The following is a 72,089-nucleotide window of genomic DNA, read 5'->3' on the forward strand; positions in this document are numbered from 1 at the left end:
GAGCCAATATAAATGAAATCACCAGAGAAGAAAGTCCCAACTGGAAATCTCTTGTCACTAAGTAAAGCATCCAGTACTGGTAATAGTCTATATTTAACGGAGGTATTGGCCAAAGTAGTGTGATTGTAATGCCAAAACAATATAGGCTTTTGCCAAGACTATAGGCTGCTCTCCACGAATTGACTGCAGTGCCCTTTTGCTGGAGATAACACTTACACTTACATGGAACATAAATAAATAGAGCTTGTGCTTACATAGAACCTTCACACTTACATTCTAGCAACTTTGATATGAGAAGTACACTGCAACTACAAGAGGAGAAATACAAACACTAAGCCAGCTACCAAACTTTTGAACTATGACAGTTTCCTACCTGTAAGACATATTAGTGCAAGAGTTGTAGGAGTAAATAACCAATCTATAGTTTGACTTAAGGCCCACTTCACATGATGGAATCCATACCTGACACTGGTTTATTGATCAAGAAAAAGAAATTACACAGACCATGGTTCTGGGGGAAAAGCAAATACTGCATTCTACTAAAAGTAATAAAATGACCATTGACACCATTCTGCTATACTCATAGACCAGTATCTTGTTCAGCCATCATGAAAAAAAGTCATCCTGCATCTGATGGAGACAAATTCAGAGACCCATAGAGAAAATAGACAGTCAGTGAGAGACCTCAGAATATGCCCTTCAGACTCTTCAGTAATTCAGCCAGAAGAGTATAAGAGCCAGAAAGGATAGAGGATATCAAAGAAGAAAGCATTATAAATTAAGAGGACTGAAGAATATATAAGCTGTGAGAGACTGAGGCAGCATGCAAAAGGAATTTAATGTTATCCCTAGCCCTATCTCTAATTGATAAGTGCTTGCAAATGAAAATGTAGTTTTCTCCAAGGTGCACTCATTTTATCCAATGAACTACACTTAATTGTACTTTTAAGCATACATTCCAAAAGGTAGATGGCCAAAAATTTCACTCACTGGCACGTTTGGATTTCCATGTCCTGTAATTCTGGTATGCATTTTAAAAATTTTATCACATTTCTCATTTTAATTTGCTGAAGAGTTTTTTCCTAGTTTTAAAGCTACATGGACCCTCTGTGTGTACTACTGTTTCATGTTTAATATTTTATGAAATTTCTGCATGTGTGAACAAGTCTACATATTTTCCCCCCTTGAGCTCTTTTTCTTTTGTTGGTCTTTTATAATAAGATGTGATTGTTTTTGTAGTTTCTCTATTTTACTTTCTTATTATACATTATAGCCCTTCTTGTTTTATATGAGGGTAAATTTAAACAGGATAGAAGGGGACATGGGAAAGAATTGCCAGGATTAGAGGAAGGGAAAACTTTAATCAGGGTGAATATATGAGTAAAGTGACTATTTTGAAAAGAAAAAAAGGAGGAGGAGGAGCAAGAAGAAAAGCAGGAGGAGGACGAAGAGATGAAGTTGAAGATGATTATGAACAACAAGAATAAAGAAACAACAACAACTGGATAATTGCATCAAAAGAAATGTTAAATAGCCATGCACAAAAGATCCAGAATATCTAAAAAGTGCAAAAAAATAATTTATGAATAATAGAAATAGAGGAAGAAGACAAAACTCACATCAAAATCCCTGAAATATTTTCAGCAAAATAATAGAATATATCCTTAACCTAATGAAGACGGGGTAGCCTATAAAAGTACAAAAAGTATAGAAAACAACAAAGCATACCAGAAAAGAAATTGTGCTCAGCATATAAAATCAAAACCCTAAATGTAAAGAAAATTATATTAAACAAAGAAGGTATATTAAAAGTTGCAAGTTGAAAAGACTAAGTTGCATATAAATTCAGGCTCATTAGAGTAACTCCTGATCTCTCAAGAAAAATTCTAAACCTAGAATGGCTGAGACAAATTGTATATAATCTTTAAGGGATCCTTATTACTATATCCAGTATACTTTCAATAATAAATGGTGAATAAAAATATATTGCACAATTAAACCAAATATGAGCAATATCTCTGTAAAACTCCTTCACTACAGAAGCCAATCAAAGCAAAACTCCTATCTAAAAATGTTAACCACACCCAATAACAGACAAAAAGTGAATAATCCCAAGCATCAAATATAAAGAAGTAAACTCCCCACACCATAACTACAAAATAAAGGGAAATAATAAACATTGTTCATTGAAAACTCTCAACTTGAATGTTCAATTCTCCAATAGAAAGACAGGAACTAACAGAATGGACTAGACAAAAAATGTCCATTCTTCTGCTGCATCTACGGAACACTCTGTACCATCCACATTAGATAGCATTTTTGTGTAAAAGGATGGAAGGAGACTGTAGAAGAAAGTGGACCAAGAAAGAAGTTTAGGGGCGCTTTATTTTATACAGTTCACACACACAAAATACCTAAAATTCTTGAGTCAATTTAAAAGAGAATATATACTGTACACACTGAATGAGGAGTTCTACCATTATCCACATAAAAACAACAGATGACTTGGGCAGGTCCAGCACACATATATACTCATGTTTACTGAAACACAGCTGACTGTGTGCTAAGATAGAATACACCTGATTGTCCTGAATCACATCAGTGCAAAATATTATATTATTCAATTTTTTTATTCATAGAAAACATGTACATTTGTATTTCGAGATTTTAATATAATCACATTTTTTTTTCTCATTTCTCTGTTCCCCACATACAAAATCTCCCATACAGCCCTCTTTTGGTTCTTTCAATTTCAAGTCTTGTGTTTCCAATAACTACTATAACATGTATCATGCATTATGTGTGTGTGTGTGTGCATGTGTGTGAGAGAGAACATTTAACATTTTAAGAAAGGCAATCATTTTACTTTGAAATTGTGGATGAACTAAAAATGTATCATCAAAAATTGTGACCTTAGCTAGACGCAGAAATCAAACATTGTATGACTTCAGTCCTAATTGGGCTAAAAGAAGTCAGTACACTGAAATAAGAACTGAAAAGTCAGTATTAGAGCCTGAACATCAGGGTGTAGTGGCATGACTTGTCAAAGAACACATTTAAGTGACAAGAGGAATAATTTAAAGAAATATCTCAGGGTACATGCATAAGAGCTATTACTAATACCTTACATTGTTTACTTGAGAAATATTCTGTATATATTTTTTTAAATCTCAATAATCAAAATGTTATAATTACTGTGTAAGAAATATTTATTTATATATTATTTATTCTTCCATCAATTTTCCTTCCATTTTCACCCTCCTGAGTTTTGAGTAAACATTCTTTGCTCTTTTGAAAATTCAAGCCACTTTTTCATAAACTATTTTTACACACTTAATATATCAAAATTTGATTTGTAAAATATTTTATAATATTATAATACTAGGAATATATAACAAACCACTGAATTTTATCAAGGGTATTTATTATATACAGGAAAAAGGAAAATGTGAAGAGGTGAAATACTATTCTTTCTAGTTGTTTTTAAGAGACAGTTGCCTGAGTGCAGCCATTTCAGGAAAAAAAACTTATTTTTTTCTTTTTTATTGATTATTACAATTTATTCACTTTGTTTTCTGGCTGTAAGATCTTCCCTCATCTTCCATCAATTACAACCTACCTCCCTCTTCTACCCCTATGCCCCTCTCCTAGTCCACTGATAGGGGAAGTCCTACTTCCCTACCGTCTTATCCTAGCCTATCTTATCAAGTCTTACCAAGAATGGCTGCATCTTCCTCTGTGGCCTGGCAAGGCTGCACCTTCCAGGAGTAGGTTATCAAGGAGCCTGCCACTGAGTTCATGTCAGAGACAGCTGCTGTTACCCTTAATAGGGAACTCACATGGAAACCGAGATACTTATGAGCTACATCTGAGCAGGGGTTCTAGGTGTTCTTCATGCATGGTCCTTGGTTGGAAAAGGACCCCCTGGGCCCATATTTTTTGGCTCAATTGGCCTCCTTGTGGAGGGCCTCTCTCATCCAGGTCTTTCTATCTCCTGAATCTTCCATATTATTCCATGCTCTCTGCCCAAAGTTTGGCTTTGTGACTAACCATCTGCTTCAGTACCCTGCTAGGTAGATTCTTTCAGAGGCCCTCTGTGGTTGGTTCGTGCCCTGTTCCCTGTCTTCTCCCATTACTGATGTCTATCCCATTTGCCTTTCTAAACGAGGATTAATCATCTTCCCTAGGGTTCTTCCTGTTGCTTTAGGACTATAAATTTTAGTATTTTAATCCTACATTATTTGACTAATTCCCACATATAAGTGAGGATATACCATGAGTGTCTTTCTGCTTCTGGATACCTCACTCAGAGTGATCTTTTCTAGTTCAATCCATTTGCCTGCTGATTTCCTTGTTTTTAATTGCTAAATAGTATTGCATTGTATAAATGTGCCACAATTTCTATGTCTATTCCTCGGTTTGGGGACATCTAAGTTGTTTCCAGATTCTGGCTATTATCAGTAAAGCTGTTATGAGTACAGTTGAACAAATGTCCCTGTTGTTTGTTTGATAATCTTCTGAATATATGCCCAGAGTTGGTATAACTGAATATTCTAGTAGTACTATTCATAGTTTTCTGAGAAAGCACCAGATTGATTTCCAAAGTGGTTGTACAAGTTTACATTCCCACCAGCAATGGAGAAGCGTTCCCTTTTCTCCATATCCAGTCCAGCTTGTGTTGCAGATAATGTGATAGTATACATGAATAACCCTAAAAATTCAACCAGGGAACTCCTACAGCTGATAAACAACTTTAGCAAAATGACTGGATACAAAATTAAATTTAAAAAAATCTGAAGCCCTCCTGTATACAGAAGACAAATGAGCTCAGAAAGAAATTAGGGAAACAAAACCCCTTTACAGAAGCCAGAGATAATATAAAGTACATTGGTGTGACTCTAATCAAGCCAGTGAACGACTTGTATGAAAAAAAAGAACTTCAAGGAAGATATCAGAAAATCTCCCATACTCCAGAATTGGTAGGATTAACATAGTAAAAATGGCCACTCTACCAAAAGAAATCAAAAGACTCAATGCAATTCCAATCAAAACACCAGCACAACTCATTACAGACCTCCAAAGAACAATTCTCAGTTTCATATGGAAAAACAAAAAACCCAGAATTGATTTAAAAAAAAATGCCTGCACAATAAATATTTTCTGGAGGTATCTTCATCCACAATCTCAAGTAGTACTATAGGGCAACAGTAATAAAAAATGGCATGGTACTGGCACCTGTACTTTAAATCTTAAAGGGGTGTGCATCTACTCATTAATCATTTTTATTAAATCATATCAAGAAGCTGAGGGGAAAAACAAATATAAGGGAATCAACTGCTGTCTCAGGTTTAGACCTAGTTTGCGGGTGCCCAGACGGCCAATGCTACCTTGGGCTATTGTTTCAGCTCATCAACCTTAAAATATCCCTGGATTTACTATTAATAGTGTACTTTTCTTAACTTTAAATTGTTCTCTAAGATTTTTTACATCAGAGCCAAACATCTTCCCTGACCTTGTGAAACAATCTATTTTTCCAAATTGTTTCTAAGTATAATGGTCATTGCTAACAATCTATATCTATGGCTCATTTCAAGGACAGTGGTTAATTCATTAATCTGCTCCAGTTAACATGTGAAAAGAGATCAAGCATTGTTAATTTTAAATGTCAGTGATATTTCCCAGTGAAGAGCTAGAAGCCTTCTTAAAGTTTTCATACAACTCATGTTATAAGGATTATGGACATCATAAGGGCAACAAGCAGAGATATGCTACATAAGAACACAAATTCATCTGGAAAATCAGTTTTTGGGATTATGCTTCTCCAAGACAAACTCATCATGATTATGCTAACAGGGGAGCCACATTCCATGAGTTCTACAGCTGTTCTGCTGTTGCTCCTGCATGGCGCTTGACAGAACCAGGTAGCCAAAATAGTTTGCCTATATGTGTGTGGGGGGGTAAGGTTATCTCAGGACCTGGGAAGGAGAATTCAGGGTAATGCATGGGCTGTACTAGCCTGGATGGCCAGATAACATGGAAGGACTGAAGGATTTCTGAGAGAAAATGGCAGGTGGGTTTGATTTGATATGTTAACTAGGAAACTCTGCCATTAGTTTCAGGTTTGAATCCTACTTCTATGGTAACATAAACTTCAGAGAGGGAATCATGGTCTCCATTGCATAATGATCTTCAACTGAGCTCATAGGGAAGAAAGGTGACAAAGACAAAGATTCTGTTTTTCTTTTCTTTCTATATATCTTCTTTCTTTTCTTTGAGGGAGGGCAGTTACCCAAACTAGACTCAAATTTTTGCTGTTTTGCTTTGTTTTCTTTACTATATTTTATTTTATCAATTGTTTTTATTTTTCACAATTTATTCACAATTTATTCATTATATATGCTGATTGAAGGTCACTCCCTCAACTCCTACTGGTCCCTCCCTCCACCTTCCCCCATCCCCTTCCCATAGACTACTCAAAAGGAGAGTTCCTCTCGCCTGCCATTCACCCTTACATTATCAGAACAATACTCAGCTATTAAAAACAGAAAAATAAAATTTCTGCTTGTATTTATTTTCCATGGGCCACTGTACTCACCTTAGAAGATTTCATACCATGAAGCTTGCCTGCAACCTTACCTTGAAATAAACAATAAGTATAACTCATTTTAATGAGTCCCATCCCAAGATACTGTTTGATTGACCATCTCAAATCCAGAAACATGTGAAATTTGAAATGCTATGCAGTCTGAAATATTTTATCACAGGCATTTCAGAGAATGTGATTCTCTTGCTACCTGGATGGCTGTTTCCCACCAGCCCAGGAAGGCATGAGGGGCAGAAGATGAGTAGTATAAAGCTTGGAAAGCTCACAAGCATAACATTGGTTAGCCACTCTGGGAACCACTTCAGAAAGTAAGTTCAACTTTAATTCCAGAAAACAGAACACAGTGGCTTGTATCCCTTGGGGAGTACCAGGGATGTTCCAAGCATAGGTGTAGATAATTGTTTAATACTAGGAAATTCAAGAATGCTAGATTTGCATTAAACAGCACATTCCTATTATATGAATAAGAAGAACAAGAACACAGAACCAAATTATCCTATATTTGAAGGGAGGGGAGAGTTATCAGGGATCTGTGTCAAAGGCCATCTATCAAATTTGATTGGTGGTTTCCATGTCTAAAGATACTCTCCAGATGAAGTCAGGCAGAGAAAACACACCCTTGACATGGTTACCCATCTAGGCCAGAAGCAGTCATACATAGAAAAAAAAGTGATTTTTTTCAATAGTACCCCTGGAACAATAGGTAGATGTACACAAAGAAACTTCTACAGGCTACCAATCTTGTGATACTCTCAGAGAATTTCCTGGCTGGTGAAAGTTCATTTCCTACATATTCATCCACTGAACTAACAGTTTCTTGTGTAAAGTGCGGCAATTAAGTTTGATTTTTGTTCCTTGTAATGTATTTTTGTTCCCTAAGATATACTATAGTATGATAAGTTCTGTGTCCTGTCCTTTCTGATTGCACAATGGCAGAAGAAGGCATGCAATACCTTTCTCAGGGGATCACCATGAGTTTCACAGCTTGCCCCAGGGGTGCTGAAAAAGAGGGAAGGGTAGGGAGTCGAGCAACCCCTTCACATCTGTGTAGGGAGGTAATGGCCCTCAACCTTGAAACTATCTAAATGTACTCCATCCTTCAAGAGGTGATGATTAAAACACTCTCTGCTCCCCACTTTATCATGCTCTCGATGCTTTGTTCTTACATATTATGGAAAAATAAATGATGGAGTAGGAAAAAAAAGAAAACACTAAATGTTGAGAATCAGGATTATCAATAAGTCTTCCATAAACACCTTATCATATAATACTGTTGCGTGTAATTCATATTCACTATCCATTGTATTCTTTTAAAAAATGAGTTTATTTACTTTACATTCCAATTTAAGTCTCCCCCCTTTCACTCCCCCATTACTACCCTCCATTCTTATTGCCTCTATTCCCTTTCCCCTTCAGAAAAGTGAGGTCATTTCCATTGAGCTAGTTTTACACTTCTGTTGCATCTCAGTGGACCAAAGTACACAAAGGGCTTTCCACCTTGCTTATAGTCACAGAATTCCTCTCCAGTAAGGATAATTTTATGATGATGATGACGACTCTAGATTTGTGCAAGGCCTCACTATTTTAACATATTCATAAGTTCTCTCAAGTATGAATCCTTTCATGATGATGAAGATTGTACAAATATAGAATGGTTTCACCATGTTAAAAGGACTCATAGGCTTTCTGTCCATTAGGATATCTTTCATGAGTTTGAAGATGATTCTGAAGTGCAAAAGTTTATTCACATTGGATGCAGTGAGACAGCTTCTTTCCAGTATGTGTTCTTTTATGTATTAAGAGATGTTATATGCAAAGGCTTTGCCACATAATTATATTAATATGGTTTCCCTCCAGAATGTGTTGTTGTCTTAGGAGATGATTGTTACATGCAAAGAATTTATCACACTAATTACCCTCACCAGGCTTCTCTCCACTGTGTGTTTTTTCATGTTTTTGGAGACTACTCTGTTGTGCAAGGGCTTTATCATGTTGAGTATACGTATAAGGTTTCTTTCCAGTGTGTTTTCTTTTATGGCTTAAGAGAGTACTGTTTTGTGCAAAGGCTTTACCACACTGATTACATTCATAAGGTTTCTCTCCAGTGTGTGTTCTTTTATGGCTTATGAGAGCACTATTTTGTGCAAAGGCTTTACCACACTGGTTACATTCATAAGGTTTCTCTCCAGTGTGTGTTCTTTTATGGCTTATGAGAGCACTGTTTTGTGCAAAGGCTTTACCGCACTGGTTACATTCATAAGGTTTCTCTCCACTGTGTGTTCTTTTGTGGCTTAATAGAGTACTGTTTTCTGCAAAGGCTTTACCACACTGGTTACATTCATAAGGTTTCTCTCCAGTGTGTGTTCTTTTATGGCTTAAGAGATGACTGTTTTGTGCAAAGGCTTTACCACACTGGTTACATTCATAACGTTTCTCTCCAGTATGTGTTCTTTTATGCCGTATGAGATTATTCTTTTCTGCAAAGGTTTTACCACACTGGTTACATTCATAAGGTTTCTCTCCAGTGTGTGTTCTTTTATGGCTTAAGAGAGTACTGTTTTCTGCAAAGGTTTTACAACAATGGTTACATTCATAAGGTTTCTCTCCAGTGTGTGTTCTTTTATGTCTTATGAGATGACTGTTTCGTGTAAAGGCTTTACCACACTGGTTACATTCATAACGTTTCTCTCCAGTGTGTGTTCTTTTATGCCGTATGAGATTATTCTTTTCTGCAAAGGCTTTACCACACTGGTTACATTCGTAAGGTTTCTCTCCAGTGTGTGTTCTTTTATGCCGTATGAGAAAAGTTGTATACGGGAAGGCTTTACGACATACAGTGCATTTAAAGGGTTTCTCTCCAGTATGACTATATTCATGCCTACAAAGAAAATTGACACATGTGAAAGATTTACCACAGTGATTTCATTACACTAATAAATATATTTATCTATATGAATTAATATCATAATTTGGTCTAATGGTAAAGAAGAATCAAATTTTAAAGTTTTATCACTTTATTTACTTTCACGGTATTCGCCTTCATTATGGGTATTTTTGAAGATCCCTGTGATGGTAAGAGCATTTGTTATGTGGATCACTTTTATAGCATCATTTTTCTATATGAGGTTTTCTCCTATATATGAAGAGTATTGTAAGAATTCAGAGTTTTACCACAGCAATCCCATTCACAAATTTTTGTACTGTATGAATGATACTTCATTTACAATGTGAGCCAAGACAAGCAGAAGTTCCAAATTCCTAGTATTCATAGATATTTTCAGCAATATGTGTTTGCTAATGAATTCTCAGTGAAGTTGCAAAACCAATTAACAGTAACCATTTATCACATTCAGAAAATTTACTCACAGTGGGGACTACTACCAAATCAATTGTTCTTGGAGAAAGACAGGGACACTGCTTCTTTCAATAACCCTATGTTCCTGTGTCTTAGAATCATTTTGACATATGATATACCAGTTTAATTTACAAAAATAATAAAGATTCCCACATTGAATTAAAACTTTTTGTTTTTTGTTCATCATAGACATGTCATATAGGGATTAAGATTTCTCCACAACAATATTCTTGATTCTCATAAGCTGCTCCTTTCACTAAACTTTACAATGTTACTTCACGAAAATGAGTAGCACTGGGTCTACTATGAAACTTTTGCTTATTAGAAGGTTTTGGACACATACTGATCACCAATTCAGTGTGTATACCTCTTACAATATCTGAATAGACAGAATGAGACTAAACAGATTGGCAGTTCAAGTCAGTAGCTGTAATGTCCATATGATTCAAATGTTATTTTTGTTACAACATTATTTTATTTTCTTCTATCTTAGGGGATTGCCTTGTAAACACAAATCAGATACCTGACATTGAAGTACATGGAATTATGAGATTTTAATGATCATCAGTACACTTAAAGTAGTGCTGTTTTTACACTGTTGCTTTTCTTTAAAACTTCCAGGACACAGCCATGTGTGCTGGAACATGCCTTCAATCCCAGCACTTGTGGAGGCAGAAGCAGGCATATCTCTGTGATTTTGAAGTCAGGCTGGTCTAACAAGTAAGTCTAAGAAAATCACAGATACCCAGAAAAAAAATATTTCAAAAACAGAAAATAAAAAGCAGCCAATAAACAAACAAACAAAAAACACCAAACTTCCAGGACACATTAAAATTTAAGATTTACATCTGTGTCAACATGCACATAAAGTTACCTTTTATTACTTGTAGAACTTTGAAAATGTTCTTCAATATCATGGTCATCCCAATTGTAGCCTAAAATATAGTATGAGAAAATATATATTATTGGAAATATCATGTTATTATTAAGGCAAAACTTAAATCACTATGATCTGTGATCCTTAGAACCATGCCTGATTTATTTACCTCATTCCTCCTCATTCTCAATTGGAATAACAGAAGAGGATCAATAACAAAGTAAGAGTTGTCTCTTTATTTTAAAAGTGAAAGAAAAATTGCAGTCTTACCTATAGCAGTGAGGTTTTCACAGGTCTCTAGCATCACATCTTTGTAGAGTTGCTTCTGGGAAGGTTCCAGCAAGGCCCACTCTTCTTGGCTGAATTTTACATGCACATCATTGAAGGTCACTGAATTCTAAAATATGCCATACATTTGTACAACAGAAACAGTGGCAACAATATAAATTTATACTTCATTGTCAATATAATCATATAATTCTACTGCTTCTTCAATTTATTTTCTGACACAGAAGTGTGACTGTTATATAGTTGGGTGCTGTGCGTGATGTGCAGTAGGGGAGATGAAAAAGCCTAAGGGTTAGATTGAAAAAAAAGGCATGCTTCAAAAACCTGTGTTTCATCAGTTGGTAAGACATTAATATAAAGTAGCCATTAGTTGGGTTCTTGAGCAATCTATGAATCATCTTCAGTTACTTGGGTGAGTAGGTCAGGACTCTGTCATGAGACAAGTGGAAGGACAAAACACAGTCATGATATTTTATATAGCAATAAATGAGATGTATTGATCAGGGGACACTGAACAGATGGGTAACATCAGTCAAAAGACAACATGGTACTGAATATTATGTTTTGACCAGGGCTCAGGGATGTGGCATATCAGTATGTGAAGAGGGGGGCTCATATAATTGTGGAAGGGAAAGTGGACTACAGTGAATACATGGATAAAAATAATGTGAGTGGCAAGCAACAACAATCATAGCCAATAACATCATATTTCTGAGTGACCAGACAAAAGAAAAGGAATAGAACACGTGATTATTCTTTGATCATTGTTTTGTATATCCTCCTTACTAAATAATGTAGTCTATAGATTAAAAATAAAGATTAAAACTTTTCTATTAAAAAAGAAGTGTTAATGTTATCACTAAGTCATTTTAGAAGAAAACGGAATAACAAGTTTTAACTGTATCATATCTAAACTTTTTGAAGAGGATATAGCTTTGGAATAGACATGGCAATTAATGTGGACAAAGACAAACAGAGAGAAGAGTGTGAAATAGAGAGACAGAGACATAGAGACAGAGACACAGAGAGAGAGAGAAATTAACAGATGAACAATACTAAGTACAAATCAGAGAAATTTATTAACAGTTACTAACTACAAAAAATGGTGGACAAGCTGGGTGTATTCTGTCATGCCTTCAATTCCATCACTCAGGAGGCAGATGCAGGTGTATCTTATTGAACTGGATGTCAGCATTATCTATTCAAAGAGTTCTAGGACAGCCAGACCTATATAGTAAGACAGAGCCTCCCCTAAAAGTCAATCAAACAAACACAAAATATTGAAAGAACTCAGAGGTCTTTACTGAAGCTTCTACAAGGAGTTATACATTCACTCCTATTGTATATTTATTTTCCAGAAATCTGTACTGCCCCAGCTTAAACTGCAACTGCAATGATATCTTAATAAAAGGGAATGCATGTTTAAACAGGTAAAAATAGAAGACAAAAATATTAGCAGTGTAAATGCTGATCATAAAAGAGCCACATAAGATAGGAGAGATGGCTCAGCAGTAAGGAGCTCTTACTGCTCTTGCAAATAATTGGGCTCAATTGTTAGTGTTTACCTGGGACCCGCTACTTTCAATTGCTATAAGTTCATGAGTTCTGAAGACATCTTCAGACTACTGTGAGGATTAGGCACAGAAGAGATGCATATTCATGCATACAATCAAAATACTTATATTCAGTAAAAACTAAAAATAGATCCCAGATGGCTGGACTGATTTCACACTGTTCTGATAAGATGGGTAGCAGAGACTGCACAGTGACCAATAGTTGGATCTGTGGGCCCCCAAACACCACTGACTGTGTTTCCTAGGTAAGAAGAAAACCAATGATGAGGGAAACAATTGGGTCCAACCTCAGAGAACCCCACTAATCTCTGGGAAAATTTCTTGGATGTTGCAGCAGGAATAAGGTTTTCAAGCAAATGGACCCATGAAGCAAGCAGGAGTAGCTATTCTAATATCTAATAAAACAGACTTTCAACCAAAATTAATTGAAAGGGATGAGAAAGAGGGAATCCAAGATGGCATTGCCAGGAGGAACAGGACAGCAACAGAACAGGAACAGGACAGGAACGGGACAGCAATATTGGTACAGCAACTAAAAGACTGAATTCTGAGCCCTAAAACAACAGCAATCGTGTTTCCCAGGTGAGAGGAAACTCCATGGTGTGGGGATCACTCAGTTCCACTCTCAGGTCACTCAGTGAGAACCCGGAAAATATTCCAGGCTCAGGATACACTTGTGTGTCCTGATCACCTTCCCAGGCCAAACTGTGTGCTCCAGGGCACCAGAGACTGGGAGCCAAGTGTCAAAGAAAAAAAAAAAAAACAGGGAAGAAGAAAGTGGGACTGACCTCAGGTCACCCAGTCTATCCCTGGAAAAGATCCTGCAGACTGGTGGGTGCACAGCTGCCAGCCTTGAGTGGGCCTCCAGTCACTAGACCGGCATGCCCTATTCTCCATCACAGACAGAACTGTGTGCCCCAGGACACTAGAGGATAGGTTTCCCTGTCTGGAGAAAAACCCACAGACAGGGAAAAAGCAGGTCCCAGCTTAGAGCACTCAGCCAACTCCCCACACACACACACTACCACCACCACAAATGGGAACATTCTTGGAAATGTTCGCAGGTTCTTTCCCAGTCACCAGCTTGGTAGCCATCTGGCAAGTGTCTACCCATTCTACACACCATGTCAAAAACCACAGATTAGGTCTTCATGTTGGGAGAAAACCCAAAGGTGGGGAAAACATCTGGCCCTACCTCAGGACACCTAGCTCTGGAAAAGTTTCTGGTTATTCACAGGCTCCAGACTCTAGCCTCCTGCTGCACATGGGAGAGCAGTGCCAAGCTGCCATGGATTACTGCTTGGGTACTGGGGCACAGAGCTCTAACCTCAGACATACAGAAGCCTGGGATCCCCAAGATCAACCCCAGATACTGCTCCAAGGGACGACCAGTTATCCCTAACTAAGCAGACCAAACCATGGGGTGCCCAGGTTGCAGCTGCAGCTTACTAACTTTACAGCAAGAAAGCCAGAAGCAGGACAGCTGTCTCCAGGACTTCTCTGGGTGAGAGGAGAGCCCCCTTGACTAACAAAGACCACAATTACCGCTCAGGTCTCTATGCCTGTGGTGAGTTTTGGCAATTCCTGAAAAATACCTGCTATTCAGTGACTGTATCCCAAAAGCTGAGGAGGCCTCCTTCAGGAAAAAATCATCTTCCTGCCAAGGGGATTATCCCCACCACAGGATTCCAGGAAGCACCAGAAACTAACACCCAACACCTAAGATAGCCAAAAGGGTAGAGGCAAGTGTAAAAGCTCAAAAAGACAAAGCAATATGGCATCTCCAGAACCCAGTTATTCATAGGCAAGCAGCCCTGGACACACCAGGGTAAATGAAATTCAAGAAGATGACCTTACATCTGTGCTTATGAACAGGATAATAGAGGAAAAAAAATAAACTGCGTAAAGACCTAGATGAAGATAAAGTCAAACAGATTATTGCCATTTGCAAAGAAATGGAGGAAGATAAAGTCAAACAGATTATGGACATCCTTAAAGAAATACAGGAAGTTGCAGCCAAACAATTTGTGGCCTTTAGAGAGGAAATACTTAAATCACGAAAAGATATTAATGAAACAGAGGATTGTTCGAACAAACAGCTGACAGAATTGAAGGAAAATACAGTCAGAGAAGTGAAGGAAATCAATAAAATGGCTCAAGATCTGATAAGAGAATTGGAAAAAAATTAAAGAAAACACAAGTGGAGGAAACTGTGGAGAGAAAGAACTTAGAGAGGAAAAGAGGAACTACAGAGGTAAGCATAAGCAATAGACTACGAGAGATGGAAGAAAGAATCTTAGGTGTGGAAGACACAATGGAAGAAATAGATGTAGCTATCAAAGAAAATGTTTAATCTAAAAAATTCCTGACACAGACCATCCAAGAAATCCAAGACAACATGAAAAGCAAAACCTAAAAATAATAGGAATAGAGGAAAAAGAAGATTCCCTCCTCCAAGGCCCACAAAATATTTTCAACAAAATCATAGAAGAAAATTTCCCCAACTTAAAAGAGAGGTCTATAAGAATACAAGAGGTCTACAGAACACCCAATAAATTAGACCAGAATAGAAAATCCTCCCACCACATAATAAACAGTAAGTATACAGAACAAAGAAAAAATACTAAAAGCTGCAAAGGAAAAAGGCCAACTTAACATATAATGGCAAACCCATAAGAATCACACCTGACTTTTCATCAGAGACTATGAAAGCCAGAAGGGCCTGAACAGATATCATGAAGACCCTAAGAGAACACAGATGACCACCCAGGCTACTATACCCAGCAAAATCTCAGTCATCATAGATGGAGCAAACAAGATATTTAATGACAAAAACAAATTTAAACAACACCTACCCACAAATCCAGGGGTACAGAAGCTCCTAGAAGGAAAACTACAACCCAGGAAAGCTAACTACATTCAGGAAAACACAGGAAAGAAATAATGTCACTACAGCAAAACTAAAAGTAACCAAGCACACAAACACACTACCACAAGCAACATCAAAATAAAAGGAACTAACAGCCACTGGTCATTAATTTCCCTCAACATCAATGGACTTAACACTCCAATAAAGACACAGACGTACAGAATGGATATGTAAACAAGACCCAACAATCTGTTGCATACAAGAAACACATCTAAGTCACAAAATAGAAAGGTGGAAGGTTCCAAGCAAATGGAGCCAAGAAACATGCAGGAGTAGCCATTTTAATATCTAATAAAGTAGATTTTCAACCAAAATTAATCAAAAGACATGAGGAAGGTCATTTCATACTCATCAAAGGAAAATTCCGCCAAGAAGAAATCATAATTCTGAACATCTATGCTCCAAATACAAAGATACCCACGTTTGTAAAAGAAAGATCAATAAAACCTAAACCGCACACAAATCCCCATACATTACTACTGGGAAACTTCAACACCCCACTCTCAACAAAGGACAAGTAAACAACAGAAATTAAACAAAGAAACAATATCTCTAATAGAGGTCATGTATCAAATGGACATAACAGATATCTACAGAATCTTACACTCAAAGACAAAAGAATTTACCTTCTTCTCAGCACCTCATGGAACCTTCTCCAAAATAGACCATGTCGTTGGTCACAAAGTGAATCTCAACAGATATAAGAAGATTGAAATAATGCCTTGTATCCTATCTAATTACCATGGACTAAAGCTGGACCTCAACAACAACAGAAATAGCAAAAAGCCTACACTCACATGGAAACTAAACAACTCACTACTAAATGACAGCTGGGTCAGGGAAGAAATAAAGAAAGAACTTAAAGACTTCCTAGAATTCGAAGACACAACACAACCAAACTTATGGGAGACAATGAAAGCAGTGCTAAGAAGAAAGTTCATAGCACTAAGTGCCTTCAAGAAGAAATTTGTAACATCTCACACAATCAACTTAATAGCCCATCTAATGGCCCTAGAAAAAAAGAAGCAGACACACCGAAAAAGAAGAGACACCTGGAAATAATCAAACTCAGGACTGAAATCAATAAATTAGAAATAAATAAAACATTTCAAAGAATCAATGAAACCAAGACCTGGTTCTTTGAGAAAATTAACAAGATAGACAAACCCTTAGCTAAACTAACTAAAAGGCAGAGAGAGATTGTCCAAATTAACAAAATCAGAAATGAAAATGGGACAAAACAAAAGACACTAAGGAAATCCAAACAATCGTTAGGACTTACTTCAAAAGTCTATATGCCATAAAATTTGAAAATCTAAATGAAATAGACAATTTTCTTAATCAATTACACTTACCAAAGCTGAATCAATAAAATAGTCCTTTATCCACTAAGGAAATAGCATTCCTCAAAAGACTCCAATCCACAAAAAGCTCAGGACCAGATGGTTTCAGTGCAGAATTCTACCACACCTTCAAAGAAGAGGTAACTCCAGCTATCTTCAATTTATTCCACAAAATAGGAACAGAAGGAACACTACGAAACTCATTCATTGAAGCCACAGTCACTTTGTAACCTAAACCTCACAAAGACCCAACAAAGAAAGAGAATTTCAGGCCAATCTCCCTTATGAACATTGATGCAAAAATACACAACAAAATACTTTGCAAACCCAATACAAGAACACATCAAATATATCATCCACTATGACGATGTAGGCTTCATGCCAGGTATGCAGGGGTGGTTCAACAAACGGAAATCCATTAATGTGATCCACAATATTAAAAAATTGAAAGAAAAAAAACATGATAATCTCCTTAGATGCTGAAAAAGCATTTGAAAAAATCCAGCATCCATTCATTTTTAAACTATTGGAGAGATCAGGGATACAAGGCACATACCTAAACATAGTAAAAGCAATATACAGCAAGCCTGTAGCCAACATCAAGTAAACAGAGAGAAACTTAAAGCAATCCCACTGAATTCAGGGACAAGGCAAGGCTGCCCACTCTCTCCATATCTCTTCAACATAGTTCTTGAAGTCCTTGCTAGAACAAGAAGAAAATTAAAGGAGACCAAAAGGATACAAATTGGTAAGGAAGAAGTCAAAGTATCACTATTTGCAGATTATATGATAGTATACTTGAGTAACTCCAAAACTTCTACCAGGGAACTCCTACAGATGATAAACACCATCAGCAAAGTGGCTGGATACAAAATTATCTCAAAAAAAAAATCAGTAGCCCTCCTGTATACAAAAGATAAAAGGGCTGAGAAAGAAATTTGTGAAACAACACCGTTCACAATAGCCACAAAGGACATAAAGTACCTTGGTGTGACCATATCCAAGCAAGTCAAAGACTTGTATAAAAAAAACTTCAAGTCTCTGAAGAAAGAATTAGAAGAAGATATCAGAATATGGAACTATCTCCGATACTCATGGCTTGGCAGGGTTAACATAGTAAAAATGGACATCTTACCAAAAGTAATGTACAAATTCAATGAAATTTCCATCAAAATACCAACAGAATATTTTACAAACCTTGATAGAAGATTTCTCAACTTCATATGGGATGCAATGAAAGCAGTCCGAAGAGGAGTTTGAATACCAACAAAGGCCATCATAAGCTAATGGAGGCATCCCATACAAGCAACTTAATGGCATACCTGAAAGACCTAAGAAAAAAGAAGCAGACACACCCAGCAAGAGTAGACCACTAGGAAAAAACAAACTCAGGGCTGATATCAATAAATTAGAAACAAAGATAATAATTCAAAGAATCAACGAAACCAAGAGCTAGTTCTTTGAGAAAATAAAAAACACAGACAAATTCTTAGCCAAACTAAGTAAATGGCGGAAAGACACTATCCAAATCAACAAAGTCTGAAAGAAAAAGATATAATATACACTGAGAAAATCCAAAGAACCATTACCTTTTATGTCAAAAGCCTATATGCTCCAAAATTTGAAAATCTAAATGAAATATACAATTCTCTTTAAAATCCACTTAGCAAAGTTGAATCAACATCAGGTAAAGATATTAAATAGCCTTATAGTGAATAAGGCAATAGAGGCATCCATCAAAATACTCCCAACCAAAAAAAATCCAAGGTGATTTCAGAGCAGAATTCTACAAGACCTTCAAAGAAGAGTGAATACTGATATTCTCCAAATTATTTCACAAAATAGAAATAGATGCAACATGACCAAATTCCTTTGGTGAGACCACAGTCACCTTGATAAATCCTCAAAGATCCCCAAAAAGAAAGAGAACTTCAGACCAATCTCTTTTATGAACAATGATGTAAAAATACTCTATAAAATACTTGCAAACCAAATCCAAGAACATATCAAAGATGTCATCCACCATGACCAAGTAGGCTTCATCCCAGGCATGCAAGGGTGGTTAAGTATATGGAATCCATCAATGTAATCCACTGTATAAACAAATTGAAAAAAAGACCATTTTCTTAGATGCTGAAAAAGCATTTGACAATATCCAACAGTTATTCTTGTTTAAAGTCTTAGAGAGACCAGGGACAAAGGCACATATCTAAAATTAGTAAAGATAGTATACAGAATATATACAGAATATACAGAATATATACAGAATAGTATATAGCTAACATCAAACTAAATGAAAAAAATGTTAAGTCAATTCCACTGGACTTGGAGACAAGACAAGGCTACACACTCTCTCCAAATCTCTTCAATACAGTACTCGAAGTCCTATCTAGGGCAATAAGACAACTAAAGGAGATTAAGGGGATACAAATTGATAAGGAAGAAGTCAAAGTATCTTGATTCACAGATGATATGACAGTAAACAAAAATGACCCCCAATATTCTACTGTAGGGAACTCCTACAGTTGAAAAACACTTCAGCAAAGTGGCTGGATATAAAGTTAACTAAAAACGGAAAAGAAAACTCAAAAAAATACACTCCTGTATGCAAAGGACAAATGGACTGAAAAAAATTAGGAAAATAACACACTTCACAATAGCCAGTAAAAAAAAAAAAAACATAATGTATTTTGGTGTTATCTTCAACAAGCCAGTAAAAAACCTATATGAACAACAACAACAACAAAAAACCCAAAAAAGAAATTGAAAAAGATACCAGAAGATAGAAATATCTCTCATGCTTATGGATCAGTAGGATCAACATAGTAAAAATTGTCATCGTAACAAAAACAATCTACAGATTCAATGATATTCCCATCAAAATATCAATATAATTCTTAAGGAATTTGAAAAAATTATTCCCAGCTTCATATGGAAAAATAAAAAGCCAGAATAGCTAAAACAATCATGTTCAAAGACAGATCTTCATTAGGTATCACCTTCCCTGATCTCAAGCTCTACTATAAAACAATAGTAATAAAAACTGCACAGTACTGTGATAAAAACAGAATGGTGGATGAATGGAATTGAAGTGAAGACCCATAAGTGAACCCACACACCTATGGCCACTTGATTTTTGACAAAGAAGCCAAAAGCATGCAATGGAAAAATGACAGCATCTTCAACAAATGGTGCTGGTCTAACTGGATGTCTACATGTAGAAAAATGAAAATAGATCCATATTTATCACCCTGCATCAAACTACAGTCCAAGTTGTTCTAAAGACCTCAACATAAAACCAGATACACTAAATCTGTTAGAAGAAAAATTGGGAAAGAGCTTGATCTCATTGGCATAGAAGGTAACTTCCTTAAGAGAACACCAAGAACACTGGCTCGAAGATGAAGAATTAACAAATAGGATCTCATGAAAGAAAAAAGCTTTTATGAAGCAAAGAACTCTGTCAGTAGAACAAGATGACTGCCTACAGCCTGACAAAAGATCTCCACCAACCCTACATACAACAGGAAGAGCTAATAAACAATATTTATAAAGAGCTCAAGAAATTAAACTCCAACAATCCAAATAATCCAATTTAAAACTGGGGTACAGAACTATACAGAGATTTCTCCACAGAGGAATATCAAATGGTGGACATTAAATGCTCAATATCTGTAGTCATCATGGAAATGCAAATGACATTCCATCTTAAACCCATCATGGCTAAGGTCAAAACGTGAAGTGACAGCAAGCTAATGAGAATGTGGAGAAAGAAGAATACTCCTCCATTGCTGGTGGGAGTGCAAACTTATACAACCACTTTAGAAATCAATCTGATGCTTTCTCAGACATTGAAAATAGTGTTACTTCAAGACCCAGCTCTACCATTCCTGGGAATATATCAAAAAGATGCTCCACCATTCAACAAAAATATTTGCTCAACTGTGTTCATAGCATCTATATTCATAATGGCAATAACAGAGAAACAAACTACACATCTCTCAACCAAACCATTGTTTTACAGAAATTGTGGTACATTCACACAATGGAATGCACCTCAGGTATTTTAAAAAAAACAAGGAAATTATAAAATTTTCAGGCAAGTAGATGGAACTAAAAATGATCATCCTAAGTGAGTTATTCCAAAACCAGAAAGACATGCATGGTATATACTCACTTGTAAATGGTAATGGCCATAATATAGGATAAACATACTACAATCTACAGACCTAAAGGAGCTAAATAAAAAGGAGTACCCTATGGAAGATGGTCAAGTCTTATTCAAAAGGGCAAATAGAATCGACACCAGAAGTGACTGAGGAGAGGGAAGAGAATGAGAGCCTAACAAACATATCCTCCGAAAGACTCTGCCCAGGAGGGGATCGAAGCAGATGCTAAGATTCACAGCCAAACTTTGGGTAGAGCACAGGGAATCATAGGAAAGAGTGGGAGGATAGAATATAGAAAGACCCAGAGCTGGCAGGACCTCCATAAGAAGACCAACAAGGACAACAAATCTGGGCCCATGGGGACTTGGAGAGATTGATGCACCCACCAAAGACCATTCATGAAGAGGACCTAGACCGCTGCTCAGATGTAGCTGATAGGAAGCTCAGTCTCCATGTTCTATCCGTAGTAAGGGGAGAAGGTGCCTGCTCTGACATGGACTCTGTTGTCTGCTATTTGATCACTTCCCCTTGGTGGAGGGGGCATTGCTATGCCACAGAGGATGAGGATGCAGGCAATCCTAGTGAGACTTGATAGGCTGGGTTCAGATGGTAGGAGAGGAGGGCTCCCTGTATCTGAGATATTGGAAATGGCATAAAGGAGAAAGAAGAATGGAGGGTGAGACTAGGAAGAGACGAGAGAGAGGATTACAATTGGGATGTTAAGTGAATAAATTATTTTTAATTTAATTTATTTATTTATTACAATGTGTTCACTTTGTATCCTTGCTGTAGCCCCTCCCTCATATCCTCTCAGTCCCACCCACCCTCCTTCTTCTGCCCCTATTCCCTTTCTCTAGTCTTCTAATTGAGGAGGAACTCCTTCCCTTTTAGCTTATCAGGTCTCATCAAGGATAGCTGCATCATCTTCCTCTGTGGCATTGCAAGGCTGCAACACTTAGGAGGAGGTAATCAAAGGCTCAAGTTCATGTCAGAGAATAAATTAAAAAAAACAAATTTAAATTAAAAATAAATTAAATGTGAATAAAACAAACGAATAAAATAGAAAAATACAACAGGTAAGAAGAGCGTCACAAACCCACAATTCAATGTCTCAGAAAGCTCAGATAGTGTTAGTGTCAATGAATAAATGCCATCCTAAGAAATTAAATATACTCCCTGCCAATATTTCAAATGCAAGATGTTGATGAAGATCAACACAATAACCTATGCTTACATATACAAAACAAAACAAAATAAATACCTAAATCCGTATATTCCATGCTCAGCAGCCAATGATGGCGATGTTGATGCCAGGCATGTTGGCCTACATTTAAGCCCAACACTTGAGTGGAGTTAGAGCTGTAAGTTCAAAACCAGCCTGTCTACATACAAACTTTCAGGGAACATTCAGGATTTACGGGACAGTATGACAACACACAACATGCTGATAATCAGATTAGAAGAAGAAGGATGAGATCAAAGGTCCAGAAGACATTTTCAACAAAATCATACAAGAAAAATTTCTTAACCTAAAGAAGAAGATGTCTATCAAGGCACACGAAGCATACAAAATATCAAAGACACTGGACCAGAAAAGAAAGTCCTCTTACCAGAGAATAATCAAAACTCTAAATATACAGAATGAAGAAAGAATATGAAAAGCTGCAACTAAAAACAAACAAAGAAACCAAACTAACCAACCAATCCGACAAACCAAAACAAACAAAAACCAACCAAAAAAAAAGGCAGATCTATTGGAATTAATCCTGTATTCTCAGTAAAAATGCTAGAAGTTGAAGGGCTTAGACACAGTGCTTCTGATTCTAAAAAACTACAGAAGCCAACACAAATTACTAACTATGCCCAGAAACTTTCAATCACCAAATGGAAAAAATAAGATGTTCCATAAAAAGGTCAATTTTAAATAATATGTATCTATAAATACAGCCCCACTCAAGGTGCTAAAACCACCACCACCACCAAAATAACAATCACTGTTCAATGATATCTCTTAATAACATTAACCCAAATTCACCAATAAAAAAACACAGACTCACAAAATGGATGATAAAATAGAATCCACCCTTTTTCTAAATACAAAAAAACACAGCTTCACATCAAGATAGACATTATCTCAAGGTAAAGGTTTGGAAAAAGATATTCTAAATAAGTGGACTGGAGTATCAAGCTTGTATATCAATTTTAATATCCAATGAAACAGCTTTCAAAAACCTAATCAAAAGATGGCAAAGGACATGATGTATTCAAAAAATCCAGCAATATAACATTTCAATACTTAACATGTATGCTCCCAACCTAAGAGCACCTAAGTTATAAAAGAAACACTTCTGCAGTGCTTGCATCACATCCTGGCCCTCATAAACTGATAGGGAAAGACTTCAATATATCACTCTCACCAATGGACAGTTCCTCCTGACCAAACTGAACAGAGAAATGCTCCAGCTAACATCAAAAATCTAAATATACCCAAATAATATTTACAGAACATCTACCCAAGCACAAAAGATTGTTCCTTCTTCTCAGCAAATCATATATTGCTCTCCAAAATTGATGATATACTTGAACAGTGGAAGTCTCAAAAGATATAAGAAATTTGCAATAACCTCCTGCATCCTATCAGACCACTAAGGTTTAAAGCAGCACATCACCAATAACAAAAACAATAGAAAGCTTACGAACTCATAGAAATTCAACAACTCTCTACTGAATAAAAAATGGATCAAAACTGAAATAAAGAAATTAAAGACTTTCTAGAAGTAAATGAAATGAATACACAGCATATCAAAACTTATAGTACACAATGTAAATGTTGAACAGAAGACAGTTCATAGCACTAAGTACATTCAGAAAAAAATAATCAGAAAGATCTCTTAGTAGCAACTTAACAGCACACCTAAATACTCTAGAAAAAAAGAAGTAAACATAACTAAAAGGAGTAGACAGTGAGAAACTACTGAACTGTGTCTTCACTGGTAAAACCGAATGTTTTAACAGGAAAAGAAAGGTGGATCCTATCAAAATTGATAATGATAAGATTTGAATAGTAGAGATCTTCTGAATAAGCAGAGGTAACTCTTCATCAGAGACCTTGGTCATTGAGTCCAAACAAACTTATAAAGACTAGTGATTTCTTCTTAAATAAAAAATGGGTATGGGGCAGGGTTTTGATGTAATCTTTTCAGGAGAATAAAAACATCCAACTAAATAATATGGATACCACTGGACCACCACATGAAACTTCTGAAGAAAAAGGACAGAATATGTCACCAAAAGAATATGCCCAAAGAAAAGGAGTAACTGGTCAAGTGGTATCACTCACCTTAATGTTGTCTCTTCGGCCTTTTACAGACATAAGTGCAAATTGTCTTTATGTGCTTGCTAAAGGACAATCCAAAATCTCTAACTCTAATATCAGAAAAGCCACCTGGTAAGAAATAGAGGAAAACAGAAAAATAAATGAAGACTCTATTGCCACTAATCTCATAAATCTTCTGGCATGATATGACTTCTGTACTCCCCACAAACTTCAACAATCAAGAATATGTTCAGTATTTGTGGGAGAAAAAAGCCAAAAACATAAGCCTAAAATATAGCCAATTTTACATGAAAAAACCTAAAGAAACTCTAACATGAAAAATGTACACTGGATCAGAGATACCTTTGATTTTTTTTAAATTTAATACAAATTAAATAAACACAGATTTCACAACTCCTACAAGACAAACTCAAAGTACACCAAAACTGTTATATTTTTGACTTTGCAGCTACTCCTAATGTCCTTTCCAGAGAGTCCTTTTGTTCTGGATGTCTCTTAGAAAGTGGAGGTGATAAAAAAGATGAGCTATGGCTTTCAGTCCCTCATGTCGCCTTGTGGGTTCAGGCACATCTCTGCCCTTGCCAACACTCACACCCAAAACAAAGTTGGAGAATAATTTAATGTTTCCTGCTGTGTGGATTATGTCACAAGATGTGGAATCTGCCCTATTCACTTATCTAAAACCAGGCACACCTGACACGGACAAAATTTTGCACCTCAGAAAATCCTTTTGAACCCAAGAATTCAATTTTCCTGAATTACACCAGTGTGTTCATTGATAGTTGAAAGGTAAAAAATAAATTTAAAAAAAAATAAGCAAGTATTGCTTAAGATGACCACCACCACTTTTTTTTTACCACTTTCAAAACTATTTATAAAATTTGTTACACAAAACCATGTGTGGAATATAACATGAGGCATTTCTAGAAATGAGACTTTCAGTTTTCCAATCTATCTATCTAATGCACAGCAAAAGCAATGCCTGGGTGTGCACACTAGATAGTGATACTATAAGCACCACAACTTTCTACTGCCCAAGCCACAGGGTCCCCTCCTCCTTGAACAGTCAACACTCAAGAAGGGTAAGAGGACAAGGATCTCTGCTGAAGTCACCACATGGAAAACAACAGAATCAGAGTCTGAAACACAGCCCATCTCGGTCAAAGCAGAATAGGCCGTGATAGCTTAGCAGACCTGCTCTGCCTGGCCTGGGAACAATGGCCCCTCACTCACCATGGCATGGGCTCTGGTCTCATTCACAGCTCCCTACAGCTACATCAGAGTACAATCCCAGAACAAACCCATAAGCTACCTCCCACTGTTGGTCCTTACTGCTAGTCCCATGCAGACTCTCTCATTAGCTTGGACAATACAGCTGAGTCTCAGGACAGTAGTAGCTCTTCTACCAGTGTATAAAAGATCAACTGATGCAGATAGCAGAGGTATTCTAGCTTTGCCCCAACCCCTAGGGGCTCACAGAACCCTAGTGTTGTTATAAAAAAATGAAAATCCCAATTGTTTGAGTTTACCAATACAGACCCAGGAGCTAGGTACTGGGGAGAAAACCTGGTAGTTCAGAAAGTCAGATAAAGCATCCATCTGACCCTGCTACTCACCTCACATCTAAGAGGAAAAAGCTCCAAAAGCTCACCAGTTCAGATGACAGCTCAGGGGGGATAGGCCAAACTAATCCAACAGCAAAGGCGTTCTAGCTCAAAGCTTAAAAAGCCCCATAGCTACCAAGCTAAAACTCCTTCCACTTTTACACTCTGTCTTAAATACATTTCAGCTGAAATTTCCACTTACTCTTTAATCCCTGTCAGCTGGCTTCTTGCTTTGCCTCTTGACCTAGGGTTAACATTATTTAATCCTATGCACAGGGAGCTTTTGAATTAAAGGTATGTTCCAGGGCTGATGGATTCATACCATAATCACCTGTTTAGAATAAATGGAAAGTTCTTGGAATTAAGATTTGTGTTAGGGCTCAACCATACCAAACAAAGCCCAGGTTTTTACAGTTCACAATCTAAGGAATCACACTGGGATCAAATCCTGCAACACCCTCATTTTGGAAATAATTTAAAATACAGTCTTCTACTCTCCCAGGGCACCTGTTCATTTTCCATGATACAGGTAATTTATGTTACACACTCAGTGTCCAGTGCATTCATCTCTACCTCATAGTTGGGAAGTCCTTCATCGAAACTTCAGTCAATGACAAACAGTAACAACCATTAAAGAAACAAACGGCCATGAATTCGAATCAAGGAGTAGTTAAGCTCATCGAAAATGAGATATAAAACAAAAAGGATGTGGCTGTTCCTAGGTATGTTGGAGTAGAAAGTTTATTATAGATAGACACAGGGAAATGTGGGACAGTCTAGAGTTGACATGACCATGAGCTATGTGAGAAGAGAGGACAGAGGGAAGTAGAGAGCCAGAACAAAGGGCCAGGAGGATAAATGATAAATGAAAAAGACCAGGTAACCAAAACGGTTAGAATACATAAGGGAGGACAGCTGGGAGGAGGGCAGCTTAACTCCTGGGCTAGAGAACTCTGTTTGACACCCATACCTTGTAACAGGTAAGGACTGAGGGATGCTGGGAGAACCTGACAGCCAAATCTGCTTTGATTGTTAAGTAGCCACCTTAAGGATTTATCCCATCTTTTGAGATGTAAGAGTAGAGAGGAATGAGAAAGTTGAAACGATTTCATTATAATCTTAAAAATTATTTTTAAAAGTTGAAAATGGCTTTATGGTCCAATATTCTTCAGGGAATTCAAGTATGTATTAGAGCACACAAAATATTACTCACACCTTTTCTCTCTCAGGTTGTGCATTTTCAAATGGGGGGAGGGGAAAGCATTCCTGCTAGGCACTACCACCCCACTTTGTCCAGATCTTCTGTGTGTTTGAACTAGTGTAACTGTAAAAATTTGCTTTCCAGAAACAAGTTCAGCAACTAATCCATATTCTTGATTCTCTTTGTGTATAACTCCCAGCCCTAAGTATACACTTTTCACATTTACTGACCATCTAAAATTGATTACCATTATCATTGCCATCTTCCCTCTTCCCCTCCCTTTCTGTGTTGTGACAACACCAGCTTCAAAGTAGCTCAGTGAGCTCAATTCTTACACAGGTCTCGCTTTATTTGTAATCACCCAGCTCCAAACAAACAAACAAACAAAACCCAGGGAAGTCAGTGGACACTCATTCACTGATCTCTTTTACTTCACACTAACCAGTCAGGGCCCACCTGAAAAGAGTTGGAGGATTATATTCTAGGCACTGGGCTGTAGAGGTAGCATTCAGTGTTCAAATAAAGTGTAAACTACATAACATGTGAAAGGCTGATCTACAGGAGACATTGCTTTAAACAAAAACAAAAATCAAAGCACTAAAGAAAAAGGAATGAAATTCTTAATGACTGGGGATTATCAGAGAATATTAACTAATAGACTAGAGCAGTGATTCATCAACAAAATAAAATGTAGTAATACCAACAACTGACTTATTTATTTATTTATTTATTTATTTATTTATTTATTATGTATACAGTGTTCTGCATGCATGTACACTTGCACGCCAGAAGAGAGCACCAGATTTCATATAGATGTTGTGAGCCACCATGTGGTTGTTGGGAATTAAACTTGTGATCTCTGAAAGAGCAGCCAGTGATCTTAACCTCTTAGTTGAAAAATACACATAGCATACTGACTTTGAAAAACACAGGTCAATCTCTTGTAGAGTGAAAGCCATTAATAAGATACTGTTTAATGTTGTCCCTGTGTACAATAGTAGCTGCTGAGACCTGTAACCTGACAGACACAGCTTTATCCACTAGCCTGTGGCTCAAATTTGAACTGACAGAACTATTTCAATGAGGATTGTACATATGGGCATAGGAAAGTCCATTAATTTGAAATTCAATATTCACTGGATCAAGCTACCTGACCCAAATTGTACACCCACCAATCTGGTCTGTTTTCATTCACATTCATGAATTAATAAATACACGTTGGAAAATTACAAATTAAAAGAACTCATCCTGCCACATTTCTAGATAATCCTGGTCAGCAAACATGTGCATCCTCCGATCCTAATCTCTAACAGGCCTGGTTATCATACTACTTATTTGTGTAGTGTTTTACAGGCAGTTTTCCCTCGGCTAAATTCTAGTTTCTCAGCAATAGTAAATCCTTTACATCATCAGTTCTACTCTTCTATATCATAGCTTGATATTGGAGTGCTTTCTGACACAGGACATATCATTTACAACCCCCACAAAATCCAAATGGATCTTTTAGAACTTAGAGAACCTACCTGACACCCCCAAAGATCACCAGGAACTAGGACTAAAAAAGGTCACCTAAAGGTCACCAGACTAGTGACTCTACCCCAAGATCACCAGGAATTGGGCTATGTCATAAGATTCCCTACCCAAGGAACAGTCTGAGGATAACCACAAGGATGGAAAAGTATCTTAAAGTGGGACAATTGTGCTGAGCACCCTACCAACCTTGTAGAAGATTCAATGACACAGAAAATACCTAACATTCCTGAGGCTTAGAGTTATGTTAGCTAGCCAATCACTTGATAAAAAGCTTGCCCTTGCTGAATGTCACCCAATCCTTTAACTGTTAAACTACAACTTCCTGGTCCTTCCTCAGACCCCAATCAAAACCCTGCCATGCAGCTGCTCAGGGCTCTCCTCTCTGATCCATTGTGTTGGTAATGATGGAGAGACCCAGCTTAAGCCCAAATAAAACTCTTTGCTCTTGCATATATGGTCCAGCTCCTGATGATCTTTGGTGACCCTAAGTGCTGGCCATAACATATGGGTTCTCATATTGGATTCCCAAGTCTCCCAAGCACCCCCAGCACATGGAGCTGAACAACAGCCAGTAAGTGAGCACTCTGTCAGTATCTCTCTGTGTCTGGCTCTGTGTTTCTGTAGTTTCTTTTTTCAAGACTCGAGGCAAAATGTGTAATCTGTGTGGTCAGAAAGGTTAGAGCTGATGCTTTGGACAGCTGTGGGGCAGAGGGGGCCTGGAAGACTTTCCAGACCCCCCTCAAAGAGGCACATTTGTAAAGGTAATTGAGTACTGAGTTTTCTGTGATCTCTGGACCTCAGAGAGGATGAATGTGCCCCTATCTGTAAAGGGTGGTAGAGTACCCAGTTTTCTGTGATCTCTGGATCGTTGGACAAGGACAATGCAGGTATCTCCTGTAGCAGAGATTCTCTGATATCCTACTTTCATTTTTTCCACTGCAGGAATGGTGGAATCTGCTGTCTAGCTCTGTGTATTTTTCTGCTGCACAAGCAATGGGATCTAGCTGTTTGTGTCTTGTTTAACTGTTTTGTCCCTTGTTGCCATTTTTTTTTGTCTCTGAGACTGACTGAGGACATGGGACAGAATCCTTCTATCCCTTTAGACTTGATTCTTTCCCATTTCAGGGAAGCTTGAGCTATGCTCCACAGGCTCCCATGAGAGTGGCAAGGAGGTGCCAAAGGATGGATACAGTATGTGGAGCCCCAGGCTTGGCACCTCTGCCAATGTTCTCTGGTCTCTGGTCTGGCAGAGCTTAGCCACTACTCTGGCCTCAGGTCTGGCAGAGTTTGGATGCTGCTCTGGACTGTGATCTGGCCGAGATTTGCTGCTGCTGTGGTCTCTGGTCTGGCAGAGTTTGGCTGGTGTTTGGACTCTGGTCTGGTAGAGATCAACAGATATTTTACTGCGTCATTCTCTGGTCTGGCTGAATGCAGGACACCATTCCAAACTCTGGTGTAGTTGGTTGGATCCTGATTTCGGTGTAGGTCACCACTTATGGAACAGGATAGAGGGCCCATAGAGAGACAGGTCACTGTTTTGAGTTTTGGTATTTTCTTCTTCCATTTTCTTTGCACGCATTGTACCCAGTGCATTTTTTCTTGTGTTGTTCTTTTGCGGTTTTGTTTGCTTGTGATGGTCTCAGTGGGCTGGTGACAAAACAGTTGTGATCCATTGTGACTTTGCCTGCCCCATACTGCCAGCGCTACAAGCTGGGGCACCTCTGGTCTCCTGTGGGAGCACACATTTCCACATGGTTGGCTGGGAAATCTCGGTTGGAGAGGGATCGGTATGCAGAAAATCCTGTTGGGCTGGACCATGTTGCCTCCTTGCTTTTTCTCTGAGGAAAGTTGGTGACATGAGGTTAGCTCTGGCTTGGAACAATGATCGCCAAATAATGCTTTTACCTGAAGCGTATTATAGTTATTACTATTATTATTACTTGGTTAGGGTCCCCTGTACCCCAGCCTGGCCTTATACTAAACAGCTTAAATTTCTGATCCGTCTGATCCACCTCTTATCAACTGAGCTACACTCCCACCATGTGCTTCTCAAAAAGAAATAACAAAGATTAAAGAGGAAGCCAGAGGGGCTGAAGAGATGGCTTAGTGATGAAAAATACTTTCTGTATTTTTCTGTATTTTTTGTGGGGCTGGAGGGATGCCTCATTCCTTAAGAGGACTGGCTGCTTTTTGTCATGAGTTCAATTCCCAACAACCACATGGTGGCTCACAATGAAATCTGTTGCCCTCTTCTGGCATGCAGGTGTATATGAAAACACAACATTGTATACATAATAAATCTTAGAACAAAGCAAAACATTCTCTACTTTTTTTTTTGCAGAGTTCCTAGCATGTCCATGGTGGTTCACAATCTTCTGTAACTCCTGTTACAGAAAATTTGATGCCATATGGCCTCCTGGGATATAAGGCACACATGTGGTACACTTATATACATACAAGTAAAATAATCTTATCACTCATCTAAAGAAAAGATAAAAATACCCCCTCAAAAAAAAGAGGTCAGCAGGCATGGTGGCACACACTGGATCTCAGTGATTTTGAGGCCATCCTGGTCAACAGAGCTAGTCCAGTCCAGGCAAAGCTACACAGGGAGATTCTGTCTTGAAAAGCAAAGCAAAACAACCAACCAACCAAAACAAACAAACAAATAAACAAAACAAAACAAAAACTATCATAAAGCAAGTGTGGTGACACATGCCTGTAAATGGAGCAACAGGGAGGTCAGGAATGAAGGTCAACCTGGACTATATGAAACTCGGTCTCAAAAACAAAACAGCAGCAGCAACAACAAAACAGCACAAGAATCTGAGTGCCTGAGATGCTTTGGGACATTCAAATTTTTATCTTAATTCCTGGCTACATAGGAAGCTATTGAGGAGTGTAGTTCTTTGAATGAAAATGACCCCTACTATCTCATATGTTTGAAAATCTGGTCTCCCATTGGTGGAACAATTTTGGAAAAATAAGTGTGATCTTGTTGAAGAGGTGTGTCACTGTGGGTCAGCTCTGAGGTTTTAAAATCCCACACATTCTCAGTTAGCTCTTTGCCTCATACTTATAGATCAGGATGTAAGCTCTGAACCACTGTTCTCTCTGGTGCTCTGTCTGCCATTACTGTCTGCCACCATGGTCCCTGCCATGATATTCATGGACTTATCATCTGAAACTCTAAGTACCCAAACAACTGTTTCTTCTATAAGCTGCTTTGGTCATGATATCTTAGCATAGTGATAGAAAAGTAACTAAGACAAGTGGTTTGAAAATAGGATAGAAATGATTTAGTGTACACTTATCTCAAAGATCTTTTTGTCCTATAAACTTAATAGTAAGATTACAAAAATTTAAACATACACACACTTTTATGCACTGCCTGTGGATGGGTCCATATGGTCTTGTTCTTGATTCCCAGCATAATTTAAAGGGGAAACTTACACAATGTTCTGAGCCCTTGATGTCCTGCAGATGAAGTAGGAGGATGTCCTCAAGTGCCTTGCCACAGGAACCCAGTTAGGTGGCAGGAACCTTGACTTTCAGATGGAGCAATGCATCTACAAAAGGAAAGTGATGGTATCTACATCATAAATCTGAAAAGGACCTGTTGCTTGCAGCTCAGGCTATTGTTGCCATTGAGAACCTTGCTGATGGCAGTGTCATCGCCTCCAGGAACACTGGTGAGCAAGCTGTGCTGAAGTTTGCCGCTACCACTGTAGCCACTCCAATTGCTGCCCCCTTCACACCTGGGATCTTCACTAACCAGATGCAAGCAGCTTCAGGGAGCCATGGCTTCTAGTGGTAACTGATCTCAGGGCTGAAACCAGCCCTTCCCAGAGGCTGCTTAGGTCAACCTGCCTACCATTGCTCAGTGCAAGACAGATTCTCTGCACTATGTGAACATTGCCATCCACGTAACAAGGGAGTTCACTCAGTGGTGGATGCTGGCCGAGGAAGTACACCTCATGCATGGCACTATCTCCTGTGAGCAGTCATGGGAGGTTATGCTTGATCTTTACTTCTACATATACCCAGAGGAGACTGAGAAAGAATAGCAGGCTGCTGCTGAGAAGGCCATGACCGAGGAGGAATTCCAGGGTGAATGGACTGTGCCAGCTCCTGAGTTCACTGTCGCTCATCCCGAGGTGGCAGACCGGTCTGAGGGTATGCAGGTGCCCTCTGTACCCATCCAGAAGTTCCCTACTGAAGACTGGAGTGTCCAGCCAGACACTGAGGACTGGTGAACAGCTCCCACAGCATAGGCCATTGATTGGGTTGGAGCCACCCCTGAGGGGTCCTGAGCTCCTCTGCAGAAACCTGTGCAAACAGAAAAGGTGGAATGAAAATAAAGTTCCTAAAAGCTGAAAATATGCACACACACACACACACACACACACACACTTTAGAAACAATAGTTTTGAGTGTTGGGTGTAATGGTACACTTCTGTAATCCTGGCTCTTAGGAGGTTGGGGCAGAAGGATGGTGAACTTGGGCTATGTAGTGAGATCATCTCAACAATAATGACAAGACTAGAACAACTAGAGATTGTTTTGAGGCTGGGGTATGTAGCTCAGTGGTAAATCATGTGCTAAGAATGCACAAGGTGGTTCTAGGTTTTGTTGTTATCTCCAAAATACCAAACAACCAAAGCAGAATATTGGGGCTGGAGAGATGACTTGGAGGCTAATAGAACTGGCTGTCCTTCCAGAGGACCTGAGTTCAATTCCTGACAACCACATTGTGGTTCACAACCAACTATACAGGGATCTGATGCCCTCTTCTGGCATGCAGGTGTATATGCATGTAGAGAACTCATAGACATAAAAATCAAAATCAAAAAAAGAAAAAAAAAATGGGCCGAAGAGATGGCTCAGAGGTTAAAAACACTAGCTACTTTTCTAAAGGTCCTGAGCTCAATTCCCAGCAACCACCCCCCTCTCTACTCCAGCATGCACACAGACTGCACCAACAGAGTCAGCTTTGTGGAAACATACCCTGTTCAGGTACTAGGGATCTGCACTCAGAGGAGCCCACCTTTGTTCTAATGCTCTGCTAAAGCTTTTGAAATCTTTAACTTTTGAACAAGGGATCCTTCACTTTTGTTTTGCACTGGACTCTGCAAATTATGTAACCAAGGCCTGTGTACCAAATATTCAGTCTATATAAGAACAGCCTGCAAAGCCTCTCAGTACCACTGTGACCACTGCAGTCCCAGATATTTCGAAAAAAAAATGTCATGACACAATGGCCTAAGATACAGTCTGTCAGCCATCTCTGGATTTCTCTTTCCTGCACTCCAAACATAGTTCAAACTGAAAATGTGTGCTTGGTACACTAACTTTTTTTTCTCAAAATAGGGCTTTTCTGTGTAGACCAGGCTGGCCCTGAACTCAGTGCGACCCACCTGCCTCTGCTTCTCTGAGTGCGGGCTCACAGGTGTGTGCCACTGCTCCAGGCTTACAGACTTAATTTTAAGACTGGGTCAATATCTTGCTTTTTGTCTTTAGGTTTTCTATATAAGGACTTGGAACATAGCTCAGTTGGTAAAGTGCTTGCCTTGCATCCATCAAACCTCGTGTTTTGTACACACCTGTAATCCTAATAAGGAGGTGCAGTCAGGGGCATCAGAAGTTCAACATCATCTTAATGTGCTTGGAATTTTTGAGGCTAGCCTGAGATAAGTAAAACCTGATTTTAAAAAATAAGTTTTACATATAAAAAGCCATTTTTTTACACACATGGAACCAATGAAGAGGGAAAAGGGTAAGGAAGGTATTATAAACTATCAAGATGGGAAATGACAATGATGTGAGTGTGAAATGGACATGTGGGAAGTAGGAGCAACAGGACTGAAAGACGAATGTGGGCCTGAGTGAAAGGCCAGTATCGAGGGTAGCAGTCATTGAGATTTTTGCTTAGGCAACTGTGTGTTTTGAGATATGGCAGTCATCAGGGAAATTTCCACATCTCTCAGTCTCCTAAGTTATGGATTGGGAGAAGAAATCTGAAGGAGCCCTGGTTGTGGCTGCAGGAAATGTGATCAAATCCAACTCTCAGACTGCCTGCCTAAACTGTAGTGGCTAACCACAGCAAGCATTGGCAATGACTGTACAGTGAAACCACTTACCCCACCACAGTCCACATGGGGAGTATCAGGCTGAGAAATCCCCCCCACACTAGGAATCAGCTTCATCTTGTCTTGTAAGGCAAGAAAGGCTGTCTTCTCTCTTGCATAGCTTTATCACTTGAGGCTCCCAGCCCTCAGCAAAACAAATCTGGACTTGGATTTTTCTCTCCCTTGTTAGTGAAAGATGATGGTAGTTATCTTAGGGGGTGGAATGGCCTTTAGCCAGCCTCATCAATCAGGCTGTCCTGTCCAGGCTTATTAGTTTCAGCAGCCTGGCAGTTGTTAGGTGAGAAACCAAAGTATATCTTCAGTGGATGTTAATGTGTTCATGCATAGATAGAAACACACAGTACTTTTAGGCCTTTACCTTATGTCATGGGAAAACTTCATTTACAAAACAGCCATTTAAATGTCCACTAGTCTATCTAAGACATTAATAGAATAAACATAGTCAAGAAGGTAGTTCTCAATTCTAGATTTGGAAAACAACTTCGATAAAGAAAAAGAAAGAAATTAAAATAAACTTGCAATTTGGGAATGTAGTTTAGTATTAGTAGAACAATGATTAGATGAACAATGATTACCTCAGGTTAATGTCAATATTTTCAAAGAGAATTTAAACAATATGCATTTAAAGAGTAAATGGGGGCTGGGGAGATGGCTTAGTGGTTAAGAGAACTTGATTCTCATCCAAAGAACTAAGTTCAGTTCCTAGCATCCATGCTGGATGCTCACAGTTGTCTCTCCCTCTAGATCTGGGGTCTCTGACACTCTCTTTTGGTCATCACATGCACACACATACATACGTACACACAAAGAGTTATACACACACAAAATAAACATAGATCTTTTAAAAAAGATAAAATGAGAACCCTATCATTACAAAGTCAACCCAAAATGGATCAAAGGCCAAAATATAAGAGCTATAAGTGTGTAAAGGTTACATAGAAGTGAACTTTCATGATGTTAAATTCAATAATTAATTTTTAAATATGACACAAAAATCATAGAAAACCAATAAAACTTTGGACTTCATCAAAGTAAAATACTTTTTTGAACCAAAGTGTAATATCAAGAAGATAACATGACAGTCTACAGAAAGAAAGTCTGCAGAGTTTTTATTTGACAGAAGTCTAGTTTTTAGAATAACAAACACAACAAAAACAAACAGGGCTGGGCTAGGGATATGGCTCAGTACAACAGAGCTTGCCTAGCATGGGGGAAGCCAAGGGTTAGACACCTCAGCAGGGTGTGGTAAAGGTGTAGTTAGGCAGAGGACTAGAATAGATATTTCTCCAAGGAAGATTTAGAAATGGCAGACATACAGAGGAAAATATGCTGAACACCATGAGTCATTAAAGAAATATAAATCAGGAGGACAGTAAGACATCTACTCAGCTAGGCCTGGTGGTTAATTCAATGCTGTTAACCTCAGTATTGGGGGTGAAAATTAGGCTGGAGGATCCAGAGTACAAGAGTAAACTAGGTCACAGGTTAGTTGGGTCTCTAGTGAGACCCTGTCTTAAGAGCAACAGCATAAATTAATAATTCACACTTATTGGGCCAGGCAGTGGTGGCACACTCTTAATCCCAGCACTCAGTCAGGAGTACAAGGCAGAGAGATCTCTGAGTATGAGGCCAGCCTGGTCTACAGAGTGAGTTTTAGGACAGCCAGGGCTACACAGAGAAAACCCCCTTTTTTTTAAACAAGCTAAAAAAGTAAAGCAAAACAACAAAATCCCAAACAAACAAACAAACAGTAATCTATACCTCTTAAGATATCTATAATATTTAAAAAAGAAACAACCAAGGAAACAACTGCTGACAAAGATATAAAGATAGAAATAAAGTTAGAATTCTTGTTCAGTGTTGGTAGGTAAAATCATTACCATATGTAATTTACTACTGTCCATTAGTGCTACTCTTAAGGATATACCAAGAGAATTGCAAACTGGTACTCAGGCACTTCTTTTTTCTTTTAAGATTTATTCATTTTATGTATGTGAGTGCTCTATCTGTATGTACACTTGCATGGCAGAAGAGGGCATCAGATCTCAGTACAGATGGTTATGAGCTACCATGTGGGTGCTGGGAATTGAACTCAGGACCTCTGAAAGAGCAACCAGTACTCTTAACCACTGAGATATCTCTTTAGCCCCACTCACATATTTTCTATACATGGTCATGGCGCTAGACAGAAACAATGCTCTAAATCACCAGTGGATAAGCAAGGCCTGATTTGTACATAGAGAAGAGGGTTATTCAACAGTAAAGGAGAATGCAGTACTGATGCTCTGATATAGTACAAGGCAGCACTAATGATAGAGCATGGATAAAACTAGGAAAAAAGCCAGGTGGTGGTGTGATGGCTCACACATTTAATCCCAGCACTCAGGGGGCTGAGGTAGGCAGATCTCTGTGAGTTCAAGGTCAGCCTTGTCTACAAAGAGAGTTCCAGGACATCCAAGGTTACACAGAGAGACCCTCACTCAAAATATCAACCAACCAACCAACCCAAAAGCAAAACCCCAAAACCTAGGAAACAATATTCCAGACAAGATTAATTCAAGTTATAAGAAACAGGCAAACCCATAGAATCAGAAAGTGAGTGGTTATTGCCAGGGCCTAGAGAGAGAAATGGTAGTGTATATTTAATGGATTTTGGGTGGCTGATGAAAATGGTTTGAAACAAGACAGCTGTATTCATTGTCCAATGGTGAGATATATTAAATGCCAATGGAGTGTATATCTACTTTTATGATATATAAATTTATTCCAAGTATAAAAAGATTGTTTATTTTATGTGTATGGATTTTGCATGTCTCTGACATGAACTGACTGGCCTGTTCTTTGTTCACCTCCCCTTTAGGGAGCAGCCTTACCAGGCCACAGAGGAAGACAGTGCAGCCAGTCCTTATGAGACCTGATAGACTAGGATCAGAATGAAGGGGAGGAAAACCACCCCTAATCAGTGGACTGGCAGAGGGGCATGGGTGGAGAAGGGAGAGGGTGAGTGGGATTGGGAGAGGAGGAGGGAGGGAGCTACAGGGGGGATACAAAGTGAATAAATTGTAACTAATGAAAATTAAAAAAAATAAAAAAGAAATAAAAAATAAACTCAATCGACTAGGATAATCTCTAGACTGGACAAAGAGCCCCATGAATTTATCTGATTGCACTTTTGCAATAGAGCAACTTGGAAGTTAATACCTGTTTCAGCTACCAGAGCTTTGAAACAAAAAAGCAGTGAAATTCAGGTGGGCAGGGCTCCCTGGGGAGCGACAGGACCATTTCAGGAGGATCCCTGGGATGCCCTGTTCTTAGGTGGAACCCAACTCTCTTGGGCACTCAGAGGAAAGCCCAAGGTGAACGCTCCCAGCCCAGGAATCCCAGAAACCATAGGTGTCTCTGAAGATTGCGCAAGTCTTTTCCCCCCCCCCGGCCAGCTCGGTGGCATGTTTCTAAAATCCCAATCTGCACAACATAAACAGAAAACGTGCAGCCAGAAAGCCTCGGTGGTGCAAATTACAAGCTTCCAGCAGAGGGCGGGAGAATCTTTGCTGCGCGGCCAGTGGCAAGCAGGCAGCAAAGAGCAAGCTTTCCAGTGACCTCACGATCCTCCAAGCCCTTCTCCTCCCACTGCAAAAGGGAGAGAGAAGGCGGAAGGAAAGACCCCTGATAGAGGAAAATAAAGAATAGGGGAGGGGGGCGTTGAGGCAGAGAGCGGACTCTAAGAGCTCCCCCTCGGAGCAGCCGCCCACTTCCTGAGCCCAGGGTCCAAGCGGCCTCGGGGAAACCCGAAGGCCGAGCCCTCTCAGATGGGGCGGGGGAGGGGCTTGCGCGAGGCGCAGCGCAGGCGCAGTGCGCGCCTCCATTGTCAAGCTTGGCGTAAACGCCGTTGCTATGGCTACAGACGCTCAAGGGAAAACGCTGGGCTCTCCTGGGCCTGGTGGGCGGTGGCGGCGAGGGCTGGTGGACCGGAACCCGCTTCCCTGGCACGATGGCGGCGGTCATGGCTCAGCTAGTGGACTACTTCATCATGGTAGGCTGAGACCAGGAGAAGCCAGGTAAGGGTGTGGAGCGGGTGCCTCCTAGGCTCCGCCTCCGCCCCGGGCTCCGCGTCCCTCCTCCCCCGGGCTCCGCCTTCACCTCCCAGGGCTCCGCCTTTCTCCGCTTCCAGGCCCCTCCCCGTCTCCGCTCCGAGCTCCGCCTCCGCCTCCACTAGGCTCCGCCTCTGCTACTGCGGGCTCCGCCTCCCTCATCTTCCGGGCTCCTCCCCCTTCTCCGCCCCGGGCTCCGCCTCCGCCCCCTCGGGCTCTGTCCCTGCCCTGGGCTCCTCCCCCTCCTCCGCCTCTGGGCTCAGCCTCCGCCCCTAGCAGCCATCCATTGGGCTAGATGGTGCTGGGCCTGGCGTCCTGGCTGGGAGGCGAGGAGGAGAGACGGTTGGGTCCCGCGGTGGAGGAGCGGCGGGTCCACGGGTGTCGGCCATCTCGGAGCGGTTGAGTCTGGCTGGCTGTCGGCATATGTGAGGGACCCGCAGGACGGCGGTTGTGGAGGAGGCCAGGGTTGTGCAGTTGGAGGCTGGTGGGCTGGCCGGGTCGGGAGAGCCTGCCCGAGTTCCTCCATGAGCTTCTGTGGAGGCTGTTGCTACCCGGAGCCACGCCCTCGGGCCGCCTGAGTTGGGAGGGCAGGACCACACTGTGTGGAGTTCCTAGGGATACACTTGTGCCCTGCATCCTGAGGAAGAGTGATGCTGGGACCAGTCCTCCTGGAAAGTAAGAGCAGAGAGTCCGGTGCTGCCTCCCCCCTGCTCTGGAGCTCGTGGGGTGGGGAGCTTACACATCTGGGCTGAAAGAAATCAGCGTACTTGGAAAGGCTAAAGGATCCATGCACATTTCTAGGAACATTATTTTTTTCAGGATGTATATGCCAGCATTCCAGAATGAAATGATTCTTCTTAAGTAGACAGCCAGACTCTTGGGTAAAGAGAGACAGTGCTCTCTCTCACTGGGCTTTCATGAGTTTTGATTGTTCCGTTTATTTGTCCGAGAATTCTTCATAAGGAACAGTTTGGCAGATACACTGCTGTTTATACTTTAATGGACTTGCACAACCAGGAGTATACACGGTTCACGCAGGCTTATTTTCTTATTTTTATCTCTTTGTGTTGTTATGTATAGATAACCAGGACATAATAACAAGGTTACTATAGACTTGGGAAAGCTCTTTTATTTCAGGGTAATTCCAGTTTTACACTTGCAAGGAATTTTAGCTACGAGCCCTGCATCCCCTTGTCTCTGGAGGTGCTTAGGTTGTGTTTGCCGATTGTTAGTCGTTGGTAGCACTAGAGTACCAATGTTTATTATTTATTCATTCCTAAGAATTTGTTTCAGAGAAGGGATTCTTCCCAGTTTTTTCTCACTACTGCCTAATTGAGGTCACTTAAAAAACCGCTTGCAGGTCGATGAGATGGCTCAGCAGATAAAAGCTCTTGTTGGGCAAGCCTGGAGACCTGAGTTCAATCCCTGAATTTATGAAAAGGTGGAAGGCAAGAAGTGATTGCACAGAGTTGTCTTCTAACCTTCCTATGTGTTCCCTAGTATGCATGCTTCACCAGCATCATGAACACACACACACAAAGACGACATTGGGCTTTATTTAGAGAATATTCTTGCTGCTCCAAAATGTCATGTCATTTCACTTGTCAGTTTCTTACAGACATAATCTTACCCAGACTGCTAGCGTGGAGATTCAGTTTTGTTTTTAATCTTGTTCAGTTTTCAGTTACATTGTTCTTCCCCCTAAAATAATTTTATTTAGGGTTTTTTTGAGAATTCTCTCTACAGAACCCTGGCTGGCTGTTCTGGGATTCCCTATGTAGTAGAGGCTGGTCTTGAACCTACAGAGATCCGCCTTCCTCTTCCTTCCAATTGCTGGGGTTAAAGACCATGCCCAGCTTCCTCCACAACAATTTTAAAACAATAACAAACTTGAAAAAAGTTCCAAGTATGGTACACAGTTAAGTGCTGTTTTGGACATTTTGAGAGGAAGCTGTTGACCTCATGCCCTGTCACTCTGAATGGTTTAGTGTCAATTTTATGCAAACAAGAATGTTGTCCTACATAATGGCAATGCAGTTATCAAAATAGGAAATTCACGTTGACATAATATTCCATTTAATGTGGGTTTTATTGACTATGTTATTACTCACAAAAATGTCAAAAGAAGCTGGTATATTTAAGTGTTTCATTTTTTTTTATCTCTTTAGTCTCTTTCAGTATGGAACAGTTCCCTCAACTTTTTCATGATCTTGTCACTTTGATGACTATAGGTCAGTAACATTTTTTCTTCATTAATTTATTTATTTGTTCATTTTACAGTCCACTCACAACCCTACTCCCTCATCTTTTGCCAGTCCCAAACTCCCAAACACTTTCCCTGTACTTCCCCCAACCAACCCACCCAGGCACATCAAGTTATATCAGGATTAAGTACCTTCTCTTTCACTGCAGCAAGACAAGGCAGCCCTGGATAAGAATATGGGATCCAAAGGGAGGCAACAGAGTCCAAGTCAGAGACAGCTCCTGCTCTAGTTGCTAGGGGACTGACTTGAGGACAAGAAACCCATCAGTTTCATATGTGTAAGAGGCCCAGGGCTAGGCCAGGCATGTTCATTTGTTGGTGGTTCAGTTTGTATGAGGCCCCATAGTCCCAGGTGAGCTGACTATGTAGGTTTTCTTATGGTCTCCTACCTCTCCAATCCTTCCTGTAACTCTTCCACAAGATTCCCAGAGTTCTGCCTAATGTTTGTTTGACTGTGGGTCTGTGCAACTGTTTCCATTATTTCCTGGATGAAGCCTCTCAGATGACAGTTATGCTGGTCTCCTGTCTACAAGCATAGCAAAGATATGATTAAATGACGAAGGCCCAGGCTTTGGGGTACACCATTGCTTAGGGGTGAAAGAAGAGGAGCAGCAAATGCATTTTGTGAACTTGGAAGAGATATTCAGCTCTCCCTAATAGATATTATATTTCTTGTAGGTGATATGAGCCATAATTTTTGTCTAGTTACATGGCTGTATAGAAGAGATTGTTTTCAAATTAAAACGAATTTTTTACATTTCTTTTTTTCTACTTTTTTGTGGGGGAGAGAAGGAGTCATCAAGACATGGACTCTGGGTGTGTAGTCCAGGCTGTTCTAGAACTCGTCCTCAGACTCACAGAGATCCACCTGCATTTGCCTCAAAAGCACTTGGATTAAAGGCTTGCACCACTTGATAAGCAGTCAGTACTCTTAATCACTGAGTCAACTCCAGTGCTTTTAAAATTTTTAACAGATATAATCATGTGACTATGTCTACATTAGTTGAATATAAATAGAATGATGAATATAATGTTTCAAAAGTGTTCTAAGGGGATAATGGTGTGTATTCCCTCCTAGCCTTTCTTTAGCTGAGACTGGAGATTGGCTGGGAGGTGGTGGCTCATCTTTAATCCCAGAATTTGGGAGGCAAGGCAGAAGCATTTGGATCTCTGCATTAACAGCCATCCTGGTCTATAGATCTAGTTCCAGGACAGCAGGGAAACCTACACAGAGAAACCCAATCCAAGCAAGCAAGCAAGAAATGGACTGGAGATGTAGCAGCCATCTTGGGTAGGATAACTAATGACAGACAGTAGGGTTGCCATAGCAAGTCTAGATAGCTGCTTTGTGGTTTGTTTTTCTTTGTTCTTAACACGATAAATAACAACATTATATGTTTAAAGCAATATAAATCTGAGTTTTCAGTTACATGCTGGCAAAACAGGTACAAGGTGACAGGATGGGTTATCAGGATCCAGGGACATAGATAGTGAAGGAATGTTTTTCAGTGTTATGTGTAACCAATTGAGGGCACCATTGAGAGAAGCAGTTATTGAAAAACTTTGTGATTGAATGTACAGATGATCTACTTATATGCATTGTACAGATAAGGAGAAGACTGTAAAGTCTCCCTCCTTCCTGTGGCCTCCCATTTTTTCTTGTGAGTATTTAACTCCATCATTGAATAGCAAATCATGAACTGCAAGTTTACTCTAATGAATGATGTACTCTTTTGAGAATTTATACATTTTTTTTCAGGTTTTGGTTGTTGTTGTTTGTTTGTTTGTTTTCCCAAGATAGGGTTTCTCCATGTAGCCCTGACTGTCCTGGAACTTCCTCTGTAAATCAAGAATGTTCTCAAACTCAGAGATCTGCCTGTCTCTGCCTCCTGAACACTGCTGGGATTAAAGGTGTGTGCCATCACTGCTTGGCATAAAGAATCATTTTTAACTCTAACTTTCCTTATTTGATTGTTGTTTTTACTAACCAAATTGCAGAATATTGGTAGAAGTAATGATAAGAATTGAGGTTAGCTGATTAAACACTCCCCCCCATGTGAGAAATCTCATTGTGATAGGTATGAACATATGTTTGGAAAACTTTGAATGCGTTTTATTAAAACTTAAAAAGACCAGCTCCATGTACTAGTGTGGTCTGACTTTTTACTTTCCTTTCTTCCTTCCCTTCCTTCCTTCTTCCTTCTTTGATCTTTATAGCTTGGCTATCCTGGACTCATTTTGTAGACCAGGCTGGCCTGGAAATCAAAAAGATCCACCTGCCTCTGCCTCCCTGAGATGCTGGAATTGTAGGCTTGCACCAAGATGCCCAACTTCAAATCTTTATTTTTTAAAGGACTCAAAGACATTGTATGAGTAGTTAATAATGCTTGATAGTAGTTAATAATAAGCCTCACCTGGGGCCTTTCTGTCCTTCTAAGCAGTCAAGATTACACACTCTGGTTTTTCTAGAATTCTTGCCTTATTGTTCTTTTATTTTCACTATGGACCTTTAACAGTTTAAAAGAATTAGGTATTCATAATCTTTGGAGATGAATATAAATTTCAAGGTGATTTTTTTACATTACTGTTTATTATTATCATTTATTACAATTTATTCAAATTGTACTGTGGCTGTGCCTCCTCCCTCATCTCCATCTGCTCACATCCTCCTTCCCTCTTCTGTGCCTAAGCCCCTCCCCTAGCCCACTGATAGGCAAGATCCTACTCCCCTTCTATTTGACCCTAGCCTATCATGATGTTTTATACAAGTCTCCCTCCTATTGTTGCACACATATTATTACAGTTATATAACCATCTATCTCACATCTATTATCTGTCTATCTATCATCTTTGTCATATATCTATTACACACACATATTGTTGTGAAAATCTGTTATTTCTTCCAAAGAAACATGGTTCAAAAATTGTTCAAAAACTATGTTTTAAATCAAAAGTAATCCAATCAAAAATGGGGACAGAGCTACACATAGAATTTTCGGTAGAGGAATATCTCAGAGAAACACTTAAAAATGCTCAATGCCCTTAGTTATCAGAGAGATGCAAATCAAAATGACCCTGAGATTTCACCTTACACCCATCAGAATGGCAAAAGCTCAAAAGACTATTCAGGCTTGTGGTCCCCCTCAGCTACAGACCAGGATTATGGGCAGCCAGGGTATATGAGATCCCATCTCAAGAAAGAAAAAAAAAAAAAACAGTGAACTACTGTGCAGTGATGAACAGAGAAAGTGGCAGAAGATTTGATGGACTTGGCAGTAGGGTTAGCAGGAACTGCAGCAGGTCGATGGGCACAGCAGCTTGGCAGGCACAGTGAGGGTTCTTAGGCACAGTAGTAGTCTCCAGTGCAGGGCAAGCTCATGCTGTGTCCACCTGTCCATCTCTCTGTCTGTCATTCTCAGTTTTTAAGTAGCTTTATTTTATTTATCTGTGTGCATGTGGGTATACATGCCTGGCAAGGGCCAGAAGAGGGTAGGAGATGCTCAAGAGCTAGACATCATTGTGATCCACCTGATACAGATTCTGGGAGCCTAATGCAGTCCTCTGCAAGAGCAGCATGTGTCTTAACTACTGATCTATATCTTCAGTCCAGTTCTCTGGGTTTTGATGGGACAAGCAGTTGGAAACATGAAGCCCAGGTTGGTCTGGAACTCATCATCCTCCCTCAGCTTCTTGTCCTCCAATTACAAGCCTGCACCTTCATGCCTGCCAGTCTTTTTCTTGAATGGTTTCAGGTCCACATTTTGTGTTCCAGGCCACAGACTGCAGATAACAGTGAAACTGACTTTAGCTCTGTGTCCCTGAGGGTGTACAGACAGAGTGTTTCCTCTGTTGTTAGGGCGAGGCTAGGGTAGAACTGCCACCCTGCTAGAAATTTAAGAATCATGCTGGGACTGTTTTGTCTAGTGTTGATCTGTGGATCCCAGGTTTCTGTAGATCTGAGGTTGGAGCTCTGTGCCTCAGTACCCAAGTGGTAATCAGCAGCAGGTAAGTGCAGCAGTCATGCATACAGCAGGATGCTAGATCCTGGAGCCAGTGGGAACCCAGAAACTTTTCCTGAACTGCTGTCCTGAGTTTGGAACTGATGTTTCCCCCACCCTATGGTTACCTCCCAACAGGGTGACCCAGTCTGTCCTGTTTTCGGGTCCACAGTTCAGTCTAGGATGTTGAGTAGAACAAACAGGAGCAGGTAAGTGGCTCTATGCTGCTGACTGGGCATCTGAAGGAACCCAAAAACTTTTCATTAGAAGTTGTTGGGGGAGTGTGGTGGAATTCCACTGGATGCCCTGAGGTTGGACTTGATGTTTCTTTCACCATGGGGTTTCCTCCCAACAGGAAACCTGGTCCCTGGTGCTTTGGTACCCACAGTTCTGTGTGGGACAGTGATTTGGGCATACAAGCAGCTCTCTGGCCTGAGCACCTTCTAGAGCCCAGACCTTTTTCAGGGATTTTCTGGGTGACCTGAGGTCAGTCCTGATTGCTTCCTACTCCATGGGGTTTTCTATAGCCTGGAAATCCCAATCTCTGGTGTTGTGGGGCCCACAGTACAGTCTGGGATGGTGACCAGAGCCAGAGCACAGTCATGTGGCTCTGGGCTGGTGACCTATTGCCTGCAGGGACCCAGGAAATCTTCCATGGTTTATCTGGGTAGCCTGAGAAAAGAAGCGATTACTTCCCACTCCATGGGGTTTGTTCTTAACTTGGAAACACAATTGCTGTTGTTTTAGGGCTCAGAGTTTGGTCTGTTGCTTGCTGTGTAGTCACTGCTCTACTGCTCTGCAGAAACTGTCCTCTTGGTACCACCATCTTTGATTCTCCTTTCTTTTATTAAACATTTTTTTAATTTTTCTTTTCTTTTTTATTTTAATAATTACAGTTTATTCACTCTGTATCCCAGCTGTAGCCCCTCCACCACCCCCTTTCAATCTCACCCTCCCTCCCTCTTCTCCTATGTCTCTCCCCCAGTCCAGTAATAGGGGAGGACTTCCTCCCCTTCCATCTGACTATAGTCAATCAGGTCTCATCAGGACTGGCTTCTTTGTCTTTCTCTGTGGACTGGAAGGATAGTTCCCCACTCAGGTGGAGCTGATCCAAGAACTAGCCCATGAGTTCATGTCAGAGATGGTCCCTAGTACTATTATTGGGAACCCTCTTGGATACAGAGACGCATTGGACTATTTCTGTGTAAGGGTTCTAATTTATCTCCATGCATGGTCCTTGTTTATCATATCAGTCTCAAAAAGACTCCTGTGCCCAGACCTTTTGATTCTGTTGTTCTCCTTGTGGAGCTTCTGTTCCATCCAGATATTTCTATCTTCCCCTTCTATCATAACATTCCCTGCACTCTGCAGTTTAGCTCTGAATCTCAGCATATGTTTTGATACCCTGCTGGGTAGAGTCTTTCAGAGGACCTCTGTGATAGGCTCCTGTTATTTCTCAGACAATTAGGAATAGTGATACCTCAAGATCCAGCTATACCATGCCTAGGCATATATCCAAAAAATGCTCAAGTATACAACTAGGATATTTGCTCAACCATGTTCACAGCAGCTTTACTTGTAATAGCCAGAAGCTGGAAACAAGCCAGATATCCCTCAGTTGAGGAATGGATAAAGAAATTGTGGTACATTTACACAATGGAATACTACTCTGTAGACCTAGGGAAGGTAATCAAGAAGGAAGTCCATGGTAAGATGCTTAATCTTTTCTTTCTTTATATCTTTTTTTTTTTTTGAGCAAGGGCAGTTACCCAGACTGAACTCAAATTTTTGCTCTCTGGTTTTGTTTTTCTAATTCGTTTTTCTTTTATTAATTATTTTTAATTTTTCACAGTTTATTCATTATATATCCTGACTGAAGGCCCCTCCCTCAACTCCTACTGGTCACATCCTTTCTCTTCCCTCTATCCCACTCAAAAGGTGAGTTTCCCTCCTCTGCCATCCACCCATGTCTTATCACAATACTACTCAGCTATTAAAACAAGGAAATAATATTTGTGCTCTCATTACTTCTCCATAGGCCACTCTGCTCATGTCAGAAGACTCCATACCCTGAAGCTTGCCTGCAACCTTACTGTGAAATTAACACTAAGTATAACTCATTTTACAGAGTCCCACACACAAGACAATGTTTAATTGACCATCTCACATCCAGAAACATGTGAAATATGAAATGCTATGAAGTCTGAAACATTTGATCACACGCATTTCAAAGAATTTGGTTCTCCTTCTGTCTAGAGGAACCACCTCAGGAAATAAGTTCAAATTGAATTCCAGAAAACAGAGGCTATATACCCCTTGGGAAATGATTGGGATGCTCCATGGATAGGTGTATATAATCGTTCAAAACTAGGTACTTCAAGAATGCTTGATTTGCATTAGATAGCACATTCCTATCATATGAACAAGAGCATAGATCCTAATCATCCTATATTTAAAAGGAGGAGAGAGTTAGCAGGGATCAGTGTCAAAAGCCATCTATCAAATTTGGCTAGTAGCATCTATGTCTAAAGACACTCCCCAGTTGAAGTCAGGCACAGAAAACTCACCCTTACATTGTTACACAACTAGGCCAGCACCAGGGTCATACATGGCAGAGAAAGCCTCCTCCTTCACATCTCAAAATTCAGTCTGGGTTGTGATGGTTTTCAATAGAACCCCTGGAACAATATATATGTATACACAAAGAAACTTCTACAGGTTACCACTATTATATTACTCTCAGAGAACTTCCTGGCTGGTGTTAGTTCACCATTCCCTACATATTCATCCACTGGACTGAACTTTTCTTGTCTAAAGTGAGGCAATGGAAAACAGTAAATATTGAGAATCAGATTTATCAATAAGTCTTCCCTAAACACATTTTATAATACTTTTGCATGTAATTGATATTCACCATTCATTGTATTCTTTTTAAAAATAATTTTATTTGCTTTAAATTCCAATTGTAGTCCCACTCCCTTCTCTCCCCCATTACTACCCTCCATTCCTATTGCCCCTCTTCCCTCTCCCCTTCCCCTTCACAAAAGGGAAGTCATTTCCATTGAGCTAGTTTTTCAGTTCTGTTGGATCTCAGTAGACCAAAGAACACAAAGGCCTTTCCATATTGGTTATAGTCAAAGAATTCCTCTCCAGTAAGGATACTTTTATGATGATGATGACTCTAGATTTGTGCAAGGCTTCACCATTTTAACACATTCAAAAGCTCTCTCCAGTATGAATCCTTTCATGATGATGAAGATTATACAAATATGGAATGGTTTCACCATGTTAAAACCACTGTCCATTAGGATTTCTTTCATGATTGTGAGGATGATTCTGAAGTGCAAAAGTTTTTTCACATTGGTTAAAGTCAGATAGATTCTTTCCAGTATGTTTTCTTGTATGTATTAGGAGATGTTATGTGCAAAGGCTTTGCCACACAGTTAATTCATATGGTTTCCCTCCAAAATGTGTTGTTGTCTTAGGAGATGACTGTAATATGCAAAGGTTTTATCACACTAATTATCCTCACCAGGCTTCTCTCCACTGTGCGTTTTTCATGTTTCCGGAGACAGCTGTGCAAAGGCTTTATCATATTGGGTATATTCATAAGGTTGCTTTCCAGTATGTGTTCTTTTATGGCTTATGAGATTATTGTGGCGTGCAAAGGCTTTACCACACTCATTACATTCATAAGGTTTCTCTACATTGTGTGTTCTTTTATGGCTTATGAGATGACTGTTTTGTGCAAAGGCTTTACAACACTGGTTACATTTATAAGATTTCTCTCCAGTGTGTGTTCTTTTATGGCTTAAGAGAGTACTGTTTTCTGCAAAGGCTTTGCCACACTGGTTACATTTGTAAGGCTTCTCTCCAGTGTGTGTTCTTTCATAGCTTATGAGATGACTGTTTTTTGCAAAAGCTTTACCACACTGGTTACACTCATAAGGTTTCTCTCCAGTATGTGTTCTTTTATGCCTTATGAGCTGACTGTTTTTTGTAAAGGCTTTACCCCATTGATTACATTTGTAAGGCTTCTCTCCAGTGTGTGTTCTTTCATGGCTTATGAGAACAGTGGTATGGTGGAAGGATTTACCACATAGAGTGCGTTTAAAAGGTTTCCCTCCAGTACAATTGCTTTCATGCCTGCAAAGATAATTGGCACATGTGAAATATTGACCACAGTCATTTGATTACACTAATAAATATATTTATCTATGTGAATCAATTTTATAATTTGGTCTAATGATAAAAAGAATAATCAAATCTTAAACTTTTATCATTTTATTTACATTCATGGCATTCCCCTTCATTATGGGTATTTTTGAAGATCTCTGTGATGGTAAGAGCATTTATTATGTGGTTCACTTTAATAGCATCATTTTTCTATAAGAGGTTTTCTCATGTATATGAAGAGTATTGTAAGAATTCAGAGTTTTACCAAAGCAATCCCATTCACAAATTTTTGTACGGTATGAATGACTTCATTTACAAAGTGAGCCAGGACAAGCAGAAGAAGTTCCAAATTTCTAGCATTCATAGGTATTTTCAGCAGTATGATTTTGCTAATGAATTCTCAGTGAAGTTGCAAAACCAATTAACTGTTACCTTTTATCACATTCAGAAAATCTACTCAGAGTGGGGACTTTTACAAAATTAATTATTCTTGGAGAAACATAGTTACACTGCTTCTTTCAATATCTCTATGCTCATGTGTCTTATAAACATTGTGACATATGATATACCAATTTAAATTACAAGAATAATAAAAGATTTCCACATTGAATTAACACTTTTTTTTTTTTTTGTTCATCATAGACATGTCATATAGGGATTAAGGTTTCTCCACAATTTTATTATTGACTCTCAGAAGCTGCTCCTTTCACTAAACTTTACAGTGTTACTACATGAATATGTGTAACACTGGTTGTACTATGAAATATCTGCTCATTAGAAGGTTTTGAAACATACTGATCACCTATTCAATGTGTATACCTCTTACAATATCTGAGTAGATAGAATGAGACTAAACAGATTGGCAGTTTAACTCAGTAGCTGTAATGTCTATATGATTTCAATGGTATTTTCTGTTACAACATTATTTTATTTTCTTCTATCTTAGGGGAGTACCTTGCAAACACAAATCAGATACCTGACATTGAGGTACGTGGAATTATGAGATTTTAATGATCATCAGTACACTTAAAGCAGTGCACTTTTTACACTGTTGCTTTTCTTTAAAACCTCCTGGACACAGCCAGGTGTGCTGGTACATTCCTTTAATCCCAGCATTTGTGGAGGCAGAAGCAGGCAGATCTGTGTGATTTTGAGATCACATTGTTCTAACAAGCAAGTCTAAGTCAAGCCACAGCTACACAGAATAAAAAAACTATTTCAAAAACAGAAAATAAAAAGCAGCCAACAAACAAACAAACAAAAAAAACCAAACTTCCAGGACACATTAAAATTTCTTAAGATTCATATCTATATCAGTGTGCACATAAAGTTACCTTTTATTACTCGTAGAACTTTGAAAATGTTCTTCAATGGTATGGTCTTCCAAATTGTATCCTAAAATAGAGTACCAGAAAATATATATGACTGGAAATATCATATTATTATTAAAGCAAAACTTAAATCACTATCTTCTATGACCCTTAGAACCATGCCTGATTTAGTCACCTCATTCCTCCTCATTCTCAATTGGAATCATAGAAAAGGATAAATAACAAAGTAAGACTTGTCTCCTTATTTTAAAAGTGAAAGAAAATTTGCTGTCTTACCTATAGCAGTGAGGTTTTTACAGGTCTCTAGCATCACATCATTGTAGAGTTGTTTCTGTGATGGTTCCAGCAAAGCCCACTCTTCTTGGCTGAATTTCACATGCACATCATTGAAGGTCACTGAATCCTAAAATATGCCATGCATTTGTACAACAGAAAGAGTAGCAACAATATTAATTTATACTTCATTGGCAATAGAATCATATAATTCTAGTGCTGCTTCCATTTATTTTCTGACACAGAAGTGCTAGTGTTAGATAGTTGGGTGTTGTGCATGAGGTGAACAAGAGGAGAAGAAAAAGCTTAAAGGTTAGATTGTAAGGAAAACCAAAGGCATGCTTTGGAAACCTTTGTTAAAGGTGTTTCATTAGTTTGTAAGGCATGAATATGAATTAGACATTAGTTGGGTTCTTGAGTAATGTATGAATCATCTTTAGTTACTTGAGCAAGTAGGTCAGGACCCTGTCATGAGACAGGTAGAAGGAAAAAACACAGTCATCATATTTTATCTAGCAACAAATGAGATGTGGCTATCAGGTGACAGTGAACAGATGGGTGGTGTCAGTCAAAAGACAACATGGCACTGGATATCATGTTTTGACCAGGGATCAGAGATGTGGCATACCAGTATATGAAAATGGGGGCTCATATATTTGTGGAGGGGAAATTGTACTACAGTGAATAGATGGATAAAAATAATGTGAGTGGCAAGCAACAATAATCATAGCTGATAACATCATATTTCTGAGTTCCCAGACAAAAGAAAAGGCATAGAACACATGATTATTCTTTGATCATTGTTTTGTATATTTTCCTTTTTAAATCATGTATAGGCTATAGTTTAAAATAAAGATTAAAACTTTTCTATTAAAAAATAAGTGTGAATGTTATCACTAAGTCATTTTAGAATAAAACGGAATAAAAAAGTTTAACTGTGCCATATCTGAATAGGATAGAGGTTTGGAATACTCATGGCAATTAATGTGGACAAAGACAAACAGAGAGAAGAGAGCAAAATAGAAAGAGAGAGACAGAGACACACAGAGAGAAATTAACAGATGAACAGTACTAAGTACACATCAGAGAAATATGAACAGTTACTAACTACAAAAAAAATGATGGACAAGCTGGGTATATTCTGTCATGCCTTTAATTCCATCACTCAGGAGGCAGACACAGGTATATATTATTTAATTGGATGCCAGCATGATCTATACAAAGAGTTCTAGGACAGCCAGACCTATATAGTAAGACAGAGTCACCCCTTTAAATCAATAAAACAAACATAAAACATGGAAAGAACTGAGAGGTGTTTACTGAAGCTTCTACAAGGAATTATACATTCACTCCAGTTGTGTATTCAATTTTCAGAAATCTACAATGCCCTAGCTTAAACTGTAACTTTAATAAGATCTTACTAAAAGGAATGCATGTTTAAATAGCTAAAAATAGAAAGATGAAAATATTAGCAATGTAAATGATGATATATGTAAGCAACATAAGGCAGGAGAGATGGCTCAGCAGTGAGGAGCTCTTGCTGCTCTTGCAAATAATTGGTCTGAAATGTCAGTGTTTAACTGGGACCCACTATTATCAATTGCTATAAGTTCATAAGTTCTGAACACATCTTTGGACTACTGTGACGATCAGGCACACAAGAGGTTCATATTCATGACTTCAATCAAAATACTCATATTCAGTAAAAATTAAAAACAGATTCCAGATGGTAGGGCTGATTGCATACTGATCAGTGGGGTAACAGAGACTGCACAGTGACAAATAGTTGGAACAGTTGGTCCCTAAACAACATTGACTGTGTTTACCAGGTGATAAGAAACCCAATGATGAGAAAAACAATTGGGTTCAACCTCAGAGCACCCAGCTAATCCCTGGAAAATTTCCTGGGCTGTTTTGGCAGGAATAAAGTTTTCAAGAAAATAGACCCAAGAAGTGTGTCCTGATCACCTTCCCAGGCTGAACTGTGTGCCCCAGAGCACAAGAGACTGGGAGTCCCACTCTCAAGAAAAACCCACAGGGAAGGAAGCAAGTGGGACTGACTGAATGTCATCCAGTCTATCCATGGAAAAGGTCCTGTAGACTTGCAGGTGCACAGCAGCCAGCCCTGAGTGGGACTTCAGCCGCCAGACCCACGTAACCAACTCTCCATCACAGACAGAACTGTGTGCCCCAGGGAACTAAAGGATGGGTTTCCCTGTAGAAAGAAAACCCCACAGGGAGGGAAACAGCAGGTCCCAGCTTAGAGCACTCAGCTGACCCTCCCACCACCACTACCACCACCACTACCACGACCACATATGGGAATATTATCGGAAAAATTTTCCAGGTTCCTGTCCAGTCACCAGCTTGGAGCCACCATTCGCAAGCAAGTGCCTATGCACTCTACACCCCCCAACAGTACAGACTGGATCTTTCTGTTGGGAGAAAACGCAAAGGTGGGGGAAATATCTGGCCCTACTTTAGGACACCTAGCTCCAGAAAAGTTTCTGGTTATCTACAGGCTCCAGACTCTAGCCTCCTGCTGTACACATGAGAGTGGTGCTCACCTGCCACTGATTACCACCTGGGTACTGGGGCACAGAGCTCCAAAATCAGACCTACAGAAGCCTGGGTTCCCTGAGAACAACCCCCAGATACTGCTCCAAGGGACAACCAGTTATCCCTAACTAAACTGACCAAACCATGGGGTACCCAGATTACAGCTTCAGCTCACTAAATTTACAGCAAGAACCCCAGCATCAGGGCAGCTGTCTCCAGGATTTCTCTGGGTGAGAAGAGAGCCCCCTTGATTAACATGGAAAATTTCCACTAACGTCTGTATGCCTAAGGTGAGCTGTGACAATTCCTGAAAAACACCTGTCATTCAGTGACCGTACCCCAAAAGCTAAGGAAGCCTCCTTTGAAAAAATCTTCTTCCTGCCAAAGGGATTCTCCTTCTCCCCAGCACAGGATTCTAGGAACCACCAGAAACTAACACCCAACACCTAAGATAGCCAAATGGATAGAGGCCAGCATAAAAGCTCAACCAACAAAAGACAGAGCAAAATGGCATCTCCAGAACCCAGTTATCCAGGAGCAAGCAGCCCTGGATACCGCAGCATAAAAAACAATTTCAGGCCAATTTCCCTTATGAACATTGATGCAAAAATACTCAACAAAATACTTTGCAAACCCAATAAAAGAACACATCAAAGATATCATCCACTACAACCAAGCAGGCTTCATGGCAGGTATGCAGGGGTGGTTCAATATACAAAAATCCATTGATATGATCCACCATATTAACAAATTGAAAGAAAAATAAACACATGATAATCTCCTTAGTTGCTGAAAAAGCATTTGAAAAAATCCAGCATCCATTCATGTTTAAAGTATTGGAGAGATCAGGGATAAAGGGCACATACCTAAACATAGTAAAGGCAATATACAACAAGCCTATAGCCAACATCAAGCTAAATGGAGAGAAAATTAAAGCAGTCCCACTGAACTCAGGGACAAGGCAAGGCTGTCCACTCTCTCCATATCTCTTCAACATAGTTCTTGAAGTCCTTACTAGAGCAATAAGACAATTAAAGGAGATCAAAAGAATACAAATTGGAAAGGGAGAAGTCAAAGTATCAATATTTGCAGATGATATGATAGTATACCTGAATAACTCCAAAACTTCTACTAGGGAACTTCTACAGATGATAAACAGCATCAGTAAAGTGGCTGGATACAAAATTAATTCATAAAAAATTTAGCCCTCCTGTACACAAAAGATAAAAGGGCTGAGAAAGAAATTAGGGAAACAACACCCTTCGCAATAGCCTCAAAGGACATAAAGTACTTTGGTGTGACCATAATCAATTAAGTCAAAGACTTGTATGAAAAAACTTCAAGTCTCTGAAGAAAGATTAGAAGAAGATATCAGAATATGGAACTATCTGATACTCATGGCTTGGCAGAGTTAACATAGTAAAAATGGACATCTTACCAAAAACAATCTACAGATTCAATGCAATTTCCATCAAAATACCAACAGAATACTTTACAGACCTTGATAGAAGAGTTCTCAACTTCATATGCGATGCAATGAAAGCAGTCCTAAGAGGAGTTTGAATAGCAACAAAGGCCATCATAAGCTATTGGAGACATCTCACACAAGCAACTTAATGGTATACCTGAAAGACCTAGGAAAAAAGAAGCAGACACACCCAGCAAGAGTAGACCACTAGGAAAAAACAAACTCAGGGCTGATATCAATAAATTAGAAACAAAGATAATAATTCAAAGAATCAACGAAACCAAGAGCTAGTTCTTTGAGAAAATAAAAAACACAGACAAATTCTTAGCCAAACTAAGTAAATGGTAGAAAGATACTATCCAAACCAACAAAGTCTGAAAGAAAAAGATATAATAGACACTGAGAAAATCCAAAGAACCATTACCTTTTATGTCAAAAGCCTATATGCCCCAAAATTTGAAAATCTAAATGAAATATACAATTCTATTTAAAATCCACTTAGCAAAGTTGAATCAACATCAGGTAAAGATATTAAATAGTCTTATAGTAAATAAGGCAATAGAGGCATCCATCAAAATACTCCCAACCAAAAAAAAAGCCAAGGGCCAGATGATTTCAGAGCAGAATTCTACAAGACCTTCAAAGAAGAGTGAATACTGATATTCTCCAAATTATTTCATAAAATAGAAATGGATGCAACATGACCAAATTCCTTTGGTGAGACCACAGTCAACTTGATAAATCCTCAAAGATCCCCAAAAAGAAAGAGAACTTCAGACCAATCTCTTTTATGAACAATGATGTAAAGATACTCAATAAAATACTTGCAAACCAAATCCAAGAACATATCAAAGGTATCATCCACCATGACCAAGTAGGCTTCATCCCAGGCATGCGAGGGTGGTTAAGTATATGGAATCCATCAATGTAATCCACTGTATAAACAAATTGAAAAAAGCCATTTTGTTAGATGCTGAAAAAGCATTTGACAATATCCAACAGTTATTCTTGTTTAAAGTCTTGGAGAGACCAGGGACAAAGGCACATATCTAAAAAGAGTAAAGATAGTATACAGAAAATATACAGAATATATACAGAATAGTATATAGCTAACATCAAACTAAATGAAAAGATTGTTAAGTCAATTCCACTGGACTTGGGGAAAAGACAAGGCTACACACTCTCTCCAAATCTCTTCAATACAGTACTCAAAGTCCTATCTAGGGCAATAAGACAACTAAAGGAGATTAAGGGGATACAAAGTGATAAGGAAGAAGTCAAAGTATCTCTATTCACAGATGATATGACAGTATACAAAAATGACCCCCAAAATTCTACTGTAGGGAACCTCAAAAAAATACACTCCTGGATGCCAAAGACAAATGGACTGAAAAAAAATAGGAAAATAACACCCTTCACAATAGGCAGTAAAAAAAAAATGTATTTTGGTGTTATCCTCAACAAGCCAGTAAAAAGCCTATATGAACAACAACAACAACAAAACCAAAAACTTCAAGCCTCTGAAGAAAGAAATTGAAAAAGAAACCAGAAGATAGAAATATCTCTCGTGCTCATGGATCAGTAGGACCAACATAGTAAAAATTGCCATCGTAACAAAACAATCTACAGATTCAATGATATTCCCATCAAAATATCAACACAATTCATTAAAGAACTTGAAAGAACAATTCTCAGCTTCATATGGAAAAATAAAAAAGCCAGAATAGCTAAAACAATCCTGTACAATAGGAGATCTTCAGGAGGTATCACCATTCTTCATCTCAAGCTCTATTATAAATCAATAGTAATAAAAACTGCATGGTACTATAATAAAAACAATTAGTGGATCAATGGAATTGAAGTGAAGACACATAAATAAACCCACACACCTATGGCCACTTGATTTTTGACAAAGAAGCCAAAACCATGCAATGGAAAAAGGACAGCATCTTCAACAAACAGTGCTGGTCTAACCTGAAGTTTACATGTTGAAAAATGAAAATAGATCCATATTTATCACCCTGCACTAAACTGCAGTCCAAGTTGTTCAAAGACCTCAACATAAAACCAGATACACTAAATCTGTTAGAAAAAAAAGTGGGAAAGATCCTCGATCTCATTCGCATAGAAGGTAACTTCCTCAACAGAACACCAAGAACACTGGCTCTAAGATCAAGAATTAATGAATAGGATCTCATGAAACAAAAAGCTTCTATGAAGCAAAGAACTCTGTCAATAGAACAAAATGACCGCCTACCGACTGACAAAAGATCTTCACCAACCCTTCATACAACTGAAAGAGCTAAAAAACAATATATATAAAGAGCTGAAGAAATTAAACTCCAATAATCCAAATAATCCAATTTAAAACTGGGGTACAGAACTATACAAAGATTTCTCCACAGAGGAATATCAAATGGTGGACATTAAATGCTCAATATCTGTAGTCATCATGGAAATGCAAATGACATTCCATCTTAAACCCATCATGGCTAAGGTCAAAACCTGAAGTGACAGCAAGTTAGTGAGAATGTGAAGAAAGGAACACTCCTCCATTGCTGTGGGAGTGAAAACTTATACAACCGCTTTAGAAATCAATCTGATACTTTCTCAGACAATTAGAAATAGTGTTACTTCAAGACCCAGCTATACCATTTCTGGGCATATATCAAAAAGATGCTCCACCATTCAACAAAGATATTTGCTCAACTGTGTTCATAACATCTATATTCATAATAGCCATAATAGGGAAACAAACTATATGTCTCTCAACCAAACCATTGTTTTACAGAAATTGTGGTACATTTACACAATGGAATGCACCTCGGGTATTAAAAAAAAAAGGAAACTATAAAATTTTCAGGCAAGTAGATGGAACTAGAAATGATCATCCTAAGTGAGTTATTCCAAAACCAGAAAGACATGCATGGTATATACTCATTTGTAAATGGATAATGGTCATAATATAGGATAAACATACTACAATTTATAGACCTAAAGGAGCTAAATAAAAAGGAGGACCCTATGGAGGATGCTTAATTCTTATGCAAAAGTGCATATAAAATCGACACCAGAAGTGACTGAGGAGAGGGAAGAGGATGAGAGCCTAACATACATATCCTCCAAAAGACGCCCAGCAGGGGTTCGAAACAGATGCTAAGATTCACAGCCAAACTTTGGGTAGAGCACAGGGAATCATAGGAAAGAGTGAGAGGATAGAATGTAGAAAGACCCAGAGCTGGCAGGACCTCCATAAGAAGACCAACAAGGACAACAAATCTGGGCCCATGGGGACTTGCAGAGATTGATGGACCCACCAAAGACCATTCATGAAGAGGAAACAGACCCCTGCTCAGATGTAGCTGATAGGCAGCTCAGTCTCCATGTTTGATCCATAGTAAGGGGAGAAGGTGCTGGCTTTGACATGGACTCTGTTGTGTGCTATTTGATCATTTCCCCGTGGTGGAGGGGCATTGCTATGCCACAGAGGAAGAGGATGCAGGAAGTCCTAGTGAGACTTGATAGGCTGGTTTCAGATGGTAGGAGAGGAGGGTTCCCTGTATCTGAGATATAGGAAATGGGATAAGGAGGAAAAAAATGGAGGGTGAGACAAGGAAGAGTCAAGGGAGAAGATTACAATTGGGATGTTAAGTGGATAAATTATTTTTTTAATTTAATTAAGTTATTTATTACAATGTGTTCACTTTGTATCCTTGCCATAGCCCCCTCCCTCATCTCCTGCCAGTCCCACCCACCCTCCTTCTTCTGCTCCTATGCCCTTTCTCTAGTCTCCTAATTGGGGAGGGATTCCTTCCCTTCTAGATTATCAGGTCTCATCAGACCTCATCAAGGTCATCCTCTGTGGCCTTGCAAGGTTGCACCACCCAGGAGGAGGTGATCAAAGACTCAAGTTCATGTCAGAGAATAAATAAAAAAAAACAATTTAAATTAAAAATAAATTAAATGTGAATAAAACAAACAAAATTAAAATAAAACAAATACAACTGGTAAGAAGAGCGTCACACACCTACAATTCAATGACTTGGAAAGCTCAGATAGTGTTAGTGTCATAAATAAAGGGCATCCTAAGAAATTAAATATACTCCCTGCCAAATTTCAAATGCAAGATGTTGATGAAGATCAACACAATAACCTATGCTTACATATACAAAACAAAAGAAAATAAATACCTAAAACTCTATATTCCATGCTCAGCAGCCAATGATGGTGATGTTGATGCCAGGCATGTTGGCCTAGATTTAAGCCCAACACTTGACTTGAGTTAGAGCTGTTAAGTTCAAAACCAGCCTGGTCTACATACAAACTTTCAGGAAACATCCAGGAACTCTGGGACATTATGATAACACAAAACATACTAATAATCAGATTAGAAGAAGAAGGATGAGATCAAAGTTCCAGAAGATATTTTCAACAAAATCATACAAGAAAAATTTCTTAACCTAAAGAAGATGTCTATGAAGGCACAAGAAGCATAAAATCACCAAAGAGACTGGACCAGAAAAGAAAGTCCTCTTAGCACAGAATAATCAAAATACAAAACATGCAGAACAAAGAAAGAATATAAAAAGCTGCAACTGAAAACAAAAACAAAAACAAACCAAACTAACCAACCAGACAAACCAAACCAAACATAACAAAACAAAAAATAACCCACAAAAACCAACCAAAAAAAAAGAGGCAGATCTATTGGAATTAATCCTGTATTCTCAGTAAAAATGCTAGAAGTTGAACAGCTTAGACAGAGTGCTTCTGACTCTAAAAAACTACAGAAGCCAAGACAAATTACTAACCATGCCCAGAAAGTTTCAATCAGCAAATGAAGAAAAATAAGATGTTTCATGATAAGGTCAAATTTAAACAATATGTATCTATAAATATAGCCCAACACAGGGTGCTAAAACCACCACCACCACCACCACCACCAAAATACCAGGATTTACAATCACTGTTTGTTGATATCTCTTAATACCATTGACCCAAATTCACCAATAAAAAGACACAGGCTCACAAAAATGGATGATAAAACAAAATCCACCCTTCTTCTAAATACATCAAACACAGCTTCACATCAAGATAGACATTATCTCAAGGTAAAGGGTTGGAAAAGATATTCCAAATAAATGAATTAGAATATCAAGCTTGTAAAGAAATTTTAATATCTAACAAAACAGACTTCAAAATCAACTAATCAAAAGATGGCAAAAGACATGACATATTAAAAAAACATCCAGCAATATAACATTTCAATACTTAACATCAATGCCCCTAACCTAAGAGCACCCAAGTTATAAAAGAAACACTTCTGCAGCTGGCATCACATCCTGGCCCTCATAAACCGATAGGAGAAGACTTCAATATATCACTCTCACCAATGGACAGGTCCTCCTGACCAAACTGAACAGAGAAATGGTCCAGATAACTGACATCAAAACACTACCCAAATGATGTTTACAGAACATCCACCCAAACAAAAAGATTGTTCTCTCTTCTCAGCAACACATATATTTTTCTCCATAATTGATGATATACTTGAACTGTGGAAGTCTCAAAAGATATAAGAAACTTTCAATAACCTCCTGCATCCTATCAGACCACTAAGGTTTAAAGCAGCACATCACCAATAACAAAAACAATAGAAAGCTTACAAACTCATAAAAATTGAACAACACTCTATTAAATAAAAATTGGATCAAAACTGAAATAAAGAAATTAAAGACTTTCTAATAGTCGATGAAATGAATACATAAGATATCAAAAGTCATAGTACACAACGGAATTGTTGACCAGAAGACAGTTCATACCACTAAGTACATTCAGAAAAAATAATCAGAAAGATCTCTTAGTAGCAACTTAACAGCACACCTAAATACTCTAGAAAAAAAAAATGAAGTAAACAAAACTAAAAGGAGTAGACAGTGAGAAATTACTGAACTATGTCTTCACTGGTAAAACCAAATGTTACCACAGGAAAAGAAAGGAGGATCCTAACAAAATTGATAATGATTAGATTTTAATAGTGGAGATCTCCTGAATAAGCAGAGGTAACTTTTCATCAGACAGTGTGGTCATTCACTCCAAACTAACTTAATAAAGACTGAAGTTTTTTTTTTCTTAAATAAAAAAGATACTTTTGTTGTTTCATATTAAAAACAGTTAAGAGCTTTAAAAAGTTTTAAGTAAATTCTAAGGTATAAATTTTTTGAGTTGGAATAATTTGGAGTGACTATAACATATCTGAGCAGCATGGTGATAGACCATGCATTTAATCCCTGAAGAGACAAGCAGTTCTATATTAATTAGTTGTTTTCTAAATTCAGGAGTTACAATGACAGGGTGTTGGTGGTTCATAGCCTTAATCCCAGCATTTGGGAGGCACGTGCCTTTTCATACCACCTGGGAGGCAGAGGCAGGCACACAGGATTTACACTGACTTTATTTAAAAGCTGCTTGTAAAAGGCAGGCTGAAAATCAAAGTGAATATCCTTTATTATCTAGAAATAAATACACTTTAAGGTATATTTGGAAACTTTCAAAGATTTTTTAACTTTAATTGAGATATTATACTTTTTCTATTTCGAAAAAAAACATTTTGCTCTATAAAAGATATAACATGCCTAAAAAGCTACAACCCTCACCCCAGAATTAGGGATGGGGCAGGGTTTTGATTTAATCTTTTCAGGAGAATAAAATCATCCAACTAAAGAATATGGAGACCACTGGACACATGAAACTTCTGAAGAAAATGACAGATCACCAAAAAAAATGTGAAAAGAGAAGGAGTAAACTGGCCAACTGGTATCACTCACCTTCATGTTATCTCTTCTGTCTTCTACAGACATAAGTGCAAATTGTCTTTATGTGATTGCTAAAGAACAATACAAAATCTCTATCTCATATCAGAAAAGCCACCTGGTAAGAAACAGAGGAAAACAGAAAAATAAGGGATGATTCCATTGCCATGAATCTCATAATCTTCTGGCATGATGTGACTTTTGTACTTACTACAAACTTCAATAATCAAGAATGTGTACAGTGTTTGTGAAAGAATAAGGGGGTGAGAAAAAAAAAGCCCAAAAAATAAGCCTAAAATATAGCCAAGCTAACATGAAAAGACATAAGTAACTCCTAGCATGAAAAATTGGCATGGAACCAGAGATACCTTTGATTTTCTAATTAATACAAATTAAATAAACACAGATTTCACAACTGCTACAAGACAAACTCAAAGTGACACCTAAACAGTTATATTTTCCTGACCCTCCAGCTACTACTAACCTCCTTTACAGAGAGTCCTTTTGCTTTAGAAGTCTCTTAAAAAATGGAGGTGATCATAAGCTGGGCTATGGCTTGCATTCCCTCATGTCCCCTTGTGGGTTCAGGCACAGCCCAGCCCTTGCAGACACTCACACACAAAAAATGATGGAGAATAATTTAGTTTCTGTTTCCTTCTGCATGATTTATGTCACAATATGTGGAATCTTTCCTATCCTCTTATTTAAAACCAGGCACACCTGACAAAATTCTGCATCTCAGAAATTCCTTTTGTACCCTGGAATTGAATTTCCCTAAATCATGCCATTGTGACTGGTGGTAGTTGAAAGGTTAAAAAAATGTAATCAAGTATTGCTGAAAGATGACCACCACCCCTCTTTTCTTCCAGGTTCAAAATGAGTTGTAAAATTTGTTATGCAAATCTCTATGTGGAATACAACATTAATCATTTCTAGAAATGAGACCTTCAGTTTTCCAATCTGTCCACTGCAAAACTTATGCTTGCGTGTGTACACTAGATAGTGATATTATAAGCACCACAATTTTCTACTGCCCAGGCGGCAAAGTCCTCACTTCTCTGGACAATCAACACTCAGGAAGGGTCAGAGGCCAAGGGTCTCTGTCAAGATCACCACATGGAGACCAACAGAACCACAGCCTGAACCACAGTCCATCTCATTCAAAGCAGATCAGGCTGTGATAGCTCAGGAGCCTGCTATTCCTGGCCTGGGGACAATGGCCCCACACTCAGCATGACATGGCCTCTGGTCTCACTCACAGCTCTTTAGAGCTATATCAGAGGAAAATCCCAAAACAAACCCATAAATTACCTCTCACTATTGCTCCTGACTGCTAGGCCTACCCAGAATCCCTCATTAGCTTGAACAATACAGCTGAGTCTTAGGACAGTAGTAGCTCCTCTACCAGTGGATCAAAGATCAAATGATGCTGATAGCAGAGGCATTCTAGCTTTGCCCTAACCCCTATGGGCACACAGAATGCTAATGTTGTTATAAAAGAATGAAAATTCCAATTATTCTATTTTAAAACCTTCCAGTGAAGAGAGGCAGAGAAAGCACCCATCTGACCATCCTACTCACCTCAACTCCAAGAGTAAAAAGCCCCAAAAGCTCACCAGTTCAGATGACAGATCAGGGGAGATAGGCCAAAGGAACCCAAGGCCAAAGGCTTTCTAGCTCAAAGCTCAAAAAGCCCAAAATCTACTATGTTAAAACTCCTTCCACTTTTACACTCTTTCTTAAATACATTTCAGCTGAAAGTTCCACTTACTCTTTAATCCCTGTCAGCTGGCTTCTTGCTTTGCCTCTTGATCTAGGGTTAACATTATTAAATCCTGTGCACAGAGAGCTTTTGAATTAAAGGTATGTTCCAGGGCTGACGGAACCATACCATAATCACCTCTTTAGAATAAACAGAAAGTTGTTGGAATTAAGGTTTGTGTTAGGGCTCAACCATACCAAACAAAGCACAGGTTTTTACTGTTCACAATCTATGGGATCACACTGGGATCAAATATCCTGCAACATCCTTATCTTGGAAATGTTTTAAAATACAATCTTCTACTTTCCCAGGGCACCTGCTCATCTTCCAAGATACAGGTCATTTATGTTGCACATTCCATTACATGATCAGTGTCCAACGCAGTCATCTCTACCTCATATTTGGGAAGTCCTTCAGCCAAACTTTAGTCAAAGCCAAATAGTAACAACCATTAAAGAAACAAATGGCCATGAATTTGAAAGAAAGGAGTAGGTAATGAGAGCTCAATGAAAATGAGAAATAAAACAAAAAGGATATGGCTGTACCTAGGAATGTTGGAATAGAAAGTTTATTATAGATATATGAGAGAACATAGTCAGACACAGGAACATCTGGGACAGTCTAGGATTGACATGAACTTGAGCCATGTGAGAGGAGAAGAGAGCCAGATGAAAAGGGTGGGAAGGTAAATGATAAATGAAAAAGACCAGGTAACCAAAATGGTTGGAATACATAAGGAATGAGAGCTGGGAGGAGGGCAGCTCAACTTCTGAGGTAGAGATCTGTGTATGACACCCATACCTTGTAACAGGAAAAGATTGAGGGATGCTGGGAGAACCTGACAGCCAGGTCTGCTTTGATTGTTAAGTAGCCTCCTTAAAGATTCATCCCAGCATTTGAGACGTAAGAGCAGAGAGGAATGAAAAGGTTGAAATGATTTCATTATAACCTTAAAATTATTTTTAAAAGTTGAAAATGGCCTTATGGTCCAATATTCTTCAGAGACTTTGAATATGTATTAGAGAACACCAAGTATTACTCACAACTTCTTTTCTCAGGTTGTGCATTTTCAAATGTGGGGAGGGGAAACATCCCTGCTAGTCACTACCACAGCAGTTTATCCAGAACTTCTGTTTTGTTTGAACTCATGCAACTATAGAAATTTGCTTCCCAGAAACAAGCTCAGCAACTAATCCATATTCTTGATTCCCTTTGTGTATGACTCCCCCCAAATGTACAGTTTTCACTTTTATTGACCATCTAAAATTGATTACATGACTCATTACCATCTTCCCTTCTCCCCCTCCCTTTCTGTGTTGTGACTACACCAGCTTCAAAGTAGGTTAGTGAACTCAATTCTTACACAGGTCCCTCTTTATTTGTAATTGCCCACCTCTAAAAATTTAGGGTCTTCAGGGGACATTAATTCACTGTTCTATTTTACTTCACACTCACTAGTCAGGGCCCACCTAAAAAGAGCTGCAGGACTATGTTCTAGGCACTAGGCAGTAGGGGCAGCATTCAGTGTTCCAATAAAGTGTAAACTACATAGCATGTGAAAGGCTGATCTACAGGAGACATTGCTTTAACAAAAACAAATATCAAAGCACTAGGGGAAAAGGAATGAAATTCTTAATGACTGGATTATCAAAGAATATTATCTAATAAGAGACTAGAGCAGTAATGCATCAACAAAATAAAATTTAATAATACCAACAACTGACTTATTTATTTATTTATTTATTTATTCATATATTTATTTATTGTGGATACAGTGTTCTGCATGCATCTACACTTGCATGCCAGAAAAGAGCACCATATCTCATTATAGATGTTGTAAGCCACCATGTGGTTGGTGGGAATTGAACTCCTGACCACTGGAAGAGCAGCCAGTGCTCTTAAACTCAGAGTTGAAAAAAAAACACATAGCATACTGACTTTGAAAAACACAGGCCATTCTCTTGTAGAGGGAAAGCCATTAATAAGATACTGTTTGATGTTATCCCTGTGTACAATATTAGCTGCTGAGACCTGTAACCTGACAGACACAGCTTAAGCCCATAGCCTGTGTCTCAAATTTGAACTGACAGAACTGTGTCAATGAGGATTGTACATATGGGCATAGGACAGTCCCTTAATTTGAAATTCAATATTTACTGGAGCAAGATACCTGACCCAAATTGTACACCCACCAATCTTGTCTGCTTTCATTTGCATTCATGAATTAATAAATACACATTGGGAATTTACAAATTAAAAAGACATAACCCTGACACATTTCTACACAATCCTGGTGAGCAAACATGTGTATCCCGGGATCCTAATCTCTAACAGGTCTGGTTAGCATACTGCGTATCTGTGGAGTGTTTTACAGGCAGTCTTCCCTCAGCTAAATTCTAACTGGTACCACTAGTTTCTCAGCGATAGTAAATCCTTTACATCATCAGTTCTACTCTTCTATATCACAGCTTAATATTTGAGTGCTCTCTGACACAGGACATATAATTTATAACCCCCACAAAATCCAAATGGATCTTTTAGAATGGAGAGACATCTTCAAAGGTCACCAGGAACTAGGCCTAAAAAAGGGCACTTAAATTTCACCAGAATTGTGACTCTATTATAAAGCCACCAGGAATTGGACCATGGGTCACCAATTCCAAATACAAGGTCATAAGATTCCTTACCCAAGGAACAGCCTGAGGATAACAAGAATGGGAAGGTATCTTATCTCAAAGTGGGGCATTTGTGCTGAGCAGTCTACCAACTTTGTAGTAGAACCTTCAGTGACAAAGAAAATACCCAACATTCCTGAGGCATAGAGATAGCTCCCTCAATGTTAGTTATGTTAGCTAGCCAATCACTTTGTAAAAAGCTTGCCTTTGCTGAATGTCAACCAATCCTGTAACTATTAAACCAGAACTTCCTGGTCCTTCCTAAAACCCCAATCAAAACCCTGCCATGCACCTGCTCAGGGCTCTCTCTGATCCACTGTGTTTGTAAAAATGGAGAGACCCAGCATAAGCCCAAATAAAACTCTTTGCTCTTGCATATGTGGTCTGGCTCCTGATGATCTTTGGTCACCCTAAGATCTGGCCATAACATATGGGTTCTTATATTGGATCCCCAAGTCTCCCAAGCACCCCAGGCACATGGAGCTGAACAACAGCCAGTAAATGAGCACTCTGTCTGTATCTGTCTGTGTCTTTCTCGGTGTTTCTCTAGTTTGTTTTTTTGGGACTCAAGGCAAAATGTGTAATATGTGTCGTCAGAAAGGTTAGAGCTGATGCTCTGGACAGCTGTGGGCCACAGGGGGTCTGGAAGACTTTCCAGATCCCCCCAAAAGGGTACATCTGTAAAGGGAGTTGAGCACCGAGTTTTCTTTGATCTCTGGATCTTTGGACAAGGATAATGCAGATAGCTCCTGCAGCAGAGATTCACTGATATCCTACTTTCCTTTTCCACTGCAGGAGTGGTGGGATCTGCTGTCTGGCTCTGTGTATTTTTCTGCTGCACAAGCAATGGGATCTAGTCTGTGTCTTGTTTAACTGTTTTGACTCTCGCTGTCATTTTTTGTCTCTGGGACTGACTGAGGACATGGGACAAAATCCTTCTATCCCCCTAGACCTGATTTTTTTCCCATTTCAGGAGGCTTGAGCCATGCTTCACAGTCTCCAGTGAGAGTGGCAAGAATGTGGCAAGGGATTGATACAGTATGTGGAGCTCAGGATTGGCACCTCTGCCAATGTTCTCTGGTCTCTGGTCTGGCAGATCTTATCCACTACTCTGGCCTCGGGTCTGGCAGAGTGTGTCCCCTGCTCTGGCCTCTGATCTGGCAGAAATTTGCTGCTGCTGTGGTCTCTGGTCTGGCAGAGTTTGGCTGGTGCTTTGGGCTCTGGTCTGGTAGACAGAGATCAACAAATATGTTGCTGCACCATTCTCTGGTCTGGCTGAATGCAGGTCATCATTCCAAACTCGGGTGTAGTTGGATGGAGCCTGATTTGGGGGTAGGTCACCACTAATGGAATAGGATAGAGGGCCCATAGAGAGACAGGCCACTGTTCTGAGTTTTTGGTATTTTTTCTTCCATTCTCTTCAAGCGCATTATACCCAGTACATTTTTTTTCCTTTGTTGTACTTTTGTGATTTTGTTTGCTTGTGATGGTCTCAGTGGGCTGGTGATCAAACAGCTGTGCTCCATTGTGACTTTGCCTTCCCCATGCTCCCAACACTACAAGCTGGGGCACCTCTGGTCATCAGTGGAAACACATATTTCCACATATTTGGCGAGGAAGGCTCGGTTGGAGAGGGGTCTGTGTGCAGATAGTCTTTCTGGGCTTGACCTTGTTGCCTCCTTGCTATCTCTATGAGGAAGTTCGGTGACCTGAGGTTAGCTCTAGCTTGGAACAATGACCACCAAATAATGCTCTTAGTTGAAAGGTATTGTAGTTATTACTATTATTATTATTTGGTTAGGGTCCCCTGTAGCCCAGCCCAGCCTTAAACTAAACAGCTATAAGATGACCTTGAATTTCTGATCCTTCTGCTCCACCTCGTATCAAGTGAGGTACACTCCCAATCCCACAAACTTCTTTTTTTTAGCCATAGGTGGCTTCAACAAGGAAGTGAACCAAACTCAAATAGGGAAGGCTTGGCTCCACTGAGTTCCTGGGTCTGAGCCTGTGTACTGGCACTGTACACAGAATACCCACCTGAGCATCTTGATATGTCACTTATTATCATGGCTGTACTTATGAGATTGTCACCTGAGAATGAAAACAATTCTTTTTTAGTTAAGGTCTCATACTGGCAACTAAAAGAATTTTATTAGAAAATCTTAGAAAGCACATGTATGATTGTGGTTTGAATGGGTGGGGAACCTCTGTCAATGTGCTCCCCAAAGTGCTAAAGGTCGTAAGCATGGGGAATGGGGAGGAGTAGATGAGGAATTCACCATGTCTGAGTATCTACCCCTACCCCCCAGAAAATGAGTTGCTTTAATTAATCACCAATGCAAGAAAAAAAATAGCTAGAATGCATTTGAGGTTCAAGGTTTAGAAGTGAGGCTGCAGGGGTCCTTTTGGCAATGCTTTGAAGAACTGCATCCATTCAAGTGCAATGTTTGTAAATTCACACTGAGCAAGGAAGGCAGGGAAGGGAAGGGGAGGGAGGAGAATAAAAAGGAGGACAGGGGAGAAACATGTTCAAACTTTTCCTGTCAAGAAAACGAAAAGAAAAAAAAATCTTAATGAAGTCCCACTTTTTGTATGTGTGCCCAAGAATTTTTTATCATTATTTATTTAATTATTTGTGTCAAATATTTTTTTAATTTTTTAAACTTTTATTAATTACACTTTATTCACTTTGTATCCCCCCCATAAGCCCCTCCTTCCTCCCCTCCTAACCCCACCTACTTTTCCCTTTCTTCATGAATGATCCTCCCCAAGTCCACTGATAGGGGAGGTCTCCCTTTCCTTCCTTCTGATCTTAGTCTGTTAGGTCTCATGAGGAGTGGCTGCATTGTCTTCCTCTGTGGCCTGAGATCAAAGAGCAGGCCAATCAGTTTATGTTACAGGCAGTCCCTCTTCCCATTACTATGTAACCCACTTGGACACTAACTGTCATGGGCTACATCTATGCAGGGGTTCTAGGTTATCTCCATGCATGGTACTTGGTTGGAGTATGAGTCTCTGGAAAGACCTTGGTGTTCAAATTTTCTCATTCTGTTGCTCTCCTTGTGGAGTTTCTGTCCTCTCCAGATCTTACTATTTCCCACTTCTTTCATAAGATTCCATGTACTCTGCCCAACACTTGGCCATAAGTCTCAGCATCTGCTTTGATAGTCTGCAGGGCAGAGCCTTTTAGAGGGCCTCTGTGGCAGGTTCCGAACTTGTTTCCTGTTTTCTTCTTCTTCTGATGTCCATCCTCTTTGCCTTACAGGATAGGGATTGAGCGTTTTAGTCAGGATCCTCCCTCTTGATTAGTTTCTTTGGATGTACAGATTTTAGTAGGTTTATCCTATATTATATGTCTATATGAGTGAGTATATACCGTGTGCCAAGAATTTTTAAGTTGTGTTTATGTGTACATTCCTTTCATCATATTTACATATATACTCTAAACGTTTGCTGAATAATGGTGTTTCAATGTCGTTCCCACATTTCAACTGAATTATTTTTGGGCACTAAATCTAAACCTAATTCTTATCCATATTTGGAGGTTTTACTTTCTCCAATGTGTGGTTTTATTTTCTTAGTTAACAGTGTGTACACAGTCCCTTACACCAGGGTCATCATATTTGTGTCTCTAACAAAGTAATGAAAAACATTAAATAGTACTAATAATGTTAATGACTAAAATGAAAATAACTGAGTGCATTGTACAATGATCTCAGATGCTCTTTTCAGACAGGACATTTTATGATGAAATTTTTTTCATGAGGCACAAAATGCCTGCTAAGCTTAAGGCTTGTTTACAACATTCTCTTGAAAACAAGGTTCAAGATGAATCCTGAAGTCATAACATCAAATGATGTACAGAGAGGACATAATCACCTTTGCAGATATGGGCTCCTAGGGATAAGTATGGTAGGATTCAAAGCTCAGGACACTTTCTGAGAATATGACTTCTCATAAAACCTAATGAAAAAATTGATTCATCCCAGAAAATGAACATATACATAAAACCAAATACATATAAAGCAGGTAAATGTCAGGAGAAGGACCAGGTTAAAAACTAACACCAAATAAGTATCACTGTTGCTGTATCTGGAATTTCTACCTTATTTGGAATGCAGAGACAAGAAGACTGTTAACTCCTGTATTGAAGGAAGTGCATCTGCATAAAGAAAAGCAATGTTTCAATTCTCCTGTTCTTTTTTTCTTCTCCCCTTCCTCCTCCTTCCTTACCTCCTATATATGAAGCAAATGTTCTACCTCTTAGTTGTATTCCTGCCTTCTGTACAAAACAGGCAGAAACAGATAATCTTTGGATATAATGAAGCCAGATGCTAAATCTCACTAAAGCTTAAAGGAAGTAACTTGTTATGGGATAAATTAAAGAGAACACAGAGAAGGCAACAGGCATAGAGTAGGGTGTCCTAGTAACAGCAGTAACAGAACAAGATAAAAAGACTCCAGGAAAAATTTTTTACAGATGGCACAATGGCTGGCATTAACAAATAAAATGCTACATGCTCCCATCCTTTAGGTGAGAATTCTGTTTTACTATCAGATTATGAAGACTTTGTTAAAGGAATTTACTTTTTAAAAGGTTATTTGTCCTTTCACAGAGAGTTATTGTGAATTAGGTACCCAATACTCTGCTAAGTCCTGAACACACAAAAATGATTGATGTAAACACCACTTTCTCTATAAGCTTACAGTCTTGTGGGGTAATCCACCATAAACAAACCCATAGACCATGCATAGAAATGTATACATCACTATAAATTCCACTATGAAACCTAAAGGAAAGCAAGAGGTACCTAACACCCCAGAAAAGATAAAGAACATACATATTCAAAGGCTGAGAGATGAGAACATTTTAGTTCAGTAGGTGAAATGAAAGAAGGTGAATTTGTTTTCAGTATACTAGGGAAGAAGAATGGAATGATGATGATGATGATGATGATGATAATGATGATGATGATAATAATAATAATAAAAAGATTAAAGACGGATGGTAGCCATCCCTCTCTGCTGCTGCTGTTTTTTTCATCCTTGCACCCTCTCATGTGACTCTATGCCCTCTAGTGGTGACGGGAGGCAACTTCTCCATCATTTCTCTCTGGAACTGTTGATGGTTTGTTTAATCAGCAGAGCCTGCAGGGCTGGTGGCCTCCAGGGAGAACCCATGAACTGGAGGCTCTGGCAGGGTGACTCCAGGAAGTGACCATGCTTCCTCAGCCCGGTTCTGGATGGAACTCGGAACCCTGGTTGCCAGGTAACGGGAGGCCAGCAGCAGCAACAGCAGCCTGGACAGACCAGCCGGTCCAGAGGAGCTGGAGAGATGAGTCTCTTCTGCTTCCAGACCTCCACGGGCTCAGGTCTCAGAGAAGACAGCGGTGGTCGCCTGTGCCGCTGCTGGAGACATGTGGTGCGCTCCCTGACACATTTCTGGCCTGTTCCCCACTGGGAGACCAAGGTAACCAGGGCCGTCCTGCAGCAGGGAAGCTTTCTGGTCCACCCCACCCCCCATCCACCGCGATCGCAGCCTGGAAGAGTGTTCCTGTTGGGACACTGAGGAACGCTTTTCATGCCTGCTTCCCGCTTAGGTGTAGGGAAATTGGTCATTGGTGCCCCTCGGGGTTTGCACACTTAAAGCCTCCCTCCTGCCCTGGTCCTTCCTCATAGCGAAAGGTAGTGAGCCTTCCTTCATGGCATCCTCATGCT

At 39.2% G+C, this 72,089-nt stretch overlaps 1 protein-coding gene and 2 pseudogenes across 1 annotated transcript; 2 read left to right on the forward strand and 1 right to left on the reverse strand.

Annotated features, from left to right (window-relative positions):
* Window positions 1–8,647: 8,647 nt before the first annotated feature.
* On the reverse strand, window positions 8,648–9,391 carry LOC132651165 (zinc finger protein ZFP2-like; the record flags this gene model as incomplete). The annotated part of the gene is made up of 1 exon (XM_060376438.1): window positions 8,648–9,391. A coding segment is annotated over one exon (744 nt), but the record flags the coding sequence as incomplete, so codon positions are not given.
* Window positions 9,392–11,435: 2,044 nt separating this feature from the next.
* LOC132651164 (single-stranded DNA-binding protein, mitochondrial-like) lies at window positions 11,436–11,853 on the forward strand (annotated as a pseudogene).
* A 39,580-nt stretch (window positions 11,854–51,433) lies between these two features.
* Window positions 51,434–51,872, forward strand: LOC132651161 (single-stranded DNA-binding protein, mitochondrial-like; annotated as a pseudogene).
* Window positions 51,873–72,089: the final 20,217 nt, after the last annotated feature.

This window comes from Meriones unguiculatus (genome assembly GCF_030254825.1).
Source record: "Meriones unguiculatus strain TT.TT164.6M chromosome 13 unlocalized genomic scaffold, Bangor_MerUng_6.1 Chr13_unordered_Scaffold_40, whole genome shotgun sequence".
NCBI lineage: Eukaryota > Metazoa > Chordata > Mammalia > Rodentia > Muridae > Meriones > Meriones unguiculatus.